Here is a 72,089-nt window from a genome sequence, read left to right as displayed (position 1 = left end):
ATAGTGAGGGCTTTTGATTGCCCAGGTCCTTTCCCACGATAACCTGTATTATACTATCTCCTTGGTTCCCAAACCCTATTCCAGATAAGCCATGGTTTCAATACACTGCTCCTATAGTGGCCAAATAGCCTGAAATACCTACATATACTATGGATTATTTTACATTCTCTGCTTTAGACTTAGATGAAGTGTCTAAATCAGAGGTTAGAAGGTAGTAAGCACCAGAACACCTGCTTTGTTCTGTATCCCAATCATCACATGCTGCTGAATTCCTCAAAGGAGTGATCAACTCTCTATATTTCTGCAAATATGGGGTTGTTCATGGAGGAGCCAATTTTCCTGCTCGTAAGCTTTCATTTACCATGGTATGCATGAATCAAGAATGTACTGCAGTTTGTGCCGACTAAAGATATGGAAGCAAGAAGAGATTAGAGTTCCTTGTGAGAGAAATTTTGCAGGGAGGCTTTAGGATCCAAAGCAAGGAAATTTTGGCCATGCTGGACTATCCAAGACAGAGGGTCTTTGACATTGTACTGGCTGCCTAAGCAAATTGAGAAAGTTTGCTTTCCATGGCTAAGAGGAGTTGTGAGGACAAGCATTTGGAAGGAGTTAAGATTATTCTGCATTAAAATTAAGGAGTTGTGGGGCTAAAAATTTATGTGCCAGTAGGGGACATTGCCCTTTTTCTTAAATGGTTTCGTTCAATAGGAAGATACCTGGGCAAAATTCAGAATGAAATTGGCATATGGACCAGTAAGCATCTGTATTTTGAAAACTTTAGTTTCCTACCATAGGTTCAAGCTGGGGCAGATCAACTATAGCATTTTTTTTGATGGCATGGATATATTCTGCAGGAAAAAGTATGGACACAATAAAGAAGTGTGGTGTGCTAGTTGTAGCAAAACAGGGCAAGTTTCCAGTGAATGCACCAAGGGACAAACATGCAATTCATGTCATGGGAGTGAAAATAGAGAAGGACATTGAACAAACTAGTCTCTGAGAAGAACAGAGTAAACAGGGAAATATTACATTACTTAAAGATGGTCAGAATGAACCAGAAAATATTCTAACATAAGAGGAAATTATGCAATTGTTTAAAGCAGTATTAAAAACAAAAAACATTTAATATATTGTGGCTTACCAATCCTAAAATGTGGTGGCTGAATTATTTATCCGTTTTAGTTTTTTTTTTCCTTTATTTTCAACTGGTAAAAAGTAAGTCTTTTAGTTTTCGTTTACTAGACCAAGCAGTCCAGCAAAATCTTGACCCCTTTTATTTACCAGGGTATTGTTAACTGTGTTTCAGGAAAAAAAGTGTTGTTTACAGAGCTCAATAACTTAAAAGACAGGTATGGATAAAGCTTTTTTGGCCATACTTCTCTTGTGGGGTCACAGGACTGCACTTATTTGCACACTCCTGTGATTCAGAATCAGCCGACAGCAGCCTTAAAGTGGTTGTAAAGGCTTAAGGTTTTTTACCTTCCTGCATTATATGCAGGAAGGTAAAAAACATATTCTGTGCAGAAACCCCCCAGCCCCCCTAATACTTACCTGAGACCCATCACAATCCAACAATGTACATGAGAGCCTTGGCTGTTTGGAGACTCTCACTCCTCATTGGCTGAGGTAGTAGTGAAAGCAATAGGCTCCCCCTGCTGTCAATCACAACCAGTGAGCCAATTAGGAGAGTTAAGAGGGCAGGGCCAATCCGCTCCTCTGTGGGGCAGGAAGGAGGGTCCAGGAGTGCCAGCAGGAGACCAGAGAAGAGGAGGATCCGGGCTGCTCTGTGCAAAACCATTGCACAGAGCAGGTGAGTATGACATGTTTGTTATTTAAGAAGCGAAAACAAACCTTTAATATTACGTTAAGTCTAGAGTTTGGCTGTTCCTCACCCAGTTTTAAGCCTTCTACACACTTGTTTCTGTTTCAGTTAATGACTGTTTTTCAACCTACATATGAAATTGTGGATCATTAGCACCTGCTTAGTTTAATTGGGTAATTATACACCTGACTCTAATCCTACAAAATCCCAATTTGTGCAATTGTAAGAATTGATGCTGGTTTGAAGGCAAAGGGGACTCACGCCAAATATTGATTTGATTTTGATTTTTCTTCTGTTGGCTCACTTTGCATCTTGAAAAATGGTAAAAACTATCTATTTCCAAAAGCATTCCTACCCCTATAGCATTTCTTCTCACCAGCCTAAACCTTTTGCACAGTACAGTATATATACAGTATATTATCTTCATCTTGCACATGAACCATACAACACATGCATCTGCTGCAATAAAAAACCCTTTGTCTTTTTTATACGCAAATAAATGTAATTGTATAAGGGGCATGCATGAAATGAGGCACATGACTTTATGCAGTTCATCTCACGCATATACAGTTTGATAATACTGTGAGCAATTTTGTAGGGGGGGAGTTTAGACCTAAGATATCCCTGAAGGCAATAGTGATGTTGCCTTTGAAGGGGGCATCTGTGTGGCCCGGGCTATGTCTCAACTGCCTTTAGGGAAACCAGGAAATGGAAAACAAAAAAAGGTTAGTAAGGCAAAAAAAAGAAGCAGTGTTAAGCAACTAAGCATCAGCATGCATCACCCACATTTTTGGGAAAGGCAGAACGTTCTGCTTTAATGTGTCCAGAAGTTCACGAGTTGCCTAGAACATGTAAATGTGATTGGGATATGTAATACACCAAAGTAGCTCAGAATAAGCCCTTGGTGAATATTGTCTTGCTATATACTTTAATTTGTACTAAGCGTGCAGTCACCATAGAGATTAATGACAGTGTCTCACAGTGAGATCACCACATGGTAAATGCATTCACTTGGCAACTGCACTCATCTTTTCTCACATCTCTGTCATATACCCAAGAGGATACTGGAGCAATGAGCCATATAAACTATTCATTCACTCTCTAGAACAGTGATTTTTGTCTAGTGATATAACTAAATTGAACAGAAGGAACACATTATTATCTGGAAAGACACTGCTGCAGCGGTGTTGGTAAAATGCAAAAATTAAAAATGGTGATCTTCTACAACAGAATCTTCAGAAAACATTTCTGCTGCAGACTAAAGCCTCACAAATGTTGGATGACAGGCTAGTAAATTTTCGGCGGACAACGGTCTGTTGTCTGATTTCCATATAGTCAGTACACAAGTCCGTTACGCATGATCGGAAGCAAGGAATGAGCCGGAAGCAGTCGGTCTTGTAAACTAGCGTTCATAATGGAGAATTAACATTCGTGACACGCCAAATTATGAAATGTCGAAATGCAGCGCACATTCTCTTCTTCTTTAATGGGATAATAATGAAGCTGCTTTGCTGGTGATACTGATGGAGTTATGGCAAACATATTTTAAAAGGCTTTTGTTTTCTAGTGATATCAAGAATATTATTATTATGCTTGTTTTATATTTTATTTTTTGGGCAAGTTACCACAACACCATTATCCCGTAGTTTTTAAGATCAAAGATACAACTACGGTGTTCCTTGTTAATTTTATATTGTATTTTTTTAAATGTAACGGTCTACTCCAAAACTGCCATTTGAAGTAAAACACATAGCCAAGTATTATTCTACGCAATTTTTTTATTGTGCAGAAAAAAAATAAAACAAATTAAATTTGAGATGCTATCTGCCAACCAAATACAAAGAACTTAACCAAAAAGTGCATTCTATGCATACAAAAATATAGAAAATATAACAAATAAAATTATTATAAAAAAAAAATGAAAATTAGTAAGTGGGGAAGGGGTGAAAATCCCCAGTCCAGCGGCCTTGTTGGGGGTCTTGTGGCTGATATTGCCACTGACCGCCATGCTGTTGTGGTGTGTGGGTTGGCTGTGGAGGTGGAAATTGCACCCAATTTGGACATTTTCACTTAGGGGAGTACTCACTTTTGTTGTCAGCGGTTTAGACATTAATGGCTGTGTGTTGAGTTATTTTAAGGGGACAGCAAATTTACACTGTTATACAAGCTGTGCACCCACTACTTCACATTGTATCTAAGTGTAATTTCTTCAGTGTTGAAAAGATAGAATAAAATATTTACAAAAATGTGAGTGGTGCACTCACTTTTGTGAGATACTGTATGTGTAAATTAGCTGTCTGTATATGTTCTTTATCCAAGTAGATCTAGAGAATTATATATAAGCTTTTTTAAAATCTTTGTCTGACCTGGTATTCCAAAGATAAAGGGAAATATAAAGCATATATGAACATTATTATTTAGTCATGTTTTTGGATATTTTTTGAATTTTGTACTTTTTTTTTTTCGTCTTTCAACAGGGAGGCACCAAAAAAGGAGGCTCCAGCCAAGCCACCACAAGGGATGAAGGGTTGCCTCCCCAGGGGAGGCAACAAGGCCATCTTCCCCCCCAAAAACGTAAGTGCCAACTTCAAACACACTCATTTAGCCCCTGACAGGGGTGTTTCTAGGTGGGCCAAAGGCCATGGGCTTAGTGCAGAACTTAAGGGGTAAAGAAAATTTTCTGGTTGCTGCCTGGCTCATCAGTGCTCATTAATGCAGCCTTGCCAGTGTACACATGGGTAGAGGAGAGGCCCAGGGGTTCCCAGTCACACAGAGTCACGCCTGCTAGGATGGTCATCATATATCCCGAATCCCATAGGAGACAAGAGGGGTGGGGGGCAACTGCAGAATTTTTTCAATGTTGGCACTTGTCAAGTGTTTGCCCTCTGGAAAATGACATCACCTTCCCATTTCTAGGCATTTTACAAAGAACAAAAACCAGAGTGCAGCATGGTGGAGTCCACTAGTCAGGAGCAAACATTGTCATCAGGGTTAGTCAAATAATGTAGCAAAATGGATGCTAGAAACAGACAGGACTTGGGGAGGCTTAATGAATGGTGTATTGTTTCTTTTTAGAGGAAAGTGAGTGTGGTGAGCTCACCCAGGATGTTTGTTTGGAGCCATGGCATCTTACTCCTGGACCTAGCACAGACGTTGCCATTGTGGACGCCAAATCCCCTGACGTGAGTCATACTGAGGGCCAAAGCGACCCAGAAGAGGAAGAAAGTATTCGGGAGCCTTTTGTTTGTGCAAGTAAGTGTTCTTCGAATCTTACTTCAAATCTGTATACATGTTGAGTGTTGCCTTATGAGTTTATGTGAAATCTCCATTAATAACTGTAAAATATTGTAATAATGAATATATTTCATTTAGGCAATTATCAAAAAGGGTTTCATTTAAGCTTTTGCTAAGAGCAGAGAATGTGGGCCAAGGCTTGCATATGCAAACAATGGAGAGCCAATTCCATTGTTTTACACCTACTCCTTTAAAAGGGTGCCATGCTGGGATATGAATTGGACCTAATTTCCTGGGGAAATGCAATTAACACATTTGGCCAACATAGTCACAAGGATTTGCATGAAAGGGGGCCGACTTATGGAGTAAGCCCTCCAATCATGATCCAAGCTAGGCCAACCAATGAGACATCAGCCTGGTTTGATATACTCAGACTTCCTCTTTCTGATAGACCAGCAAGCTGAAAGGAACTTTGGTAAGGATGGGTAATTATGGGAAAGGAATGCCCTTTTACTTGTAACTAAATATGTGTGTAGATTACTGTATTGAGGAATATACCCTGTATTCCTTCATGTAAATACTTTATTTCAACCTAATATTTTCTTCCTTGATGTAAGATGATAGATAGATGATTGTGTATTAGCTAGACTTTCAACTGCGTCCTAATAAATGTTATTATATTTGAAGCTTTCACTCTTGGTCGAAAAGAACTCTTATTTAACTCACATCATATCTATGAGATATGAAAAATCTTAAATATTGATTTTTCAGGGTAACAGATGGCGACCACTGGAGTAGATTACAAGACTGAAAGTATTTAATATAATACCGAGATTTGTGTAAGGCAGATTAAGGTTATTGGGGGGAATTTAAACTGAGTCAGTTTGTCCTGGAAGTTGGAGGTCACAACAATTTTATCTAGGGAAAAATATAGGTAAATGTTTGTTTTATTAGTGGGTATTAGATGAACTATTTTAGGAGAAATACACAGACAAGGACGGATGATTGGACCCAGACTGGGCAAAGTACTTTGAAACACAGAGGACCTTAAAACATAATTTTTATGTTTGTTTTAAGGAGAAGACTTGAAGCTAATTAATTGCAGTCAGGCCCAACTAAATTCTAAAAAAAAAAAAAAAAACTTAAACATTTTTTTTTAAACAGAGATCCTGCTCTCTGTAATACAAGTTCTTGTGGCCTACTTGACTTGCAAATGGATTTGCACTGAGAGTCAATTAATATGTTAATCACCACCGACAGAGGGTGTTGCCTTTTGAATAGCTACAATGTTTGAAGGCAGTTTCAATGTTTTTTTTCGACAGAATACAGATTCAATTTTTTTTTTAATTTGTTAATTTTTTTTTCTCTCATTTTTATTCTTCTTTTTTCTTAACGGTAACTTTTTTTTTCTTTACAAAAAACAAAGGGGGAAGAAAGATTTTTAATTTTTTTTTTAATTCTTTTTTTTAATGTTTACTATTTTTCTTTCTTTCCTATAGTACCTCTATTTTTTTTTTGTTTGGTGATTCTTGAGTTTGATTTTACTAGGGTGAAATAAAGTTAAATAAATAAATAAATAAATAAAACAGAGGGGAGTAGGGGGAACATTATATGGAGAACATTTAAAATGGTTAGAAATGTTGATATAGAATATTAAAGCTTCCCTATAGCATTTTGGGGATGGACCAAGTTCCAACAGTTTTACTTCTCTCTTTCGACATTGGATAATTGTTATATAAATGTATGTGATTGTAGCTATTACCAACTATGACAGTAACACCTGGGTGTTAGCAACAGTCATGTGACTATTTTCTTTGTATATGTGACATACAATCCTCTCTACAGTTCTAATATTGGGCAGTCATCATATGTGGTCATTGATCAATTTTTTTTTTTTGTTGGTCAGTTTTTTTTTTGTGCCATAACCAAGTACAAAGAGCATTGTGTGAATATCATATAGATATACTGGGACTGGTGAGACTCATAGTGATTGGCAAATAGCAGGGAGTATAGTACAACTGTACTTAAGAGTAATTTAGTTTGATTGTTCCTGAAGCCACTAGTGACTGATGACATCACACTTATCCGTATTCTGAAATCAAGTTATTTTTGTCTGCGTAGGCGACACTGCCTAATCTGCACTGAGAACTCTTAAAGTGATGACCTCTTCCGTAGCCTGCTAAAGGCAGGACTCATACAGTAGCTACATACGGTAGCCAAGGACGGAGCTATATGCCCAAAGGTTTGGCACCAGCCAAGGTTGAACTGAACTCAGTTTCAGTAAAAGGAGTTAGTGGTGAGTTGTGATAGCAACAAAATTCCCCTGAACACGTGAAGAGTCATACACACACACACAACGTGGTATTCCACAGAAGGTGGGGCAGAGGTACTTGCAGGCATATGACAATGGAGGAAGAAAGATGGGGGGATGAAAATCAGACACCTGGCTGAAGGGCGTAACCATTCAAATTGTTACAAATGTCACTGGGAAAGGGGTCTCATTACTATTTTGCAGTATATCTATGGCAATTCTAATCAAAGGTTCTTATGGCTCAGACTTACCAGACAAGCATTCAGTTGAATGCATATGTCTTAAATGTACTTGTGTTGTTCTTTCTCTACCTTTGTCCACATTAATAAAGTATAATCTTAGAAAGCCAGGAAAGCTGGTCCCCAGGCCATTATTGTATGCTGTATCCAATTGGAATCACCCGGGAAGACCGTCCCAGAAGCAAGGGCAACAGGACCAGATTCGCATTATGGACTTTCGTACTGTTATTATCGGACTATTGTTATTATTGGACTGTTGAGAACAAGGAGCCTCATGTTTTTTTTTTTCCTTACTGTTTTGTTTTGGTGCTGTTTCTCATGATTTTATTATGGACTTATGACATCCAGAACAAGTGATGAGTACCGATACTAGGTTTTAGAAGTGTGAACTGTAGAAATGGAGAGTTTAAAAGTTTTTTTTTCTTCTCAAAGAGTTTTATTTCATTTCAGAGGGTAAAGCCGAAAGTGCCAAATATTAAAGGAGATTGCACATAAGCCATTATTCTAGGTGTGGCCGAGTCTCATATTCTGAACTGGCCACAAGGGGCCATCTGTTGCCTTATGAGTTTATGTGAAATCTCCATTAATAACTGTAAAATATTGTAATGATGAATATATTTCATTTAGCTGGCATCTATGAAAGTCGGGCAAAAAGGGTTTCATTTAAGCTTTTGCTAAGAGCAGAGAATGTGGGCCAAGGCTTGTATATGCAAACAATGGAAAGCCAATTCCATTGTTTTACACCTACTCCTTTAAAAGGGTGCCATGCTGGGATATCTATTGGACCTAACTTCCTGGGGAAATGCAATTAACACACTTGGCCAACATAGTCACAAGGATTTGCATGAAATGGGGCCGACTTATGGAGTAAGCCCTCCAATCATGATCCAAGCTAGGCCAACCAATGAGACATCAGCCTGGTTTGATATACTCAGAGCCAAGGGGGAGGTATCGCTCTCTTTCTGATAGACCAGCAAGCTGAAAGGAACTTTGGTAAGGATGGGTAATTATGGGAAAGGAATGCCCTTTTACTTGTAACTAAATATGTGTGTAGATTACTGTACTGAGGAATATACCCTGTATTCCTTCATGTGAATACTTTATTTCAACCTAATATTTTCTTCCTTGGTGTAAGACGATAGATAGATGATTGTGTATTAGCTAGACTTTCAACTGTGTCCTAATAAATGTTATTATATTTGAAGCTTTCACTCTTGGTCGAAAAGAACTCTTATTTAACCCACATCATATCTATGAGATATGAAAAATCTTAAATATAGATTTTTCAGGGTAACATGAGTGTTTAGCCGTCCAAACCAAACACCCGCTCCACACATTAGCAAAGTATGTAGTGCCTTAACATTACCATGGGTAAGGAAGAGGCAGAAGGAGCTGGCAGTGTTGCTAGGTACCCGGGTTTTGGAGACCCAGGCACCAGGGCCAAGATTACAAAGTAGTTGCAGTGTGTACATTCCTAGTAGTGTAGGTGTCTGAAGGGCAAGCAGGTTGCAAGAAACAATAGACTGGGTAGGTAAGTATTTCCAGAATTTGACTAGTAACGTGACCATAACTCACTATGTAGGGCCTCAGCCACTTGACCATTGTTCTCTTAATGCTTTTTACTCTTCTTACTAGGTCATGATCTTCCACGATGCACTATTGGCAGAATGAGTGCAGATATGTTGAATTGTTTGAAGGAATTGGAGCAAATCAAGGCGGCTGCCACTGCTTTACAGCGACAAATAAGAGATTTTGTGGACATGCTTGCCAAATTAAAATTCCCATTTGCCTGGTCTGAAGTTTATTGTTCCACTTGTTGGCTCCTGTTTGCCCTTTTACTAATTACCACGTTTTTATGACTTTGAAATGTGAAAGTTTAGGGGCAGAACAGTGTTTCTCCCCTCCACTCCTCTAGGTGCATCACCAGGTCCTGTTTTCTATATTTTTCTGAGTCTAAAAACGACAGTGCAAATTACTAACAGTGAAAATGACAACATCACCTGTGCCAAATTCAAGAAATCTCAAAAACATGACCTGGGTTTGCATCTTGAGGAGGAGAGTTGGGAAACACTGCCCAAACTAATGTGAATTGTAATGTTTATGTGTTTTTTTAGAATCCAAAACCCAAAATTTGAAGGTACCCCTTAACATTCTTATTTGCCCCATGATCCAATGCCTAAAATGTGTGTAGTTCCATAAATCTATTTTGCCAAAACCCCAAAACACACAGTGTGTCAACATGAGCTATCTTCCTTCACAGGTTATCAATGGACGTGTTTCGTGGGTGTAACCTCTTCCTCTTAACTAAAGTAGCTCAGAGGAAGGGGTTGCACCACAGAAACACGTCCCATGATGGGAGATAGCACATGTTGACACACTGTGTGTTTTCTGTGTTTCAAAAAATAGATGTTTGTAACTACACACATTTTAGGCATGGGATCATAAGGGACATTTAATTGTTATGCCTCTACTGCCTCTACGTGTATGTGGCTTCAAATTTTGGCTTTTTAGAGGGGTGAATCTGAGGATGGCAACATCCACACAGTCTTGGGATACTAATGTCTCATTTGACCTTCACTTTACAAAACTCGAAGTTTGTAAGTTCCTGAGTTTGGGATGTGTATCTAATGTTTTAGCACATGCCTGTTTAGCCCCAAAAAGGAGAAATTATGCAAAACATACATGTTATACACCAAGATGTTGGTTTGTTTTAAAACCTTAACCTCCCTGGCGGTATGATTATTTCAGATTTTAGGTGCTGAAAGCGGTACAATTATTTTGCATGGAAATTTGGCGTTTTATATTGTAGGTCTGTAATTCTTAACAATAACACACTTAAATCTGTCCAAACAAGAGTCTAGTAGATATCCCGGGTATGATGAAGTTTGAAACACAAAAACGTAAATTATAATATAATGAATAAATATAAATAATTAAAAAAAATATATAATAATAATAAAATAAATTTCCCCACGATTCACTATCGTTCAATTCTGCAAGTGTTCTAATTTACTATTGCTGTTTTCTAGCTGGTCTGAAACCACTTTTGACATAAAGGGACACTTTTTGGTTGCTATGGACAATCTCCAGTTTCCAGGCAGAAAGAACAGTATATATAATATAAAACTGCATGCAGGGCATTGGACAAAGCACTGGGGACAAAAGGGATGTGAAATAATTTCATACAGTACTGTAATCTGTAAGATTACAGTACTGTATGTGTTATGGTTTTTACAGTTTTTTATAATTTGCCGCCAAGCTCCGCCGCCGTGCGTCGCGATGCTCGCAGGGAACGGAGCCTGGCATGGAGAGGCTTCGGAGGAGACAGAGCCCGCAGACGCAGCAGGGGACATCGCAGGATCCTGGGGACAAGGTAAGTAATGCCGCACCAGGATCCTGCAATGTAATCCCGAGTGTGGCTCGGGGTTACCGCTAATGGGACTGAAATTTAACCCCGAGCCACACTCGGGAAAACCGTCAGGGAGGTTAAAACACACATGTGAATGTGCTTTGAGTAAAATGTTTTTTACTAAACAATGTGTGGCTTATTATTTCATTGCTTAGTGTATTTTGTAAGTGGTTGTAGTTACAGTGACAATGTGCTCCAAAGGCCTCCAAAAAATTAAAGGAGTTGTAAATGCATAATGTTTATGAACTTCATGCATTAGATCAATTAAGAACAAAAACATTGTGTGTGAGTGTAGCAGACCCACAGCACACCATAATAGTTAGCTGAATAAGATATTGTCACCTCATGTAGCAATTAAAGTATATTTGCTCTATTGGAGCAAGTGGCCAAAATAAAGCCCATTTGGGAACACATTAGACATATAAGAAACACAGACAACAGTAGTTCAAATGAAATAGGAGTTTATGATCTACATAAAAATGTATTAATGATCATCTACAATTTGCTGCCAAGCCACTGCCCCTCTACCCACAAAATATTCCATGTATTTCTGCCGTAAATCACAGGCAATTTGTGAGTGTAATTCAGCAGGGGCATTTTCAATGGGCATCAACACGCCCACAGATGGACGAGCTGCAGCCTCTTCAGCTGGGCTGGCCACTGCAGGGTCCATGTCACTTGACAGTGAGGCTAGGTAGCTGGTAGCATTCCTCATTAAAATTTTATGTAAAATACAGCAGCACAGGACCACATGATTGATCTACAAGAGTGCCAGGTTGATTGGAGTCAAAAACAGCCTGAAACGACTCGATAGGATGCCAAAGGTGTTTTTGACCACCCTTCTGGCATGAGAAAGCCTGTAAATTCTCTGCTCTGGGGTGAGGTTCCTCATAGGAAACGCCTTTATCAGATGTTCCCCCAGAGCAAAGGCCTCATCTGCCACAAAAACAAAATTGAGGCCCTCAACATTCTCCTCAGCAGGTGGCAAGTTTAAGGTGCCATTCTGGAGCTGCTTGTAGATCTCTGTCTGCATAATCACTCTTTCGTCAGAGTTGTGGCCCTTCTTCCCAACATCCAGATACAAGAACTCATAGTTAGTAGACACTACAGATAGCATGACTATGCTGCAAAAGTCCTTATAATTAAAATAATAGGAGCCAGAGATGGGTGGTGGTACAATCCGGACATGCTTGCCATCAATAGCACCACCACAGTTGGGAAAATCCCACTGATGCTGGAACTGGGCTGCAACTTCCTGCCATTGCTCTGGGTTGTAAGGAAACTGTGGATTAAAACAAGAAAAAATAAATTACTACTTCTGCACATAACATTGCAAGCAGATTTGACACAAACATACTTAGCCAAAATAAGGATACACTTAAATGAGTATTTAAAGACAAAACTGGAAGGTCAAATTATCTTATCCCCCCTTTCTAGTGGCCCATTAGACAAATTTTAGGGGGGTAATGGGTAGATGTTTTGGACAGGTAACCCTCTCCACTTCCATGAGAGCTGTTTGCATAAATAATCAATGATACTTTGGCCAGCCCCCCTTACTTACACTATTGGCAGCCCAGTGGACAGGTGAGAAGTGTCATAATCTAAAAAGCTGGATACACACTGTCCAAATTGCAGCACATTTTGACATTATGATTTAACCAATCAATATAATTATTTAAATTTGTAGGTAATCAGGCAGGCCCTTGCACTGGTGAATTTATACAGAAATTTGAACACAAATGAGGGATAGTGTGGCCTCTTGCTTTATTTGAGGATAAAAATAACATTTGTACACATTTTAGGGGTCGTTTAGGGTAAGCCCCAAAATGTAGCTGACCAAAGACATTGTTAACTTACCAGGCTAGGCATGTATGGGCCCAGGATAGCATGCTGGAGAGGTTAATGAAGGATAATATGCATTGATTTGTATCGTAAGTGTACTGTCTGCCCTCATGTTGTAAAGCGATGCGCAAACTGTTGGCGCTATATAAATCCTGTATTATAATATTAATAGTAATGTAGGCCAAAAAAGGAGCAGGAAAAACTAACAGCATGCATGAGGACAAAGAGGACATTGACAGCATATTGGAATATTAATAATTATGCTAATTAATAACTATGCTAATGTATTGTAATAATTAACAAATTATTGCAATACATTAGCAAACATAAATACATAGTATGTAATCTTAAAGGTAAAAACTTATCCTAATATTGTCCTTCTGCAGGACTTGAATGAAGGCTGAGCAGGTCTCTGGAATAATGAGTCCCAGAGCCTGGGGGGAGATCCCAGTGGTAAACTTGAGGTCCTGGAGACTTCTTTGCTCTGAAGTGATAGAAAGCCTCATACGTGTGTCCTGCCACCAATACCAAGAGTTGGTGAAAGCAGAGGTCCGTCATCCGGAGATAATTCTGAAAATCATCCGGATTATTCTCCTGGAGCTCACGCAGCAATGGCATATGACATAATTGGTCATGATTAAGCAACCAATTTTTGGTCCAAGAAATCCTCCTCCTCCTGTTCCTGGACTGGACTTGGGTCAAAGCAATAACTCCTAGCCCAATATGGCTGGTTGACGAATGGACATTCAGAAACTAACTGAAAAGCATGAACTGAAAAGTGCAAATCAACACTCACCAAACTTCTACTAACACGAAATTAGCAGAAGGAGCCCAAAGGGTGGTGCTTGAGAAATTAACTTCCTCTTTATAGTCTCGTAGTATGTCACTACGTTCGTGTTTGTTGGACGACAATTGTATAATGTTAGTATGCAAGACAAGATCCAGGCACACGCCCTTTTGACAAAAATCAGACGCTTGGTTTGCCAACAATCGCATCGTGTATACGAGACTTTAGTATGGATCTCTTCAAAATATCATAAGGATGGACATATAGGATGCAAATATTTCACCACTTGTTGTACTGCATGTTATCTATGAAAGACCTTAAAGTGGATATAAACCGGATTCATGAAATTTGAGCTGGGCACATAGATCTGTAGTGTTTTCTTATCTCTCTCCAAAGCCCTAAGTCCTGTGGCTTTCTCCTGCTCCGTAACTCTGTTATCAGCCTGATAACTTCTGACAAGTTCTCCAACACAGAGATATGATGTGAGATGTGGAGAGGGGGTGTGTGCCTTTCCTCCAATCAGCTGCCTTGGCTGTATGCCAATAATGCACTCCCAGTACTGAACAAGAAGAGAAAAATCTGTAACACGAAGTGCACTTTCTAAAGGATACATACAGCTGAAGACAGCAGATATACAGTATCTCACAAAAGTGAGTATACCCCCACATTTTTATAAATATTTTATTATATCTTTTCATGTGACAACACTGAAGAAATTACACTTTGCTACAATGTAAAGTAGTGAGTGTATAGCCTGTATAACAGTGTAAATTTGCTGTCCCCTCAAAATAACTAAACACACAGCCATTAATGTCTAAACCACTGGCAACAAAAGTGAGTACACCCCTAAATGAAAATGTCCAAATTGGGCTCAATTAGCCAGTTTTCCTCCTGGGGTCATGTGGCTCGTTAGTGTTACAAGGTCTCTGGTGTGAATGGGGAGCAGGTGTGTTAAATTTGGTGTTATCACTCTCATTTTACTCATTCTACTCATACAAATTTACACTGTTATACAAGCTGTTCACTCACTACTTCACATTGTAGCAAAGTGTGATTTCTTCAGTGTCATCACATGAAAAGATATAATAAAATATTTACAAAAATGTGAGGGGTGTACTCACTTTTGTGAGATACTGTACATGTAAAACCTATGTAGGGAGATTTGTTTAATCCCTGTGTATCATCTGATGCTGTTCACTTCACTGGGTATGTAAGGTTTTACATCCACTTTAAGTCTAGCAAACATCCTGGTCCTGACTCTGGTTCTCCACCTTTTTTCTAAAAGAAATCGTTTGATATAATTGCTCCATTTCTAGTTCAGCTTTTAATCAAATTAACCAAGATCCAACAAAAGGCAACTGTACTGGTACAAATGAGATTATGCTTCACATGAAAAAAATGTACACATCACTTTATTACATCTTGTAAACTACAAATATATTAACATGATCCTTAAATTGCTACTCTTTACCAAATTCTCCTCATACATATCAAAGAGTACTGTCAATTGTTATACACAAACCAGGCCTATGTATTAAAATTAAAATATATAATTGTCAAATATCTTATGGCCTTGTGGTGATGGATGATTTAAGTCAACATGTTTCTCAAAAAGTTTCTTCAAGACCAACTGAGGATCAGATAAGGAGATAATAATAATTGCAAGGCATTAGGGATGAGCCCGATGTTCGAGTCTAGCGTAAGTTTGACTCGAACATCAGGTGTTCGCCGAATTTAGAACATTATGGGGCATTCGTGAGAAATTTGAACGCCCCATCAGAACACCCCATAATGAACTGCAAGACCGTCAATGCACTGCGAGATCGCAGTGCATTGACAGCTGCTGATTGGCCAAAGTATGCACCTGCATGCTTTGGCTAATCACAGAGTGCTCTGCTGTGAGAGCCATGATTGGCCAAAGGCAGGGTGTCCACGCCCCAGACTATGTAGGGCTGCTTAATAGGGATGGGTCAAAAGGACCCCTGTTCGGTTCGCACCAGAACTTTTGAACACCGCAAAAGTTCGGACCCGAATAACGAACCCCATTAAATGGGACCCGAACATCAAAAAACAAAAGTGCATATTTTGAAGGCTTATATGCAAGTAATTGGGCAGACAATGGTTATAGGGGTCCGGGTCCTGCACTGGGGGACATGTATTAATAAAAAAAACAATTGTGAAAAACATCATTTTTAACTGAGCAGTGATTATTTTATTTTTAAAGTGAAAGTATAAAAATGAAAAATTCCTTCCAATATAGTGCCTGAGGGGTCCCCTTAGTCTACCTGTAAAGTGGCAGATCTGTAACATGTTTAGAATCTGCTGCAGCAATAATTTCATTTATAAAGCCAAAAAAAAGAAATTTTCCCTGCAAGCTGCCTTTATTTTGCTCAACAATAGCTGGGGAGCCGGTGTGTATGATGAGGCCACAATGTAGTGCACCGGGAACAAGATTCGAGTTTTTTTGGATACATTCTGGTGTCACTTTGACTTTGTATAGAAGTAATGGGTGCGTAAAAATTGGTCTTTGGGTGTTGGTGGCGCCTTCACACCATAACCCTATAGAGGTATTCTTGATGAAAGTAAGAACTGGCCTTGCTGTAAAAAATTGCGATGATATGCACCTGTCAAACAGGTGCAGAAAAATTACTCTTTGGGTGTCGGGGGCACCTTCCCACCGTAACCCTATAGAGGTGCTCTTGATGAAGGCTAAAAAAATTGCAATGATATGCATATGGTTGGTGTTTTTGCCACATTTGATGTGCCTGAGACACAGTTTGCAGATAGCAGCAGTGCGATCTGCTGCAGATGTGCTAAAAAAGGCCCAGACAGCTGAGCTTTGGGGAGTGGGCCGGGAGATAACAACTGCAGAATGTGATGGAATAGGGTAGCTGCTCTCTACTCTTTCTTGATGTCGGCCCCCTTGGGGTTGTGCTCAGTGGTGGCTGGTGAAGTTTTAGGATGGAGGGACCCGCCCCCCTCTGACGTCACGGGGAATGCCACAGGGAAGTCCCGTCAAGTCCCCCCGTTATTTACGAAACCATCAGAAGGGAAGCGTCACACAGCGGGAGCCTCCCTCTATGCCATCATGAATGCGGAGCGGCCCAAAAAGGAGATGAAGAAAAGAAGATGAAGAGACGAAGATGAAGAGAAGAAGATGAAGAGAAGAAGATGAAGAGAGAAGCGTCACACAGCGGGAGCCTCCCTCCATGCCATCATGGATGCGGAGCGGGCCAAGGAGAAGAAGGGAAGAAGACGCTGACGCCGCAGAGGAAGATGCCAGACGAGAACACCGGAGGCAGAACCAGAAGAACCAGAACAACCACAAGAAGAAGAAGATGGAGGAAGAAACCGAAGGAAGATAGAAGATAGAAGAAAGAAGAAAGAAGATAGAAGATAGAAGAAAGAAGAAGCATTTAAATAAAGTAATTGTCAAAAACTGTCTCTTGTCATTTTTAACATTTTTGACAGCTTTTTTGTGAAATGGTAGGGGTACTTCTGTACCCCCTTACCATTTCACACAGGGGGAGGGCCGGGATCTGGGGGTCCCCTTGTTAAAGGGGGCTTCGAGATTCTGATAAGCCCCCCGCCCGCAGACCCCCATAACCACCGGCCAAGGGTTGTGGGGATGAGGCCCTTGTCCTCATCAACATGGGGACAAGGTGTCTTGGGAGCTACCCCAAAGCACCCACCCAATGTTGAGGGCATGTGGCCTGGTACGGTTCAGGAGGGGGGGGCTGCTCTCTCGTACCTCCCTCTTTTCCTGCGGCCTGTGAGGTTGCATGCTCAAATAAGGGTCTGGTATGGATTTTTAGGGGGACCCCACGCCATTTTTTTTTTTAATTTTGGCATGGGGTTCCCCTTAAAATCCATACCAGACCTGAAGGGTCTGGTATAGATTTTGAGGGGGACCCCACGCCATTTTTTTAAAAAATTTTGGCTGGCCGGGGTTCCCCTTAATATCCCTACCAGACCTGAAGGGCCTGGTATGGAATTTAGGGGGACCCCCCACGTCATTTTTTAAAAAAAATTTGGTTCGGGGTTCCCCTGTGGGGAATTCCCATGCCGTTTTTATCAATGAACTTTTATGTGTATTTTCGGACCAGCAATTCATTAATATCCGCGAGTAGTTTTGAATGACTTTTTTTCCTTTGAAATGTCATTTTGCTGTCAGACTGTTCTAAACATGGGAAACATGCGCCCCTTTACAGGCATACTATAGAAACCCCCCAGGTACGAAATTTAAAGGGATATTACACTTTTATTGTTTCACTTTAAGCATTATTAAAATCACTGCTCCCGAAAAAACTGCCGTTTTTAAAACTTTTTTTTGCATTGATCCATGTCCCCTGGGGCAGGACCCAGGTCCCCAAACACATTTTATGACAATACCATGCATATAAGCCTTTAAAATTAGCACTTTTGATTATTCATGTTCGTGTCCCATAGACTTTAACGGTGTTCGCATGTTCGAACAAATTTTTTGCCTGTTCACAAGTTCTGGTGCAAACCGAATGGGGGGTGTTCGGCTCATCCCTAGCTCTTACCCCTCTTGCTCCAGCAGACATTTTATTCTCCAGGCTGCACATTGTAATCCCCAGCACAGCCTGGACTTCAGGGGGAGACAGGTGCAGAGCTGAGTGACAGGGCAGCAGATCAATCAGCTTCCAGCTGCATTTGGGTAAAATGGCAGCCAGCCAGACCTCCTGCTGGGAACTATGCAGATAGCAGTGTGGGAGAGACACATCGCAGTTCTCACTGACATGAGGGAGATGAATAAAGCAAGTCACAGTCACACATGCAGCCCTATTTGCCGGCGGTGCTGTGAACTTATGCCGACCCCTGCCCTGAGTTCTCTCACTGCTGGTTAAGGAAGTGCTGGTGCCTCCTCCTCCTCCTCCGGCTGTCTCTGCACAGGACCAGCCCACTTACTCCATCCATCTATCCCCCTGTCCTCCGAGGAGCATCTCATGTGGCCCCCTACAGAATGGTCACTCAGTCGACCCCTGGTTCCCGCGCACACACACACACCCTTACCTTCAGTGTGTCACAGTCACACATGCAGCCTATTTGCCGGTGGTACTCCATCCATCCCCCCTGTCCTCAGGCTCTGAGGAGCCTCTCATGCGCTCCTCTCTCTGAATCCACCGCACGCACACGCACTCCAGTTGACTCCTCCCCTTGTGGCTGGGAAACCAGAAGTGATGTTAAAGCACCGCCTACTGCCCTCTCCTCTGGTGTCCTCCTGTCCCAGTTGACTCCACCCCCATAGTACTGCCCACTGTCCTCTTCTCCAGTCCCCGCCTCATAGTCACAGCCAATCCTAGCCACTACTAATAGCATACTGACGAATCCCAGGAAAGTGGGAATGTGTACGGGTGCACAACTTGCGCCCTGCACACGCCCTAAACACGGGCAAATCAGCAACCCAGCCTGCAATCAGCTGATTGCAGGCTGGAAAGCTTCCCATAGACTGCTGCATGTCCGGCACCCAATCACTCTTAAAGTGACATTTTTTTTTCAGCTTGTGGGGTGGCACCTGGACGTGGGCTGTGCTGCCTCACCTTCAGTTTCCTCCTCTGCTCTATCTGGCACCCAAGTTGCATCAGTGACCTCATCATCATCATCTGCATCTCCTCCATCTTCATCATTACCACTGGAGACAACTTGGCAATACACTGTGGCTTGGGAAACATGAATGCCAGTTTGTCTACCAGTGTTCCTCCCTTTCTCCAGGCACATGTTCTTGTCATCCTCAACCTCAGAACTAACATCGGAATCCAGTAATGGCTGGGCATCATCAAGGAGCAAGTGACTGACACTGTTGTCAAATAACTCAGCTGAATCCTCAATGGCCGTTGTTGGGGCTATGGCAGGAATAGATGTGGACAAGGAGGCAGGTTTATCCACTCTGGTAACTACAGGGGACTACACACTTGTCTCTGTTTGCTTGACAGAGGATGAGGAGGATGAGGAAGGTTTAGTAAGCCAGTCCACCACCTCCTCTGCATGCTGTGGCTGGATAGCAGGGGCAAACTCACTAAACAGAGTAAATGATGCCCTGCCTGAGGACTGACCACCGCGTCCACCTTTGCCTGTGGACACATTTGTTGCTGGCCCCCTTACAGTGCCAAGGGAACATCTGCCTCTCCTTGTTGCCCTCCCAGACATTACTGGAGTTGGAATCTGTACATAGATGCACTTTAATCAATGTAAAGAGATGTTTGGTGCACTTTAATTTGAGTACTCACACTACACAGACACACTCCACAGATACACTATAATATACTGCAATATAATGCGCCAAATGTACAGTGACACACAGAACTATATGGCGTTAAACTAGCAGTAACGCACACAGAACTATATGGCGTTAAACTGGCAATAACACACGCAACACAATATGGCGTTAAACTGGCAGTAACGCACACAAAATGATATGGCATTAAACTGGCAGTAACACACACAGAAGTGAATGGCGTTAAACTGACAGTAACGCACACAGAACTATAAGGCATTAAACTGGCAGTAATGAACACAGAGCTATATGGCGTTAAACTGGCAGTAACACACACAAAAACTATATGGCCTTAAACTGGCAGTAACACACACAGAACTATATGGTGTTAAACTGGCAGTAACACACACAAATCGATATGGCGTTAAACTGGCAGTAACCCACGCAGAAGTAAATGGCGTTAAACTGGCAGTAACGTGCACAGAATTAAATGGTGTTAAACTGGCAGTAACGCATAACACTATGTGGCGTTAAACTGGCAGTAACACACACAGAAGTAAATGGCATTAAACTGGCAGTAACGCAATCAAATAGACGGTGTTCAACCGTCACTACTCTGACGCTAACTGAACTGTCCCTACTCTAGCTATACACTAATGTAAAGATTACTGGCACGGTCTCACTACACTACACTGAAACTATATGAGCTGTCCCTACTCTACACTAATGCATGTATGAATGACACAGTCTCACTACACTACAGTGAAACTATCTGAGCTGTCCCTACTCTAGCTGCACACTACGCAAAGCTGAATGATGGTTCTCGTCACTGCACTTACACTATCCATAGACTGACACTAAACTAATATTCTTCACTGACAATTGAAGCAAAATAGCATAGTATAGCACACTAACTAACTAATAGCACAGAACAGAGCCCTGTTCTATCTCTCTCCACACCAAAATCACACTGAAAATGGCTGCCATTGAAAGAATACTTTTATACTGTGGGGTGGGAATGAGCCATGATTGGATAAAGTCATGATGACAGTGTCCAATCATGACTCTAACAATGCTCTGTGCCCTGATTGGCTGAAACTTTCACTGCTTCAGCCAATCAGGGCTTGCAATGAACTGTTCAGCGCCGCAATGCATTGTGGTCGGTTTGGGGGGGCCGAACAAATGGTCAAACTTATGCTCGGGCTGCACCATTTTCCCATCCCTACTGCTTACATAGCGGCATACATAGTGTAATGAGTGAGAGCAGCAAAATTACATTTCTAAAGGAAAACATGTCATTTAAAACCGTTTGCAGCTGTAATGTATTGCCGGATCCCGGCAATATAGATAAAAATCATTGAAAAAAATGGCGTGAGTTCCCCCCCAGTCCATTACAAGGCCCTTTGGGTCCGATATTAAGGGGAACCCTGCACCAAAATGTAAAAAGCAAATGGTGAGGGGACCCCCCAAAATCCATACCAGGCCCTTCAGGTCTTGTATGGATTTTAAGGGGAGCCCAGTGCCAAAATTTAAAAAAAATGGCGTGGGGGTCCCCAAAATCCATACCAGGCCCTTCAGGTCTGGTATGAATTTTAAGGGGAGCCCAGTGCCAAAATTTAAAAAAAATGTCGTGGGGGTCCCCAAAATCCATACCAGGCCCTTCAGGTCTGGTATGAATTTTAAGGGGAACCCAGTGCCAAAATTTAAAAAAAATGGCGTGGAGGTCCCCCAAAATCCATACCAGACCCTTATCCAAGCATGCAACCTGGCAGGCCGCAGGAAAAGGGGGGGTGAGAGAGCATCTCCCATCCTGAACTGTACCAGGCCACATGCCCTCAATATGGGGAGGGTGCTTTGGGGTCCCCCAAAAACACCTTGACCCAATGTTGATGGGACAAGGGCCTCTTCCCCACAACCCTTGCCCAGTGGTTGTGGGGGTCTGCAGGTGGGGACTTATCGGAATCTGGAAACATCCTTTAACAAGGGGGCTCCCAGGTCCCGCCCCCCCAATGTGGATGGGTAGGGGTACGTTGTACCCCTACCCATTCACCAAAAAAAGTGTCAAAAAAGTAAAAATGACAGGAGACAGTTTTGGACAATTCCTTTATTGAACATGTCTCATCGAGGCAGAGTTTTTCATTTTTTTTCTCTGGTCGTCTGCGTTGTGATTGAAGATAAATGGACCTCGCAGGGCACTTTTCTTTTTTTTCTTATAAAAGAATTGTCAAAAACTGTATCCTGTCATTTTTAATTTTTAAAATTTTTTTGGGTGAAGGTGTAGGGGTACAATGTACCCAATACCCATTCACATAGGGGTGGTGGCATCTGGGAGCCCCCTTGTTAAAGGGGACTTTCAGATTCTGATAAGTGCCCTGCCCGCAGACCCCCACAACCCCCGGGGAAAGGTTGTGGGGAAGAGGCCATTGTCCCCATCAAAATGGGGACAAGGTGTTTTGGGGGGACCCCAAAGCACCCTCCTAATGTTGAAGGCATGTGGCCTGGTACGGTTCAGGAAGGGGGGCGCTCTCTCATCCCCCCTTTTTCTGCGTCCTGCCAGGTTGCTTGCTCGGATAAGGGTCTGGTATGGATTTTGGGGGGGACCCCCACGCCATTTTTATTTTAATATTGGTGAGGGGGTTCCTCTTCATATCCATACCAGACCTGAAGGGCCTGGTATGGATTTGGGGGAGACCCCCACACCATTTTTTTAGAAAATGTTGGCACGGGGTTTCCCTTAATATTCAAATCAGACCCCAAGGGCCTGGTAATGGACTGGGTGGGGAAACTCACACTGCTTTTTTCAATGATTTTTTTCTATATTACTGGGATCCGACGATACATTACAGCCACAATCAGTTTTAAATTACATTTTTTCCTTTAGAAATGTCATTTTGCTGTGGTGCTGTTATAAACACAGGAAAGATGCGCTACTTTACAGGCAGACTAAGGGGACCCCCTAGGCACAATATTTAAAGGAATATTTCATTTTTTTATTGTTTCACTTTAAGCATTATTTAAATCATTGCTCCTGAAAAAATGGCTGTTTTTAAAACTTTTTTTGCATTGATAGATGTCCCCTGGGGCAGGACCCAGGTCCTCAAACACTTTTTATGGCAATAACTTGTATATAAGCCTTTAAAATTAGCACTTTTGATTTTTCACGTCCGTGCCCCATAGACTTTAACGGTGTTTGCACAAATTTTTTGCCTGTTTGCATGTTCTGCTGCGAACCGAACCGGGGGGTGTTCGGCTCATCCCTACTAGGCATAGGAAAACAACTTATTAAAATAAGATATACATACATTGATAATTGCAACATATATTTTCAGGCTGGGCTCACACTATTGCGAATGGGATGCGGGTTTCCTATCTATATCTATATCTATATACAGTGCCTTGAAAAAGTATTCATACCCCTTGAAATTTTCCACATTTTGTCGGGTTACAACAAAAAATGAAAATGTATTTATTTGGGATTTTATGTGATAGACCAACACAAAGTGGCACATAATTGTGAATTGGAAGGAAAATTTTAAATTGTTTTTAACATTTTTTACAAATAAATATGTGAAAAGTATGGCGTGCATTTGTATTCAGCCCCTTTACTCTGATACTCCTAACTATAATCTGGTGGAACCATTTGCCTTCAGAAGTCACTTAATTAGTACATAGAGTCCACCTGTGTGTAATTTAATTGCAGTATAAATACAGCTGTTCTGTGAAGTCCTCAGAAGTTTATTGGGGAATCTTAGTGAACAAACATCATCATGAAGGCCAAGGAGCACACTAGACAGGTCAAAGATAAAGTTGTGGAGAAGTTTAAAGTGGGGTTAGGTTATAAAAAAAATATTCCAAGCTTTGAACATCACACGGAGTACTGTTCAATCCATCACCTGAAAATGAAAAGAGTATGGTACAACTGCAAATCTACCAAGACATGACCATCCACCTAAACAGAGAGGCTGGGCAAAGAGAATATTAATCAGAGAAGCAGCCAAGAGGCCCATGGTAACTCCGGAAGAGCTGCAGAGATCTACAGCTCAGGTGGGAGAATCTGTCCACAGGACAACTTTTAGTCGTGCATTCCACAAATCTGGCCTTTATGGAAGAGTGGCAAGAAGAAAGCCATTGTTGAAAGAAAGCCATAAGTCCCATTTGCAGTTTGTGAGAAGCCATGTGGGGGACACAGCAAACATGTGGATGAAGGTGCCCTCATCAGATGAACGAAATTGAACTTTTTGGCCTAAAAGCAAAACGCTATGTGTGGCAGAAAACTAACACTGCACATCACACTGAACACACCATCCCCACTGTGTAACATGGTGGTGGCAGCATCCTATTTTGGGGATGCTTTTCTTCAGCGGGGAGAAGGAAGATGGTCAGAGTAGATGGGAAGATGGATGGAGCCAAATACAGGGCAGTCTTAGAAGAAAACCTGTTATGCCCCATACACACGGTCGGACTTTGTTCGGACATTCCGACAACAAAATCCTAGGATTTTTTCCGACGGATGTTGGCTCAAACTTGTTTTGCATACACGCGGTCGCACAAAGTTTTCGGAATTTCCGATCGCCAACAACGCGGTGACGTCAAGCAAGTACGACGAGACTAGAAAAGGCCAGTTCAGAACCAAGCAGGGCACCCTTTGGGCTCCTTTTGCTAATCTCGTGTTAGTAAAAGTTTGGTGAGAGACGATTCATGCTTTTTCAGACTCGTGGCTTTCAGATCGTTTTCTGCGGTTAAGTTTGTGCTTGTGGGTTTGTATCTGCTCTTCAGTGCGTGCAAGCAAGTTCCGCGTGACTTTAAGTAGTCATTGTGTTCTTGTTCGTTCGTTACTGTTTTTCAGGTCGCTCTTCACAGGCCTTGCTGTTCTTCAGTGCGTTCTGTTACTTCGTTCTGAGCAGCCGACCGTTTTCTAGCCATGTTGCGTATACGTACTCCTCATAGTTCGTGCTGTGCGGGGGCTTGGTGTTGGGGTCCTGACCTTGACACAAGTCCAGTCTATGAACAGGGTGGGGAGGAGTTCATAGACCAAGAATTGGTTGCTTCAGCGTGACCAGTTCTCTCATATGCCTTTGCTCTGTGAGATCCGTGAGAATAATCCTGATGATTTCAGGAACTTTCTCAGGATGACGGACCCCGTGTTTCACCGTCTGCTGGCTTCGCTCACCCCTTATATTAGCAGGCAGGATACCTGCATGAGGCAAGCCATCACTCCGGAGCAGAGGCTGGTCCCTACCCTGCAGTACTTGGCGACAGGGAGAAGCCTGCAGGACCTCAAGTTCTCGACAGGCATCTCCCCCCAGGCTCTGGGGATCATAATCCCAGAGACCTGTTCTGCCATCATCCAGGTCCTGCAGAAGGAGTATATGAAGGTAAGATTTTTATCCTTTAATCTCACATTTTTTTGTATTCAGTGATTGATAATATATTGTATTTCTTTCCTCATTCCCTAATTACCATGATTGGAATATGCTGTGAATGTCCTCTTTGTCCTCATGCATGCTGGTTTTTTATGTAATTAATTTTTTAGTCCTTCATACAGATTGGCCTTCAATAACCTCCCCAGCATGTTCTCCTGCCCTATATTCACCTCATGTAGTCACTTAACAATGTATTTTATCAGCTCCATAGTAGTGCTTTACCCCAAACACCCCCTAAAATGTTAAGAAATGTGATTTGTGCTTTAAATCCAGGCAGAGTGCCAGAGGCTTTTTTTTTGTGGTGTCCCCAAATCATTTTTATTAACCCTCCCTCCCCCCAACTGCTAAGTCAGCTGATCCCAATTCTCTATCTATCCTCAATCATCTATCTGCTGACTTTGCCAAACCCATACACACTATACCCATCTCTTTTGTGGTCAGATGTATGGATGAATTACCCAAAGCATGTAGTGCAAGGCCCTGCCTGTCTACTTTCAAATGGTACTGTTTAAAGTTTTTATCTCCTATTATTATCTTGACAGGTAATAGCAGAATGTCCAAATGTCCTCAAATGTGTACAACGTGTATTTATATCTTTGTATTATGACACTTCTTACCTGTCCAGTGGGCTGCCAATAGTGTAACTAAGGAGGGGCTGTTCCAAGTAATATCCTGTATTTAGGCATTCATCTCTCAATGAAGTGGAGAGGGTTACCTGTCCAAGATTTCCCCACCACCCATAATGTTAGAAATGGCCCATGAGAGGGGGGGAGGGGGAATATGATAGGTGTACCTTATACTTTTGTGTTGTTAAATTCCCCTTAATAAATGCTATCTGGAGGTTGGCCAAGAATGTTTGTGTCTAATCCGCTTGCCATGTTTATGTGCAAAAATATTAATTTATTTTTGTTTTCCTCAACAGTTTCCTTCCACGCCACAGGAATGGCAGACTGTGGCCTCCCACTTTGCCAGTGGTGGGACTTTCCTAACTGCGGAGGGGCAATTGATGGGAAACACGTCCACATCGTCCCACCACCCAACTCGGGGTCGTACTATTTCAACTATAAGGGGTTCAATAGTATTGTGATGTTGGCGGTGGTGTCGGCTAATTACGACTTCTTGTATGTGGACGTGGGGAAGAATGGCCGGATGTCCGATGGTGGAGTCATCGCCCAGACGGAGTTCTACAGGCGTCTCCAGAATGGCAGCTTGGACTTGCCACCTCCAGAGGACAATGTGGAAGGACTCCCATTCGTCTTCGTTGCTGATGAAGTGTTTGCGCTGGGGGACCATCTTATGCGGCCATTCCCTATGGGGACCCTCACCCCGGAACAGAGGGTTTTTAATTACCGGCTGGCCAGAGCCAGAAGAGTGGTGGAGAACACATTTGGAATCCTGGCCAGCCGGTTCCGCCTATTTCTGACACCCATCCATATGGCGGAGTATAAACTTAATCATATAATCCTGGTGTGCTGTATTCTCCATAACTTTTTACGCAAACATTCGGCCAACTATGCTGGCTCAGTTGGGCCTGAGGCCGGAATGATACATGAAACAACACTGACGGCGCTTGAAAGTGGCCGTCCTGGCTTGCCCTCCCTGAGTGCCCATGATGTCCGGTTACGATACCTGGAGTTCTTTGCGGGTAGGGGGCCATCAATATGCCAGCAAATTTGTGAAGCCTTTATCAAATAAAAAAGCAAAAAAAAGAAAATCTTTGTGGACATTTACTGCTTGTGTTTGTTTTAGCTGACCCTGACCGAAATGTGTTGAGTCCAGAAAATGGCGTGATTGTGTAACCTTATACAAAGCACTGTTGGGTGTTATTTATTAAAGGCAAAGACACTTTGCACTACAAGTGCACTGAAACTGCACTTGTAGTGCAAAGAGGATTTGCCCTTAGGAAATAACCCCCATTTTCACAGAAAACAGCAATAACATCACCAACAAAGTGTTTTAGCGTTGACACAATAATCCACACATTCTTGCTTAACAATCTCTTTAATACCTACACAATCACGTGTGCATTTAGAAAAGGTTTTTCTAACAAACCAACATGTTTGTTGTATAACAATTTTTGGGGTAGCATTATAAAACAGATAATTGTCCATTTAAGATAAAACAGGCATGTGCAAAACCAACAAGAAAGACACAAATCTTGAACTTACAAAGTTCACATTTGGTAGAACTTGAAGGCAATATCAGACATGAGTATTTAGGAACTGTGTTTGATATTGCATTCAGATGGGGTGAAGTCACCCCAGGAAAAGCCAAATTTGGAAGATGCACACAAATTTCTCAATGTCAAAATGTGCTAGCTGCCATCACGGGGGATCAAGGGACGTGTTTTGGGGGAGAAACCCCTTCCTCTCAGCTACTTTATTATTGAGGAAGGGGTTGCACCCCCAAAACGCGTCTATTGATCTCCCGTGATGGCAGATAGCACATGTTGGCACACTGTGTGCATCCTCCAAACTAGGCTTTTCTACAAATCTTTCAAACATTTTCAACATTGGAGCACACAAAAAAACAAAGGGATTGGGAGGGGTTTTAAACTCGCCCCAAAACATTAATGATGTTTTTATTTTTTTGAATAACATCATTGATGTTTTTCTTGAGGTTTTCCAATTCTAAATTACACCCCATGATCTCCCCGATCAGGATCTGGGCACTTTCTGATGTGAAAGGATCTGGATCCACAACATCACGATCACCTAAAAAGAGAGAAACCCAAAAAAAAAGGTATCAAAAATATGCCGCCATCCATCTCTTACCTGAGCCTGTGGTCGCAGACACTCACCTGTTGTGTTGACAATTTCCACCACATCTTCCTCCTCCTGCTCTTCTTGGGTTGGGGGTATTTCCCCTTCTTCCAGAGGTGGGGGGTCTCTGGTCTCCTCGGATGAGGGGTGTCCTCTGAATCTTTTCTCCCCTATGTCAAACAAAAATGCTATACTTAGCACACAGTGATTTGATGGCAGAACTATAAATATAAAACATTGCTTGGAAGTGGGGTACAATTGTCTATTTTGGCAGAGTTCCAAAATGTTGCATTTTCAGTGTCCTTTGTCAAGCTTCAATACTTTACCTGTTTGATACAAGCTTCACAGATGTAGCCCCCCTTATAGTATACACTGGAGCACCTGTGTGGCCCCCTAATAAAAAGGGTGTTCTTGTGTCCCACACTAGTGCTCCAGCGTCCAGATGTGTAAACAGCTGCTGAGTGTCCTCTCCTTACACAGAATCTAGTTTGCATTTCATTCTAGTAACAAAGCCATCTACCCAACCAAAATAGTTTCTGACAAGTAGGGCGTAAAAATTGTGGCCAAATGCATATGGCCTAAACAATGGTGTTTTATAGGCCAAAAGAAAAATGTTTGATACGAACGAATAATGTACCCATGAACATGAAATTTGCCATTTAAAAATGTAGACTTGTAAGAAACGAACGTAATAAACATAAAGAATAGGAACACAGCACAACTACTTACTTTTTTGCAGCACTCTCCGGATCTTTCTGTACTGCTCATGTTCTCGTAATTTGAGGTCCGACCACCGTTTCCTGAGCTGATTTTTCGATCGTCGTACCCCAAAATGCCGGTGAAGACTCTTGACCACTTTCGTCATTATCTTGGCCTTTCTGACATTGGGGTTGGGGTAAGGTCCATACTTCCCCTCATAGTCGGCCCTCTTCAGGATGTCCACCATCTCCAACATCTCCCCAAAGGACATATTTGAGGCCTTAAATCTCCTTCTGGATCCAGACGTTTCAGGCTCCGGGCTTTCCTCCTCCTCCTCGTTGCTATAATTAGCACGCACCTGCTGTGTATCCGCCATGTGCTCTTCCCCCACTGCGCAGAACAAAAAGGGCGGGGAATAGACTAGAAAGAACGTCAGGGATGGGCGGAGTTACACGCATGCGCAGTGTGTATAAAGCGTAACACGCGTGCGTATTACGTACGATCTGTGAGCGGAGGAAGGAGCATTGAAAGCGCCGATCGTGATAACGAAGGTAAGATCTAAACTTGGGCCTATACTGCTTCGAAATTGAAGCCTATATTGTAACAAGATTAGGAGAGTTTGGCCTGACCTTAGGGTTTGTCTTGTGTTATGTCTTGCAGAGAAAATGGATGGGTTCAACGACCACAACTTCCTCCCCCTGTTCATAGACAAGTACAGGGAGCTGCCCTGTCTGTGGCAGGTGAGACATCCTCATTATAATAATAAACAAAAGAGGCAGGCAGTGCTGGAGAAACCTCTGGAGTTAGTAAAGCCGGTGGTCCCCACAGCAACCATCCCCTATTTAAAAAACAAAATTGGTGGCCTGAGGAGCACTTATCTTAGGGAGCGAAAGAAGGTCACAGATTACCAGAGGTCCGGAGCTGCAGCAGATGGCGTTTATGTCCCCAGACTGTGGTACTATGAGAGACTGCGATTTCTGTCAGACCACACTGAAGTCAAGGAATCCCTCTCTACTCTTCCTTCCACTCTTCCTTCCACCCCAGCTGAGACTTCCAAAGTCCAACCTGGGCCTTCCAGCCAGGAAGAAGTGGAGGAGCCCAGCTGGAGTCAGGTATAGCATTGTTCTACAGATTTCTGGTCAATAAATAAATGATCTTTACTAGATGTCATTATTGATCACTAATTGCTGATTGCAAAAAGTGTTTTACATATCAATAGACAGTAGTGGGCAAAAAAAAATTGGGACAAGAATGAAAAATCCTGGGCTCAGAATGATAGTCTGTTATATTTGCTAACATTCAATTTGCAACAGTCAGGAGGTGAAAATTGTGTGTAATTGATGAATAAAAAACCAAAACTATGTCCCTTTTTCATACACAGGAAGACCTCAGCCAGTAGGAGGTTGTGGAATGTGGCAGTCAGGAGGAGGCGGGGATTAGTGGCAGCCAGGAGGAGGCGGGGCTAAGTGTCAGCCAAGAGAAGCCTGGGACCAGTCGCAGCATGACTGAATCGCAGGTTCCTCCCCTCCGCCTTCCATATAAAAGAGCGAGGAAGATGACTCCCATGCAGGATTCAGCGCTCAGGCTCATTCAGGAGGCTTCTGTGTGCCTCCGAGCCTTACCCACTCCTGAAGAGGCCTTTGCCTGCATGGCTGCCACCAAACTGCAGGGCATGCAGGAGGATCAACGCCTCCTGTGTGAGCAACTTATTTATAAAGTCCTAACTAAGGCGGCAAGTGGAGAACTAACACCCAAGACCGACATGATTGAGTTGGACCATCCTCCTCCTCCTCCTGCTGCCACAACTCCACCACCAGTGCCACCGCGTGTAAGGAAGCGTGGAAGGAAGACCAGAGAGTGATGGCCCTGGGTTCAGTCTGGTCTGACAAAAGCTGCAGTCTCTCGTATAACCACAGCCTGGGGACACAGATGTCATCTGCTGCTTTCCGGATCTCTGGGACTTCTGGACCAGACTGCCCTCCCTTAGATAAGGACTCCTCAGGCCACCAATTTTGCTAGAAAATAGTTGATGTGTGCCCTGGGGGTCCAAGGCTTCACCCCTTTCTGCAGTTTCTCCAAAATAATGTTGTCAGATGTGACAAATCAAAATATATTTAGGGAATCCCGATAAATAGTAAAGAAATAAGTTTGTGAGAAGTCTGTGTGAATATGAGCAGCAAAACTACTTCATTCTTTTCACATTATAAAGAAGAAGAGAGTGCGCTGTTCCGTGTCGGAATTTCTTCTGAGCATGCGTGGCACTTTGTGCATCGGAACAGGCCACACATGGTCGGAATTGACGCGATCGGACTTTGTTGTCAGAAAATTTTATATCCTGCTCTCAAACTTTGTGTGTCAGAAAATCCGATGGAAAATGTCCGATGGAGCCCACACATGGTCGGAATTTCTGACAACACGCTCCGATCGGACATTTTCCATCGGAAAATCCGACCGTGTGTACGGGGCATTAGAGTCTGCAAAAGACTTGAGACTGGGTTGGGGGCTTATCTTCCAGCAGGACAACAACCCTAAACTTACAGTCAGAGCTACAATAGAATAGTTTGGATCAAAGCATATTCCTGAGTTACAATGGTCCAGTCAAAGTCCAGACATAAATTCAATTGAGAATCTGTGGCAAGACTTGAAAATGGCTGTTCACAGATGCTCTCCATCCAATCTGACAGAGCTTGAACTATTTTGCAAAGAAGAATGGGCAAAAATGTCACTCTCTAGATATAGAGACATACCCAAAAAGACTTGCAGCTGTAATTGAAGCGAAAGGTAGTTCTACAAAGTATTGACTCAGGGGGGCTGAATACAAATGCACGCCACACTTTTCACATATTTATTTCTAAAACATGTCAAAAAACCATTTATCATTTTCCTTCAACTTCACAATTATGTGCCACTTTGTGTTGGTCTATCACATAAAATCCCAATAAAACACATTTATGTTTTTGGTTGTACATGACAAATGACAAAACGTGGACAATTTCGAAGGGGTATCAATACTTTTTCAAGGCACTGTATACATATACAGTATATATGCACATACATATATATATATATATATATATATATATATGTAAATCAGTAGATCAGCCAAAGATAACTAACTGTGTATAATTGTTGCTTTTACAGGATAAGATTATTATCCTGCTCGCAATTAAGCCAGCCAAAAGGGCTAGTTATCCAATATGGTCCACAAGGGTACACTAGGCAAACAATAAACTGTAGTTAGCCACATTAATAAAGGTGATAGATCCAAAAAAACTATAAATATGTCCTTAAGCCAGTGACTACTCATTCATGTGTGACCCCCAGTAGCAAGGCTGCTTGCAATCCCTCAAGATGTTAACATACACTGCTCCCTGGCCCCATTACTTATACATCCCCCCTGCTTGAGGATTCCAAGGCTGCCGCAATTGTGGGCAGCCAATGACATAATCGGATAGCGCAGATACCACATGCATGCACAAGATGGTGCCAGTCTGGATATATCTTACTAAAGGGAGGATAACGGAGACAGCGCCTACCAGCGGAAGGTGGAATAACATTAGCAAGACTACCCCCATTGAATGTATTTATATAAATTTCAGAAGCTCAGTGCTGCTACCTGCCCACAATACCAGGAAAACATCAATATACCTGTACCAGCATAAATTGTTGGACAGGTAACTTAAACAAAACTCGTCAGAGAATAGAGTGTGCTCAGGTAAAGTTTAGCATAGGACCGAACACAAGTACTCACTACCAGTTTTTTGTCTTTTTTCTTTATATCTGTGCACATGGCTGCAATCTATCAGAAATATGTGAAGCATGAGACAAATGTGATACATTGGATGGATCTGATTTAGTTCCTTCACTTGTTTGTGCCATAGTATCCTGAAATTTGGTTTCTGCTTGCCATTTCCGTGTGCCTCCCTGTGGCCATTAATATGCATATTTGCTGCTAAATGCCAACATATCTTGAATAAATTTCATGTCTTTCTTATGGAGCAAATTCAATTTTGCCAGGTTTTCCCTAAGAGCTTTGTCTCTCTCGACAAAGCTTAGGGTACCATATAGTATAGTGTTTTGTACATATAATTGTTTAATTTCCTCATTTATTTCTTTAAGCCCCTTTCTATAATAATCATTTTCATTTCTATAGCATTCAAAAAAAAACTTTACATGCATTTATATGCATTATAGGCATAGAAAAGCAACTTATTAAAATCAGATATACATATGTTGATAATTGCAACATATATATTAGGACATATATGCAGGCAAACCAGTGTGTGGAAAGTATTTGCACCTATACAGGGTGGGGGCAGCAGCCCCCAACAGAGTAGTCACTGGGGGTGGACACTGGTAAAAAAGAGTGGACCCACTTATTCATCTCAAACTGAGAAGTCACCTCATTTTTTTAGCATTAAACAAGTTGCATAATTTTCTTTTACTATTCTTACAACAAATGTACTTATGGTTCCCAAACCAAAAAGACCCCTAAAGTTGCTCAAACTACTAGCCAATGAAATTTTTTAATATAGACTTGAGGATGCTTTCAAAAACTTTGAAATGCAGACTTAACATTTTCCTTACTCAATTGATGACTATAGAATAAAGCTGGCTACACAGTATACAATTTTTTTTTGTTCAAGTTCCTTTAGATTTACCTTCAATCATGTAGTGGAAGGGCCTGCCTGATTTCATACAATATGAAAGTGTTTAGTTTTGACCTCATATTATATGGTTTTGGTAAATCTAAAGGAAAATTGTACAAGAAAATTGCTAGCTTTAGTTGAGTTTGTCCCCCAGTGACAATCTGGAGACAGTATTAGAAAAAAACATAACTCAACCATCTAACCCGCAATCATTATGTCTTTTGTGGCAAATTAAAAAAGCCATGTAAACTGGTATACAGAATTAAGAGTTGTGTCTGATAATGTGGGTGCAATGCTTGTAAAGGTACATTGTTGTATCTAAGGTCTGGATAGCGGCACGCCTGTGAAACAATTTCGAGTTGCAGGAAAAGTGATCCATGGGATATATGTTCCTCCACGGATTCTTAGATTTGCAATCTAAGGTAATGTCAGATTATTTGCAACCCTGAGAAGTGTGGAGGGGACCTTCCTCTAGCTGGACATTTCTGCATAGAGGCAGTTGTTGCTTATAGACTCCCGTTTATCCAGTGGAATAAGTCAGGAGAGCTGGAGCTGAAGTGTCTCACATCTGCTGTCCTACATAGCCAGGGCATGACCCCCATTTCAGCACTTTCTTTCCCAAGTTTAGGTAATATAAAGGCTTGGTCATTTGGCAGTGGCTAGTCACTACTTTGACAACCTGATCCCCAAAATGAGAGAAACCAAGGGAGAAATATCAAGCACAATTTTAAACAGTACCCAGTAAGAGGAAACTCGCTTCAGGCGTATCTTAAATGGTTTTGGTTTAATTTATTTTTCTGCATTTAAAGGGGGACTGTAAACTGTATTTTTTTAAATAGATTTATACTTTTTAAAGTGTTGTTTTATATTTTTACCTTTTTTTATTTTTATAAAATCAGGCTGTACAAAACATTGCAGGTTTTATAAAGAGAGAACACGCCAGTAACTGCAGTTCTGTTTGCAATTTACAGTACTGACAATAATAAATAAAGAAGTAAAATATGTACAAAACCGCAATACATTATCTCCCAGCTGTAGTAATCTGCTGTAATCTTTACAGCTTCCTCCTCAGCTGCTGTTGTTCCAGGGCACCAGTTTTCTTAAAGTGCTGTGTTCCTCTGGGTTGCATTCTTTCAATAGACGAAGCTAGCTGCTCCACCTAAAAAAAAACGGAAAAAAAAAACACTGACACTGTGGCTAGGTAACTTCTACAACTATATTGTTTCCTTGTACAACATAATATTGTGTTATAGGAAGGGTAAGTCAGCAAGGTACTCTCCCTCCCTGCTTATTAATTATACGATTAATGATATTTCAACCAGACATAACATTATAGCAGAACTGGCTATTCAAATACTTGTAGCCCCCAAAAAAGGTACAAATTTTAGTTAAATACTGCATTGTGCATCAGTTACCTTTCTCTTCAGTCTCTCTCTTCAGCTAACATCCTGGTCTAAAGATAATTTTTTTCATAACATTCTTGAACACTGGTCCCCTCATTGCACTCATGTGTTCCCATGCCTCTGGAATCTATGAGGGAGGACCTGGCCTCTGGAAGCATCACCTCCACCAATAGGAAGTGTCCACATGACTCAAGCAGTGATGTAGACATTCAAATAAGGATCCCAGGAAGTATACAAAAGAAAAGGGAATGATTGTCATGTGACAGATGCTTTAGGTAAGTAAAATGGGCATTTAGTTTTATTTTTTCATACTAGCAGTTAGAGTGTGGGTGGAAGGCCGAGTCGGTAATATCCAGGACTTGGGCTTTGACATATAATAAACATTTTTCCCTAAATATTTGGTTGGCAAATCTTGAGTCTTGATTAGCAGGATTCATTATTTACATTATCCATTGATCATATATGTTAACATAACCGTTTCCATTACCCTACAAAGTATCTGGTTTCCCTGAGCCACCTTGCTTTACCTAATCCATGAATCCGGTTTTCTCATCTGTAGTAATAATCCTTTTATATGTGTGCAGCTGCCTACCCAGTTTGAAGAAGACTGCTAAACAATTCAAATGCTTCCACCTGAAAAATATAATGCAAATTTTAAAGCATAAAAGAAAAGTGAATACGTTATGCTACACAGTTCAAGCTTCCACAGCTGTTGCTACAGGAGGTAGGTTTAGAGAAGATGCACGTACATCAAACCAAATAAGAAAATAACACAGGCAGAATCTCTACAGCATCTATTATGTGTGCTCCAAGGACATGCTACAGACCTACATGATTTACTGGACCAGAGTATTGTTTTTTTTTAGCCTTTTTGATAGCCTTTCTCAGTTCATGGAACTATATAAATTTTGTACATTTGCTTGAATATTAAATATGTAGGAATAAATTAAACCTACTGTACAAATTTTAACCACATGCTGACTGCAATACGTATATGTGCATGTTTTTTTTCAGTCGTCCGCTGGCTTTCTCACGAAAGCTGTGTGAGCGGCGCACTTTCAGAAGTGGTGGGAGGAGGCGCTCTGCCTTCCCACAGATCACCAGTCTTTCTCAGGCTTACCGTTTTCACCGGGGCACCCGAGAAACAATCCGACGGTGTGTTGTTAGCTGGTCACAGAGGCAAGAAGAGACTAGATTGTCTCTGATTGCTTTTATTGTCTTGGAGAAGCAGAGCGACGTCATGACGTCACTTTCGGTCGAAAGTAAACAGTTTTTGTTTTTTTAAAGCAAGAGATCACTTTTTTTTGATCTTTTGCTTTTAAATGTAAAGGAGAGATTTGGGGTCTTTTTAATCCCAGCTCTCTCCATAAAGAGGGCCTGTCATCCTTATTTCTATCATAAGCAATGTTTACAATCCTTGTAATATGAATAAACGTGATAAAAAAAAAAATAAAAGAACAGTGTAAAAATGAAAAACAAAATAAATAGGAAAAAAAATTAAAGTGTCCCACCCCTCCGTGCGCATACGCAAATGCAAACACATATGTAAGCCGCGCACGCATAGGTAAACGGTGTTCGCACCACACATGCGAGGTATCGCCATGAACATCAGGGACGTTAACATCAGGGGCGATCACCGGCTTAAATGTGCTCCTAGGGAGTGATTTCTAACTGTGTGGGGGATGGTTTAACTGGAGGAGGAATAGAGGGATCTGTGTTCCTGATTAGTAGGAACACAAGATCTCTCTTTTCCTCTCTGACAGAATGGCGGTCTGCCTTATTTACATAGGCAGACGGCCATTCTACCTCTCCAGTGAACAATTGGCAGGTCCCAGCAGCCATAACTTGATTGGCTCCTGCTGTGTCGAATCACAGCTTGAGCGCACCCCATACCCAAAGAGGAAACAACATACAGGTACGTTATTTCACGCAGCCGGCCTGCCCTGCCACAGTAAATGTGCAGTAGGTGGTCCGGAAGGAGTTAAAATTGTAAACAAAAATTGCCAGAAAAGGCTTGGTCTTCAAGTGGTTATGAAATTACTGTAAACCCATTAAATAGATTTAAATGAGTCATTCTATTCGCCTTGACTAAATAAAAATACAGTTGAAGATTACTGAGCAATAAAAAAAACATTTCTAGATTTTTTAACAGAGAGAAGCAAGATGTGAGACAACAGATGTCACTGTTCAAAACAATTGTGTCATACTGCAGTATACAAAACAATTGTATCATGATGCAATATTATCCTTATCCAAAGACCACCAAAGGTCATATTGTGTGAAATGTGTTTATTTACTTCTGTACAATACAATCATTACTCACTAGAATATCATGTGCTTGTCAAGATTTGAAGTAAAATACATTGCTTGTCTTCTTTACACAATGGAACTATGCCTTTATTTTCTCATTCTTTGAAAACTATACAGTGTACTGCTGTAATGTTTTTGTTTAAATTATCGATTAAAAAGAAAAATGTAACGTATTAGGCCGACCTTTCTTAAAAGATGAATTCCCGCTATGGTAATTTGGACCAAAGTCACTATGTATATCATACTTGGCCAATGCAACTGGAAGCTGGAAATCACTAAAATAGACACTACTACTCCAGTGATCTCCACTGGCTCCTGGGTCCTATGCTGAGCAGTCAGCCTGATGCATTCTGAACACAAAAGGTCAGCTGCTTAGCACAGACCCCATTCACGGAATGCTTTGCATTTTCTGAATGAATGCAAAGTGTTTTCTGATTGGACAGGAAAGAGAGGTGGGGCAGTCATGTCACACTCTGCACCTCATTCTATCAGAGAATGCTTTGCATTCATTCAGAGAATGTAAAACATTCTCTGAATGGTGCCTGTGCTGAGCTTTTGTGTTAACAATAAATCAGGCCAGCCATGTGGCATGGGACCCAGAAGCAAGTAAAGATCACTGAAGTAGTGGAGTCTACTACAGTGATTTGCAGCTTTCAGGGGCATTTTCCAGGTATAGTATATACATACAGTTGTGCTCATAAGTTTATATACCCTGGCAGAATTTATGATATCTTGGCCATTTTTCAGAGAATATGAATAACACAAAAACTTTTCTTTCACTCATGGTTAGTGTTCAGCTGAAGCCATTTATTATCAATCAACTGTGATTACTCTTTTTAAATCATAATGGCAACAGAAACTACCCAAATGACCCTGATCAAAAGTTTACATACCCCAGTTCTTAATACCGTGTATTGCCCCCTTTAACATCAATGACAGCTTGAAGTCTTTTGTGGTATTTGTGGATGAGGCTCTTTATCTTCTCAGATGGTAGAGCTGCCCATAACTCTTGACAAAAAACCTCCAGTTCCTGGAAATTCTTGGGCTGTCTTGCATGAACTGCAGGTTTGAAATCTCCCCAGAGTGGCTCAATGATATTGAGGTCAGGAGACTGAGATGGCCACTCTAGAACCTTTACTTTATTCTGCTGTAGCCAATGACAGATCGACTTGGCCTTGTGTTTTGGATCATTGTCATGTTGGAATGTCCAAGTACGTCCCATGCGCAGCTTCCTGGCTGATGAATGCAAATGTTCCTCCAGTATTTTTTGATAACATACTGCACTCTATTTTGACCAAATTTCCTGTGCCTTTGTAGTTCACACATCCCCAAAACATCAACGATCCACCTCCGTGTTTCACAGTAGGAATGGTGTACATTTCATCATAGGCCTTGTTGACTCCTCTCCAAATGTAGCATTTATGGTTGTGGTCAAAAAGCTAAATTTTGGTCTCATCACTCCAAATGACTTTGTGCCAGAAGGTTTGAGGCTTGTCTGTTTGGCGTATTGTAAGTGGGATACTGGAATTTGCATAGTAATGGCTTTCTTCTGGCAACTCAACCATGCAGCCCATCTTTCTTCAAGTGCCTCCTTATTGTGCATCTTGAAACAGCCACACTACTTATTTTAAGAGTCCTGTATTTCACCTGAAGTTGTTTGTGGGTTTTTCTTTGCATACTGAAAACATTTCCTGGCAGTTGTGGTTGAAATATTAGTTAGTCTACCTGACCATGGTTTGATTTCAACAGAACCCCTCATTTTCCACTTTTTGATTATAGTTTGAACACTGCTGATTGGCATTCTCAATTCCTTGGATATCTTTTTATATCACTTTCCTGTTTTATACAGTTCAACTACCTTTTCCCACAGATCCTTTGACAATTCTTTTTTCTTTCCCCATGACTTAGAATCCAAAAACATCAGTGCAGCACTGGATGAAAGATGCAATGGTCTATCAGGAGTCCAGAAACTCATTGACCTTTTATATACAAACACTAATTACAAGCAAACAGATCACAGGTGAGGATGGTTACCTTTAATAGCTATTCAAACCCCTTTGTGTCAACTTGTGTGCATGTTATGTCGCCAAAATCACCAGGGTATGTAAACTTTTGATCAGGGTCATTTGGGTAGTTTCTGTTGTCATTATGATTTAAAAAGAGTAAAAACAGTTGATTGATTATAAATGGCTTCAGCCAAACACTAACAATGAGTGAAAGAAAAGTTTTTGTGTTATCATTCATATTCTCTGAAAATGGCCAAGAAATCATAAATTCTGCCAGGGTATGTAAACTTATGAACACAACTGTAGTTGCATTGGTCCAAGCTGGACCAATGTAACTGTAGAAAGAAAACACATCTGGAATTATTTTTTTCATTTCATAGGTTTTTTTAAAAGATCTTTTATGTACTTAGTTACATAGTTGGTAAGGTTGAATAAAGACACCAGTCCATCCATATAATTTTTCTTAACTACTAATTCATATTTAACCCAGGCTGCTTCCATGAAAAAGTTTGTGGTACATGCTAAACAATATTACTAAGAACATCCAAAACTGTATTTTCACTTTTGATTGTCTCTAACCAAGGTTTCTAGTAACAGAGAAGAAGGGGCAGCATCCCTTCTTTGATCTATCAGCTGTGTGTTGTGAATAGACCTGCCTTGAGGATTGTTGTGCTACGGTGTAAATATGCACAAAGCAACATGGATGGAGTGTAGTTTAACATGTGCATGGTCTCTGAACAGGTTTGGGACTGAATTTCATAGTTACATAGGTTGATAAGGTTGAATAAAGACAATAGTCCATCCGGTTCAACCTGTGTGGGTGTGTGTTTGTGTATATAATCATTTCCCATATCTGTGTATATTGTGTTAGCTAAAATGCATGTCCAAGTGTCTTTTAAAACCATTAATATTTCGTGCTGACACCACGGATTGTGGAAGAGAGTTCCACACCCATACTGTCCTGACAGTGAAAATCCCCCTATGCAGCTTAAAGTGTTACTAAACCCAGAACCTGCATTCACTATATCTGGTCTCCCACAATACACAGAACATGGAAATGCAATTATTTTAGTAAATATAAATGGATAAATACCTTTTCTCATCAGCAGTATATAGCAGTCTTGTGACTTCTATCAGTTCTTAGTAAAGCTTGTAGGAGAAGTTTTCATTCTCCCCTGATCCTCTGTCTGGAAATGTCTGGACAGTGCTGATTGGCCCTGTGCTGATCAAATGCACGTTCCCAAGAAAAAAAATACATACCAAACTGAGCATGTGCAGCCTATCCCCTGGCTCTGTAAATTAACAAGTGATTTTTTGGAGACAGTGGAAGAAGAGGAGGATCAGAAAGACAGGATCAAACAGCCTTTATACACAATGTAAAGGATTAGGTTCCATAGTGAGTATAACAAGCATGCTTTACTGCATATACAGACTGATTTTACTGTTGTGGGATTAGTAACACTTTAACCACTTGCCGACCAGCCACCGTCATTATACTGGTGCTGCGTAGCTATACATCGGCTCGTGGGATCAGCGGGGGTGTCGATGCTCGTGGCCGACAGTCGCGATTGCCACGAGTGATTGCAAGCATGAGGGACAGAACATTCTGAGAGGAATGACACAAATCCGTGTTCTGCACTGAGAGGAATGACAGATCGTGTGTTCCTATTAGCTAGGAACCACGATCTGTCACTTCCTCTAGTCAGTCCACTCCCCCTTCAGTTAGAATTACCTCCCAGGGAACACAATTAACCCCTTGATCGCCCCCTAGTGTTAACTCCTTCACTGCCAGTGACATTTTTACAGTAATCAATGCATTTTTTTAGCACTGATCGCTGTATAACTGCCAATGGTCCCAAAAATGTGTCAAAATCGTCTGATGTGTCTGCCATAATGTCCCAGTCATGATAAAAATCCACATTGCCACCATTACTAGTAAAAAAAAAATAAGAAAAAAAATGTTATAAATCTATTCCCTATTTTGTAGACGCTATAACTTTTGCGCAAACCAATCAATATACGCTTATTGTGATTTTTTTACCAAAAATATGTAGAAGAATACAAATTGGCCTAAACTGAGAAAAAAATTAGCTTTTTTAAAAAAAAATGGGGATATTTATTACAGCAAAAAAGTACAATTTTTTTTTTTCAAAATTGTCGCTCTTTTTTTGTTTATAGCGCAAAAAATAAAAACCACAGAGGCGATCAAATACCACCAAAAGAAAGCTCTATTTGTGAGCAAAAAGAAAGTCAATTTTGTTTGGGTGCAACGTGGCACGACTACGCAATTGTCAGTTAAAGCGACGCAGTGCTGAATCGCAAAAAATGGCCATGTCATTCTGCAGCCAAATCTTCTGGGGCTAAAGTGATTAAGGTTAAACCTCTTCTCTTACAATCTCATTGTATGGCCCCATGTCCTCTTACACTCACTGAGACTGAATAGTTTTTTACCTAAACTGGGATTACCATTGAGATATTTGTATATCGCTATCATGTCTCCTTTCAAGTGTCTCTTCTCCAGGGAAAGGAAAATAAAATTTAGCGCTTGTAGTTGTTCCTCATAATTGAGGTCCTCCAGCCCCCTTATTAATTTTGTTGCCCTTCTCTGAACTCTCTCCAGTTCCAGCACATCCTTTCTGAGGATTGGTGACCAGAACTGAACGGAATACTCCAGATCAGATGTGGCCAAACCAGAGTTTTATAAAGTGGTTAAATTATTGTTTTATCTCTGGAGTAGATCCCTTTTTTAATGCATGCTAATATTCTGCTGGCTTTGCTTGCTGCAGCTTGACAATACATGCTATTGCTCAGTCATCTACTAGGACGCCCAGATCCTTCTCCATCCTGGAACCCCCCAGAGCTTCACCCCCTAGTGAGTAACTTGCATTTATTTTTTTAACCCCCAAGTGCATTACTTAACATTTTTCAATGTTAAACCTCATTTGCCATCTAGTTGCCCACTCAATTAATTTATTTAGGTCCTCTTGTAAGGTTTCTATATCTTGCTGTGATGTTATTGCCCTACTCATTTTTGTGTCATCAGCAAACACTGAGATTGAGCTATTTATCCCAAGCTCTATATCATTTATAAATAAATTAAACAGAATTGGTACCAGGACAAAGCCTTGGGGTACCCCACTTACCACGCTAGACCATTCTGAGTACACCTTATTTAACACCATCTTTTGCACACACCCCTGTAGCCAGTTTTCTATCCAAGAACAAGCCCTATTGTCCATGTCTACAAACCTCAGTTTGTAGATTAAGCGTTTCTGGGGCACTGTATCAAATGTTTTTGCAAAATCCAGATACACCACATCCACAGCCACCCCATATCTAGATGGCTGCTCACTTCCTCGTAGAATGTTAGCAGATTGGCCTGACAGGAACGTCCTCTCATAAACCCATGCTGATTACCACTAATAATATTCTTCTCCTCTGTAAAGCTTTGGATAAAATCCTTAATCATCCCCTCCAATAATTTACCCACTATTGATGTTAGGCTGACTGGCCTATAATTCCCAGGAATATGTCTCTGCCCTTTTTTGAATATTGGTACCACGTTGTCTTTTCTCCAATCAGCTGGTACCAATCCGGCCAATATGCTGTCCACAAGGATTAAGAACAATGGCCTGGCTATAACTTGACTGAGTTCTCTGAGGACTTGCGGGTGTAAGCCATCTGTTTCTGGTTATTTATTTGTGTTAAGTTTATTGAGTCTTTCGTTGACTCCAGCATCTGTTAGCCATGTGGGTATGTCACGTGTTGTGTCACTAACACTACAAGCGCTGTTGGTAAATCCTTCTTTTTCCTGTGTAAAAATTGTGGAGAAGAATATATAAATACATACATACATATATAAATTTAGTACAGTTGCCATCTTTGTGTCATCTGTAACCATCCTCAACTTTTTAGTGTGCTCCGATTTTGTCTTTTTACTGTTAAGATATCTAAAAAAAGAATTTTGGTATATTTTTACCTTCTCCCGCTATGTATCTCTCATAATCTTTTTTAGCCACACTGATTGCGATTCTACATTTCTTATTGCATTCCTTGTAGTGCAGGAATGTTGATGGTGACCCATTCTCTTTATATATTTTAAAGGCCATTAATGTATAAATATGAATTGATACATTAGTATATTTTATTGGTAGTTCTGTTCATATAAGGAAGGGGGGGTTTGTTTAGTATAATTCTCTTGCGTAAGCAGGGTGGTAGTAAAACTATCTTATTTAGTTATAAAAAAAACAATTTTACCTTAGATACCCTTGATTGAAGCATATAGCTTAGAGTACGAGCTTGTACTCCGGATTGAATGGAAAGAATGGCACATGGGCATGGACTCAGCAAAGAAGACTGATAAGAGGCTGCGTGGGCTAAAGAGGCCTCACAGCCAATATCTCATTGCATCCTGAGAGTTGAGTCCAATAGAGACAGAATAGGCTGGCAGCAGGGTGGGTTTTAAAAAAGGCAGTTACACTTTAAGGGTTCATGTTCACCTCCTTAAATAGAGATTTTGATTACATGGCACTTCAAAAAAGTAGGATTCATTCTTATAACTTTATAACTTCCTTAAGAATCCAAGTATTTTTTTTTTGCTTTTGTTTTAATAAAAATTAACTTAGGTTTGAGAGTAAATATCTCCTAAACGGTGCATGTTAATATAGGCTTACCTATAGGTAAAACTTAGGGATCGAAGTTCACTTCCTCTTTAATCAGTTAAGCATTAATTTGAGCTTACTTTTCAATGGTACCTTTTCACGAGTTGTAGAGAATATTTTTAATCTCCAAATTATGACTAGTGTTCCACAGCCCAATCTACTAAAAGTTAACTAATAGAAGGACCATGTTTAAAATCTAAAAAGTTCACATTTGGGTAACTTCCATTAACTTAAATATAGACACTCTGCTTTATCAAAGTGTACAGACAAACTAATCTTTCCAATTTATTGGCTTTCAATAGAATTTGAGATATCACACAGAGTCAATTTTCTCCAATAGTATGAGTTAGCTGACAAAGCACTGTACTGTTGAAAGCCAACATTCATGCTTGAAAGCACTAAGTAATGGTTTCCCTCTATTTTAGGAAATTACTTTCCACTATATCGTTTATCTCAACCATACCTTGTTCCATTAAGAAATGTTACAGATAATAACTAATAGCTTACAGTGGAAAATATTAAGGACAATCTGTCATCTACTCAAAAACCTTGGGCATGCAGCTAATCTCTAATTAGATAAAATAATGTGTTTCTGCTGAGTAACTCAATTTCTGGATTAATATTTCAGATGAGCATATTCTCAAAATTCCAGAGCTCTGGTGATCAGAAAAATTTTGTCCCATATTCCGTTTAGTACAAAAAATTCTTTATATCTTCAGAAGCAATGGAGAACGAAGCAATGGGCCCCTTACCAATTTATGCAAGCATTATGTTAAAACCAACAGTGATTGGTTGTTAAACTGATTACAGCGGGTGGGGATTTATGAAGCTTAATTCCCCAGTCCATCATTCTTTGTAACATGATTTACAGATTAAGTTACAATACATTATGCATTTACACACCACTACTCTTTTTGGCATTTCAAGAAAACAATAATGTTATCAGTGAGGGACAGTAATTCATAACTCACTGGCCCACTGCTAATCAAGTTCAATGCAGAATAACCATTAGGTTTACCACATCAGAGTGTATAAAAATTAAGAATTTACATGAGAGTTTCAAGAGCACATGAGTGAACTGGTAAGGGGATCACAGGACATCTTAACATGTACTGTTCTTGAGCAAAGGAAATCTAAGCCTGCTAAACTTGAAACTATTGACAGATTCTGATCTGTCTTTACTGTGACAAATGTTGAAATTAGCAGCATGTCAAGGTTTCATTGGTAAACAATAAAGATGATAAATAGTTATAAAGTATATGTGTAGCTTCACTTTTTGCCTTCTATAGCTTCTTCTATTTAAAAACGGAAATCAGGACACCTTCTCAATGCCCAGCCTGACAGCTGAGAAAGAATTCATAACATTATAGCTTTAAAAAAATTGTATTTCCTAAAATATAAAGTCTATGCAAACCTATCACCTAAAAACTACCTTTCTAAATGTCTTGTCAGCTAGAGTTGTAATCTTATGATATGTTTGTACTTTGTCATGTCATGTCATGCTTTGTCAGTTGAAATTGTAATCCTATGTTTTGTCATATTAGCTTGTACTTTGTCATGCCAATGTGTAATGAAATGTTAACTTGTACTATTTGTTTCTGGAATTTGCCTCCATGTTGTGTTGATTCATTAACTCAAGGTACGCCTATAAATCTTATAGTATAAAAAGGAGATTTAATTCACTAATTAGTACAGAAATTAGATTCTTTGTGAAGCCCAAACTCTTTGCCATAGTATAGCCTTATACCACCTAACAATTTCCCTGTCACAGCTAAAACAGTTTTAGGGCACTCCTGTGATATCTCCAGCCATAGAGAAGAATCATCTTTCAGCATGTCATATTCTGTAGCGTTGGACCTAATGCATATGCAGGATTTTAGAAGACACCAGAAGCACCCTACAATGTGAACTTTATCATCAACCATGATTGTACCATCAGCTGCAGCACAATAGAGGAAGCTGATTAGATCTCCTCTGCGTACATACCACATTTGTCTAGACTCTTATAAAGTGGAGTCTAGGCCTCTGGTAAGAAGGCATTCTATATGATCACTGGTGGAGATACACTTGGGTGACCAGAACATGCACTTATTACAGTATCAATCGAATGTTCATCAAGCATTTCAATCGTATTGCTTAGAACAGCATGAGTCATTCATACTTTATGGACACTTGTTTATTCATTATTTATGTTTAGCGCAGCAAGGTTTCTTATTTTATCACATTTATCATACATGGTCCTTTTGTGTTGTTGCCAGTAGCTTGTATTTATATACTTGGTTTGACTATCTGCACAATAATTTTTTCTATCTATATTGTAACCTTATAGTTTCACCATTGGTGTCAGTCGTTTTTCTTTTTTTTTTTACAAAAGCCTCCTTGGGGGTCTTTGGTGAGAATTCAGGGGTCTAAACAGACCTCTGATGTTTCCCCTTTGAGACTGAGAAAGGAGACTGAGGACACAGCTCTCAATCTCCATCTCTGCAGCCTCAGCTACCCTGAATGAATGGACAGGAATAGCTTCCCGTTCATTCACAAACTGAAGCATAGTACACCACAGTTTTAGTTATGAATGGAGTCAGTAATCGGTTTGGATCACTGACTTTCCATTCAGAACAGAAAGGGACCAGCCCCTTCCCTGCTCTCCATCCTGACAGATGCCCTGGAGCAGCCACTGGGAGAGGGGAGGGGGAAACCAGCAGAGCTGCAGGGGACAAGGGGGACCGGACAGAGCATGGGGGTTGGGAAAGCACACAGGGGGGCTGGAGAGCACACAGGGGCAGCAGAAAGAAGCTGGATAGGTGGAGCGGCAAGGGCAGTTACATATAGAACCAATCTCTCTATTTTCTTCCTGCAGCCACTGAATGCCTGCTTCATCTACTCTCCCTCCCGCAGATATTCAATGGCTGCAGGAGGAAAATGAAGAGATCAGTTCCTCTATATGCAGCCACCCCCGCCACTCCTCCTATCCACTCCAGTCTGTACAGGGGAGTCTGCAGCATGGGGCCAGTTCACAAATGCGACCCCTGCAATATACTTATGTGCAATATTCTATATTTACCTGATTTAAAATATTTTGAAACTGTATTTTTTCTATTTCTAACCCTAATAAACAAATATAGACTGTACACAATGACTATACAATCCCTTTAGCAGCAATCAAATCTTGAATTATGCTTTTTAGCATTATATATAGGCCATTATTGTTATTGTTACAGTAATAGGCTATCTATAATGGCTTTTATGAGAGGAAATTCCCTATTATCAGGTGAACTGAAGAAGCCACTTGGATGAGTGGTGAAACATCTTTAAGATTAATCAGCAAGTCCAGTTGTGTTTAATTTACTGTCGCTAGACATTCCATGACCTGAATGACTAAAAATCTTCATAAACACTTAATCGTGCTACAGCTAGAAATGTAAAAAATGATGGTGCCTGATTTAATTCTACTAACGAATTAAAGAATCCTTATGTCAGTCATGATAAGTCTTCTCAAAAGTCTTCACAAATAAATCAACTGATTCACGTTAATAATAGGTTCTGCTACCACTGTGAGAAAGGACAAGTCAGAAGCCTATGTGGAAAAGTCAACACAAGTGATTGAACTGTTACCGACAGGATAAAACAAAGAAAGATAATCCTCAACAAATTGCCAGAAAGAAAAATCACTGAAAGATAAGTGAGTCATATAAAAATTGCTGAACTGTATGGTGGCAACATCACCAACAGTGTCTGTTTAGCCACCCAGTATGATTCTATTAGACAAGAGAACAGCTCATCATATTTTAGTTACTTTTATGTAAAACATCTAACATACTGTATGGAAAAAACGCAATCAAATTTGGGGTCTAATTGAAACAGTTTCCATTGGCAGTTTGCACATTTTTTAAAAATTCTTCTGTCTAAAAAAAGAAAGAAATGTCAATGCTTTAAATCATCATAGTTTACATACACATAGTATATCCCTGTATAACATGGGTGAGCATATGTATGAATAATTGGGAGAAAATAAGCTCATGCTGTTGGGCAGACCCTTTCCCAATATCCAGACAGTAGGGTTGATTTACAAAAACCGGAGAGTGCAAAATCTGGTAGAGCTGTGCATAGTAGCCTTTCTAGCTTCTAACTTCAGCTTTTAATTTAAGCTTTGAAAAAAAATGCAACCTGATTGGTTTCTATGCAGAGTTGCACCAGATTTTGCACTTTCCAGTTTTAGTAAATAACCCTAATGTCTAGGGAGTGCTTCCGCAAAATGCTGCTTTATTTTTGCAGTTAGTTACAGACTTTCTTTTACGGAAAAAGTCATTAACAAGGTTATATGAAAATATTAGCATATGCATTACCATATTAAGATATTAGCAAATAAAATGTGTTTGTATTGGTTTTAACCAAGTTGTAGACTGTATACCCTGGTGTATGGATTGTTTAGCTTGAAGGGAAGCTAAGGTGAGATTACAATATAAACAAAGATAATTGGAGCAATCAATATAGACAATGAACTGGAGCAGTGAAATAGATATTGAAAATTAAATGACTATCCGGAACATTTGTTTAGCATCTATCATTTGCTGTTTTGCTCGTCTGTTATTTGATTCTTGTTTTTATTAGCTTCCATTTAAATTAGGTTTTCAATTATTTATTTATATTTTATAATTTGTAAAATGCTGTGTTTTGTGCTTCATTTTGCATGTAGTGCAGTCCAAATGAAAAGCAATTGCCTGTACCTTGAAAATGTGCAAAGAGCAACAATTAAGGGAACAGTTTGTTCAATAATTCAGTAATGCTCCTCTCCAGTTGTTTTGTAGTGGTAATCCCTCAGGAGGTATATTTTATCTATTGCCTTTGAATATTTATAGTTTAGAAACTTGGTACAATTCAAGCTTATATTGCTACAATACAAGGACAATGTAATGCTTAACCAGTTGCCGACCAACTTGGTACAATTCAAGCTTATATTGCTACAATACAAGGACAATGTAATGCTTAACGAGTTGCCGACCAACTGCCGTCATTATACTGCAGCAGGTCGGCTCTCCCGGGCAAATCGCCGTAGGTGTACATCAGGCGTGCATGCGCACCCGGCATCCCCGCAATGACTGGATTCATTCCAGAACCGATCAGTATTCAGGCCCAGGCCAATGATTTCTGGCCTGGACCTGGTGATTGGTTCTGGTGAATGACAGTCTGTCCTCTGCCTTTGTAATGTAAATACAGGCAGAGGAAGTGATGTCACCTCCCCTTGTGGAGCCCTTTACGGTTCCAGTGCGAGAGGAGAGGACATCTTACTGTGAGTACACAAAGCTACACTAACACCAGTACACATAGGCACACTTGTCACCCCCCCAATCATCCCCTGATCGCCCCCCCCCCCCCAGGTAACGCTTTCACTCCCTGTCACTGTGTCACCAAGTGCAGTTCTCCGATTTTTCACTGATCACTGTACTTGTGACTCTAAACAGCGTTAGGGCAGAGAGGTTTAGGGTACTCTCCATATAATCCCTAATAAAGGTTTAACTCCTTGATCAGCCCCAAGTTAACCCTTTCACTCCCTGTCACTGTGGCATTAGTATAGTGTACAGATCTTTTTTCTGAACATCGTACTAGTGTCACTGGTTAGCTAGTTAGCATCAGCTGGGTGTCAGCATCAGTTAGCGAAAATCCCAGACAGTGTCAGTTGTCAATTGTTTGATAGCTAGTAGTGCTAACACACGTGCACACAACATACACCTCCCTTACTAGAATAGTGTTTGAACGGATCAATATCTTTGATCTGATCAGATCTATAATAGCATCCCCAATAGTTTAGTGTTCCTAAAAATGCGGCGTTAGCAGGATTAGCCCAAATACCTGCCAGCGCCTGCGTTTAGCCCCTCCGCACAGCCCAGCCCACCCAAGTGCAGTATCAATAGATCACTGTCACTTACAAAACACAGCACACAAAACTGCAGTATTAGCAGAGTCAGGCCTGATCCCTGCTAGCGCTAACAGTTAATTTTTTTGTAGCAATTCAAGCAGTCGCTGACAACCAGTTGCTCTTTTGCCTGTGAGTCGCACTAGCTGTACCTCTAAATTTAGTGGCCAAAATGTCCAAACAGAGGTACACTAGTGAAGAAGCCTACACGTTGCTGAGCATGACAGATGAGAGCAAAGGGGAAGCCTCACTGTCAGATTCAGGCTGACAAATAACTCTGATGACGGAGTAGTGGTCCTTGCTAAGGTCAGGGGTACCCCGACCCAGTTCTTCTGTTGTTGAGGTGCAACAACCGCAGGGTTCTCGTATGGAGCAGAGAGCCAGTACTAGTTCCGCTCAACCTTCAGGTGAACTGGCAAGCACCAGAGGCCTAGTATATCCTGGTCATAGACAAACAAGCACCGCAGTATCACTTGGTGACGTGGCGAGTCCCATAAATGCAGTTCAAGCTGGTGCGGTGGCTAGCACAAGTAGTGCTCCACAGCCACCAAGAATTCAAAGACACTTCTGCAGTGCCCATACTTCCCCCATTCACTGGCCAACCTGGAATTCAGGTGGAAACAGCGGATTTTAGAACCCTTGACTTTTACAAGCTGTTTTTCACGGAAGATCTCTACAGATCTTTTGTGGGCCAAAGCAATTTATATGCTGGTCAATTTATCGCCGCAAACCCAAATTCACCCCTTGCCAGAGAATTTGGCTGGAAACCTTTAACGGTTCTCAAATTTAAGACCTTTCTGGGCCTATCCCTCCTCTTGAGTATTACTAAAAAGACCGAGTTGCGGTCATATTGGTCCACTGACCCAATTCACCATATGCCCGTGTTCTCTGCTTCCATGACCAGGACTGGATGCAAGAAAATTTTGTGGTTCATGCATTTCAATGATAATGAACTCTGTCATCCTCGGGGTGACCATGGATATGACCGGCTCCAAAAAGTTCTGCCCCTCGTAAACCACTTCAACCAACAGTTTGCAGCCTTGTTTATGCCCGATCAAGTTGTCTGCATTGATGAGTCCCTGATTAAGTTTTCTGGCCACCTGTCTTTCAAACAGTTTATCCCCAGCAAGCGTGCCAGATATGGGGTCAAGTTGTATACGTTTTCTGGTTTACAAGGGAAAACAGTCACGTGGAGCCCCCCAACTGCCCAGACTACATAGGGAGCAGCAGTAAGATTGTTTGGGACTTGGTGTTACCCTTATTCCGAAAGGGGTACCACTTGTATGTGGACAATTATTACACTAGCGTGCCACTTTTTAGTCACCTTTTTGATTCTGGAATTGGCGCATGTGGCACAGTGCGATCTATTCGCCGGGGCTTCCCCCCAAAGGCTTGCAGGTTCCCGACTTAGATGGGGGGGAGAGCTTGAAGTGTAATAAATTACTTGCAGTGAAGTGGAGGGACATACGGAATGTTTTCGTTCTGTCCTCCATTCACACAGATACGACAGTCGAAATTTTAACGGCAACTGGTGTAGTTGTGAAGCCCCTCTGTGTCCACGAATACAACCTTGGGAGGGGTGGACTTCAACAACCAGATGATGGCGCCGTACTTAATTGCCCATAAAGCTAGGCCCTGGTATAAAAAAGTGTCTGTATATTTATTTCAATTGCCTCTGCTGAACGCTTATGTGCTATACAAAACCTCAGGACTAACTGGATAGTTCCTAAAATTCCAGGAAGAGCTCATCACAGCCTATCTGTTTCCAGACGCTGCTCTGCCCCAACTTCCCAATGCAAATGCAGTGAGCCAGCTGCATGAGAGGCACTTTCTAGAAGTCCTCCGTCGTACCTCTACCCAAAGAACACCCCAAAGAAGGTGTTGTGTCTGCAGAAAATGCGAATATAGGCGTGACACCATGCTTTTATTGTCCCTCCTGTCCTGACCAACCTGGTCTCTGCATCGGTGACTGTTTCCATTGCTACCATACACTAGTTGAGTATTAGCATAGGGTACAACAAGGCACAGTCCTAGGGCACACTTACACAGGGTCTCGAAAGATGTTAGATGGCCATCGCATTTTGAGAGACTCTAACCTGGAACGTTCAAAGTTATAATAAAAGTGTAAAAAAAAAGAAAAAAATACATACAAAAAGAAAAAAAAACTAAAATATTTGTTGTTTTATTGTTCTTTTCTCTCTATTGTTCTCTCTCTATTGTTCTGCTCTGTTTTACTGTATATTATGCTTCACTGTAATGTTTTATTGTTACTGTGATCGTGTTTGCTTTGCAGGTATGGTATATCCTACTGTTATACTGTAATGTTACTTTGTTTTATTGCTAACCATTATTTGCATTGCAGGTACGCCATTCAGCTGCAGCATGGGTTTATTTATTTTTACATTAACAGGGTTTGCTCTCACGATACGTAAATCCATGACTCCAGTGCTGTAGGAGATGATTTCACCACCACAGTTAAAAAAAAGAGCATATATGCCGAAGCTTAGGGGCAGGGGTGAATGTAGGGGCAGATCACCCCTATGCTTTAGCATATCATTTTATATTTATTGTATGCCCATCATTAGAAGTGGGTGAATGCGAGGCGGTATTCTAATGGTGGGCATACACCAATAATCGATTTGAATGGAGAAATCTGCTAGGTTCTCTTTTTTCATTCAGTCCACAGGCTGCATGAAAAAAAAGAACATTACAATATATGCCCAACAAGGATCAGTGATCTACTTGTATGTTGCTGGACTTTGAGCGGTTATACCAGAATGATGCCTGCAGGTTTAGGTATCATCTTGGTATCATTTGTTTCAGCCAGCAGTTGGCTTTCATGTAAAATCAATCTTAGTGGTTAATTAGCCAGTAGACTGCTTTTACAAGCATTGGGAGGGAATGCCCCCGCATCCCTGTCATCTTCCATGGTTTTCTCAGGCTCTCCTGTCCCACCGGGTAACCCAAGAATGCAGCTGATGGTTCTGTCAGCTGACCATAGAGCTGATCAGAGACTAGATTGGCTTCAATCATCTCTATGGCCTAAGGAACAGGAAGCTACAAGCATTTTATGACTTTGGTTTCGAGGGATATAAACAGCGCCATTGGGAAATTGGGAGAGCATCTTATCACACCGATCTTGGTGTGGTCAGATGCTTTAAGGGCAGAGGAGAGATCTAGAATCTAATAGACCCCACATTTAAAAAAAAGAGCACCTGTCACAACATATTGCTATCATGAGGGATATTTACATTCCCTGTAATAACAATAAAAAAGATAAAAAAAAAAAAAAAAAAAAAGAAAGGGACAGTGTAAAAATAAAAACAAAAGCAAAATGAATAAACTTCTAATGTTGGGCATAAAATGCCAGGACAGTTCAAAACCCCCCAAATGACCCCTTTTTGGAAAGTAGACACCCCATGCTATTTGCTGAGAGGCATGTTGAGTTCATGGAATATTTTATATTTTGCCACAAGTTTTGGGAAAATGTATTTTTTTCTTTACATAAAGTTGTCACCAAATGATATATTGCTCACACGTGGCATGTATATTTGTGAAATTACACCCAAAAATATATTTTGCTGCTTCTCCTGAGTACGGGGATACCACATGTGTGAGACTTTTTGGGAGTCTAGCCATGTACAGGCCCCCAAAAACCAATCACCACCTTGAGGCTTTCTAAGGGCGTAAAATCGTGAGTTTACTCTTCACTAACTATCACAGTTTTGGAAACCCTGAAATGTCAAGATTGCACAAAACCCCCCCAAATGACCCCATTTTGGAAAATAGACAACCTAAGGTATTTGCTAAGAGGCATGATGAATATTTTGCAGTTCTCATTTGTTTTGGAAAATTAAGGAAGAAAAGGAAAATGTAGTGAGGAGTGAAATCAAAAATTTATGCCCTTAGAAAGCCTGAAGGCAGTCATTGGTTTTTGGGGTCCTGTATGCGGCTAGACTGCCAAAAAGTCTCACACATGTGGTATCTCCATACTCAGGAGAAGCAGCAGAATGTATTTTGTGGTGTAATTCCACTTATACCTAGGGATGAGCTTTGAGTTCGAGTCGAAGCCATCACCTGTTAGTTGAATTGCGAACATTATGGGCCGTTCGCGCCAAATTCGAGTGGCCCATCACAGCCCATAATTAATTGCGGCATCGCAGTGCATTGCTGGCTGATGATTGGCCAAGCATGAACTATGACCCGGATGCTTGGCCAATCACAGCGCCGTCTGTACAGAGAGCCGTAATTGGCCAAAGCCAGGGTGGCTTTGGCCAAATATGGCTAAGGGGGTTTAGTACACGCCCCACACTATATAAGGCCACCTGCGTGGCGGCCTTGTGTAGTGTGTTGTGGCGGCGGAGAGAGATAGACAGAGAGACAGTGTCATTTGATTTAAGTTAGATAGGGTAGGCAGGCGAGTCAGTTGGCTGCACTTACAGTGTATTGTTTATATATATGCATCCCAGGTGTTTTATATATATATATATATATATATATACACTGTATTCAGTTTAGCTAGATCTGTTCCTGTTATTCTCTTCCTAATATACTGACAGGCAGGCAGGTGTTTTTACGGTATTTACAGTTAGTGTACCGTGTCCTCTGCACAGTGTGCACCTAAAGCTACCTGAAGAAAATTGTTGGTGTTCTTCTGATCCTATTAATACCACAGGCAGGCAGCTGGAGTATTTACAGTAATGCCCCGTGCACACGGTCAGATTTTCCGACAGAAAATGTGTGATAGGACCTTGTTGTCAGAAATTCCGACCGTGTGTAGGCTCCATCACACATTTTCCATCGGATTTTCCGACACACAAAGTTTGAGAGCAGGATATAACATTTTCCGACAACAAAATCCGTTGTCGGAAATTCCGATCGTGTGTACACAAATCCGACGGACAAAGTGCCACGCATGCTCAGAATAAATAAAGAGATGAAAGCTATTGGCCACTGCCCCATTTATAGTCCGTACGTGTTTTACGTCACCGCGTTCAGAACGATCGGATTTTCCGACAACTTTGTGTGACCGTGTGTATGCAAGACAAGTTTGAGCCAACATCCGTCGGAAAAAATCCTAGGATTTTGTTGTCGGAATGTCCGAACAAAGTTTGACCGTGTGTACGGGGCATTAGTGTACTGTGTCCTCTGCACAGTGTGCACCTAAAGCTACCTGAAGACAATTGCTGGTGTTCTTCTGATCCTATTAGTACCACAGGCAGGCAGCTGCAGTATTTACAGTTAGTGTGCTGTGTCCTCTGCACAGTGTGCACCTAAAGCTACCTGAAGACAATTGCTGGTGTTCTGATCCTATTAATACCACAGGCAGGCAGCTGCAGTATTTACAGTTAGTGTACTGTGTCCTCTGCGCAGTGTACACCTAAAGCTACCTGAAGACAATTGCTGTTGTTCTGATCCTATTAATACCACAGGCAGGAAGCTGCAGTATTAACAGTTAGTGTACTGTGTCCTCTGCACAGTGTGCACCTAAAGCTACCTGAAGACAATTGCTGGTGTTCTCATACTAATAATACTACAGGCAGGCATCCCAGCTTTGTGCAGCTACATCTCACTGCAGGCCATTAGTATGTCTGGAAGGCCAACAAGGAGAGGCAGAAAGTCACAAGCTAATAAAAGAGGGCAAGCAGGCTCTGTGTCTAGAGGCAACAGTGCTGGTCGTGGACATGGTGCATCCTCATCAGCATGTGGCCCTGGGACACGCTTGTCCTTTTTTTCGGCAGCTGGCCGTGTTGAGCCCCAACATGTGGAAGACTTGGTAGAGTGGATGACCAAGCCATCTTCATCCTCCTCATCCTCTCTCATCTAGGCTCAGGATACTTTGTCTGGCAAAGCAGCTGGCAACGCGGCCTCTTCCCTCAGCTCAATGGCATCAGTCACTCCTTCCCTAGCCCCACCATGTCCTCCTGAGGAATCCCCGAACTGTTTGACCACAGTGTTGGGTACATGCTCCAGGAGGATACCCAGCGTTTTGAAGGCTCTGATGATGGTACCCAGCTAGAGGAAGGCAGTAACGTGAGCCCAGAGAGAGGGGGTGGCCATGAAGGACAGCAATCTGGCAGTCATGTTCCCCCAGCTGCAGCATACTGCCAGCTTTGCTCCAGTGATGAGGAGGGAGGGGATGATGAGGAAGTCAGTGACTCCACATAGGTGCCTGATAGGAGAGAGGAGGAGGAGGCACATCTCCAAAGAGGCAGGATGCCCTCCAGGGGCCAGCTTAAGGGCAGTACACCGACTGCATCACACCGCAGAGCTCCGCATGTGCAGGGCGCTGCTGTCTCTGCGCGTTATTCCAAAAGTTCTTTGGTGTGGGCCTTTTTTGAAATGAGCGCATCAGATCGCACTGTTGCTATTTGCAACATATGTCTCAAGCGTATCTCGCGTGGCCAACACATATGTCGACCTGCCATGCAGTTCATTGGCAAGCGTACCTAAAAGACCCACACCAAAGAACAAAGCGGACCTCTCCTTGCTCCTCATCAGCTGGAATCTCCAACCCCACTATACCTTCAGTCCTCTCTGAAACCTGCACTGAGAGGAATGAAGGTGTAGAATTAGGTGTGTCACAGCCAAGTACTTGTGGGCAATCTGCTATCGGTACACCGACGTCAGATTGTACCAGCAAATTTCCCTGCCCCAGTTGCTGCACCGCCGAAAGAAGTTTGCTCCCAGCCATCCACATGCCCAGCGGTTGAATGCTAGCTTGGCTAAATTGCTAGCACTTCAACTGCTGCCTTTTCAGTTGGTAGACTCTGTCCCCTTCCGTGAGTTTGTTGAATGTGCGGTTCCTCAGTGGCAGGTTCCCAAACGCCACTTTTTCTCACGGAAGGCGATTCCGGCTCTCTACCGGCATGTGGAAGGCAATGTCTTGACCTCACTGGACGGGGGCGGTCAGTGGTAAGGTGCATATTACCGCTGACTCATGGTCCAGCAGGCATGGACAGGGACGTTACCTATCTTTTACCGCACACTGGGCGACTCTTCTGGCAGCTGGGAAGGATGCAGGACAGGGTGCAGTAAGGTTGGAGGTTGTTTCGCCACCATGCCTCCAAAATTCTACTAGTGGTGATTCCTCCACACCTCTCTCCTCCACCCCTCCTCTTCTTCTTCCTCCATGGTCTCTTTCTGTGCTGATTTGTCCTCGGAGCCTGCAGTGCAAAAAGATGCCATGTGGTGTTTGAGCTGGTGTGCTTTGGGCACAGGAGCCACACTGGGGCAGAGATTCTGTCAGCTCTGCAGGGGCAGGTTTAGAGGTGGTTGACACCATGCCAGCTTAAGCCAGGAATGGTGGTTTGCGACAATGGCACCAACCTCCTCTCTGCCCTCCGACAGGGACAACTGACCCATGTGCCCTGTTTGGCTCACATCCTTAACTTGGTGATGCATGGACAGGTACCCAGGCTTACAGGATGTCCTGAGGCAGGCCAGGAAAGTCTGTGTGCATTTCCGCAGGTCATATAATGCCAGTGCTCGGCTGGCTGACCTCCAAAAGGAATTTAACTTGCCCAAGAACCACCTAATCTGTGACATGCCCACCAAGTGGAACTCAACGTTGGTCATGCTGCAGCAGCTGCACACGCAGCAGAGGGCCATCAATGAGTAGCTATGCGACTATGGCACCATGACAGGGTCAGGGGAGCTTGCTTTTTTTCCCCATGCCAGTGGGCTATGATCAGGGATGCATGCACTGTCCTGTCACCATTTAAGGAGGCCACAAGGAAGGTGAGCAGTGAAAGTGCATACATCAGTGACACTGTCCCTCTTGTCCACCTGTTGGAGCACACGCTGCATGGAATAATGGACAGGGCACTTGAGGCATAACAGAGGGAGGAAGAGGAGGACTTCCTTACGTCTCAAGGCCCCCTTTATCCAGACAGTGTTCCTGCGTGCCCGCCGATCACACAGGAAGAGGACAAGGAGGAGGATTGTGTCAGCATGGAGGTGGAGCCTGGTACTCAGCACCAGCAGCAGTCTTCAAAGGATCATTTACAGTCCGAAGAAACCCAGGGACTTGTACATGGCTGGGAGGAGGTGGCTGCGGATCATGTCATCCTTAGTGACCCAGAGGACTCTGGACCAAATGCCTCAGCAAACCTACGCTGCATGGCCTCCCTGATCCTGCAAAGCCTGCGGAAGGATCCTCGTATTCGTGGTATCAAGGGGAGGGATGATTACTGGCTGGCAACCCTCCTTGATCCACTTTACAAGGGTAAGGTTGCGGACCTTATCTTGCCATCGCAGAGGGAGCAGAGGATGAAACATCTTCAAGAGGCCTTGCAGAAAGGTCTGTGCAACGCGTTTCCAGAGCCTGGGAGGTTACAATTTCCTGGACCTCCTGGACAACGTGTTGCTGAGGCTTCGGTCAGTCATAGAAGGAGCGGTGGAGAAGGTGGCCGTCTAACCGATGCATTCAGACAATTTTTTAGTCCACAGCCCCAAGGCATGATCGGTTCCAGCAACCATCACCAGCATCTGATTCACATGGTGCAGGAATACCTAGCGGCAAGATCAGACTTGGACACCTTTCCCACAGAAAATCCTCTGGGTTACTGAGTCTTGAGGATGGATCACTGGCCAGAGCTTGCACAGTATGCAATTGAGCTACTGGCCTGTCCTGCATCCAGCGTTCTTTCGGAACGCACATTCAGTGCTGCTGGATGCTTTGTAACTGATCACAGGGTGCGCCTGTCCACCGAATCGATCGATTGGCTGACCTTCATAAAAATGAATCAGTCTTGAATCACCAGCTACCAAGCACCTGATGCTGATGTAACTGAATAATTTTTTTAATGTGAGATCCCTTCAAGACTGCCTATGCTGATGCTGAGTGACTATCCTGTTATGCTGAGTGACAATCCTCTTCCTCCTCAATTTTCATGCTGATAGCTTGTAAGAACATTTTTGGTTCCGGGCACCGCCACCAGTGGCTAAGGCCCAATTTTTCTGCCCCTGTTTAACAGGGGTGTGTAATTACAATTTTTGATGCAATACTTTGCAGCAGGGCTCATTCCTGCACTCCAACTATAGTATCTGTGAGGGTTTGCAGTGTTGTGGCACCAGCACCAGTGCCCAAGGCCCAATTTTTCAGCCCCTACAGGGGCGTATAATTACAATTTTTGATAAAATACCTTGCAGCATGGCTCATTCCTGCGCTCCAACTAGAGTATATGTGAGGGGTTGCAGTGTTTTGGCACCAGCACCAGTGCCCAAGGCCCAATTTTTCAGCCCCTGTTTAACAGGGGCATATAATTAAAAATTTTGATGCAATACTTTGCAACAGGTCTCATTCCAACGCTCCAACTATAGTATCTGTGAGGGGTTGCAGTGTTGTGGCACTAGTGCCTAAGGCCCTTTTTTTCTTTCCCTGTTCAACAGGGACATGTATTTACAATTCTTGATCTAATATTTCACAGCAGGGCCCATTCCTGCGCCCTCCAAGAGTAACTGTGAGGGCTTACAGTGTTGTGGCAACACCACCACCACCACCAAAGGCCCAATTTTTCTGACCCTGTTCAACAGGTGCATATAATTACAATTCTTGATATAATGTTTCACAGCAGGGCCCGTTCCAGCACCCACCAAGAGTCACTGTGAGGACTTACAGTGTTGTGGCACCAGCACCACCACCAAAGGCCCAATTTTTCTACCACTGTTCAACAATGGCATGTAATTACAATTCTTGATCTAATATTTCACAAAAAACCCTACATTTTCAAAAAAACATTTGTCATTGGGACAGAAAGTGAGGTAAAATCTTCTGAAGAGGTGCACAGACAGCAAAACAAATGTTACAGGGGTGATAACGCTACCCTATGTTTTCCAAAAAGCTTAAAAATAGATTTTTTGGCTGGAGCTACACTTTAAAAATGTACCAGTTCAAAATTACAAACGGATTCTACTTAACAAGAAACATACAGTCCCTGTCTTGTTTGCACCGCCTGTATACTGCTGTTCAGAGTATATAGGGCCTGGGGGCCCTACGCTTTTCTTTTTTTTAATTTGGGTGCGAGGTTACCCTTAATATCCATACAAGACCCAAAGGGCCTGGTAATGAACTGGGGGGGTACCCATGCCGTTTGTCTCACTGATTTTGATCCATATTGCCGGGACCCGACATTACATTAAAGCCGCAAGCAGTTTTAAATGACTTTTATTCCTTTACAAATGTCATTTTGTGCAGGGACTTTTCTAAGCACGGAAAACACGCGCCACTTTACAGGCATACTATAGACACTCCCCAGGTACGATATTTAAAGGAATATTTCAGTTTTTTTTTTCACTTTAAGCATCATTAAAATCACTGCTCCCGAAAAAACGGCCGTTTTAAAACTTTTTTTTGCATTGATACATGTCCCCTTGTGCAGGACCTGGGTCCCCAAACCCTTTTTAGGACGATAACTTGCATATTAGCCTTTAAAATTAGCACTTTTGATTTCGAGCGTTCGAGTCCCATAGACTTTAATGGGGTTCTAAAGTTCGCGCGAACTTTCGGTCCGTTCGCAGGTTCTGGTGCGATCCGAACCGGGAGGTGTTCGGCTCATCCCTAATCACAATACGACACTTTATATCAGATTGGTTACCTCTACTCAAATGTGGCTCTATGAGTCCTGCAGGAGGAGAGCAGAAGACCGACCCTCTTTATGTCTGACCTCTCTCTTTTGTCTCCTGACACCACAGGCTCAACTAAAAACACTGTATTTAAATCAACATTCAATGGATCAGGCCCCAAGGTAAACTATCCCACACACCCACTGCATATACAGAACCCTGAGTATGTGTGTGTGCACATATGGCACTAGTAACTTCAGTCCCTTTGAAGAAAGATTAGGCTTTGTATCTTCAGCTAGCCACTCTCGTTGGTGCACTTAAACTCCCGAATAGCAGGGCCAAACAACACAACTGGCCTGGATTCTCAAGTAAAGAACGCAGGATCTTCCTCAGCAAGGTGAAAGGACAATGGTGTCTGTATACAAGTATCTGAAGTATCTGAAAGGCCTTGTGTCCTGCGGCACTACAGGTGTCAGCAAGGTAACTAAGAGCATGTCTATATACAGTGTTCATACAAATCTATTTGTTTGCAGTGTCCTTGTTTCCTGCAAATGGACAAAAGCCAATCCTGCGATCAAGGCCCAAACGAACGTCCTGGAACATGCAGGTTCTTCTAGTGACCCGACTGGTCACCTCACACTGGAACTCTTCACACCGTTAGTGTAGGTGCGTCTGAATATGCACCTGGGATTCCCCTTTCTCAGGAGGAATGTCCCGACTGGCTGTGGATGCCTGAAATCACGCGGTGGACTTTTTAGGACAATAACTTGCATATTAGCCTTTAAAATTAGCACTTTTGATTTTGAACATTCGAGTCCCATAGACTTTAATGGGGTTCTAAAGTTTGCGTGAACTTTCGGTCTGTTCACAGGTTCTGGTGCGAACCTAACCGGGGGGTGTTCGGCTCATCCCTACATATACCGATGGCATGTTTGAGCAATGTTTCATTTAGTGACAACTTTGTGTAAAAAAAAACAAACAAACTGCATTGCTCTCTCAATACACTTCTATAAGAATGCAAAAACAGCTTTAGTAAGTTAAATGCACCTGCAATTAAATCTGAATGATCTCAGAAGCATGCCAAACTGATATTAAAAGAATGCTACATTTGTTCATTGAAGTATGTGTTGACACAGGCCCTTAATGTTCAGGAATATATTGACACTGTCTTCTCCCAGTCATCTGAATAGACAATGGGGAGGAGGCTACATGAAAATTCAATAATTCTGTGCTCTCCCCGCCTGTAAGCATGTTTGTTGTGCTAGGTTAGCAGCACTGTTCAAAGTGATCATGTCACTGATTTTACAATAAAAGAGTCTTTTCACATTTGCATTCACATGTATACATTAATATGACCATTTTACACAATTGTAGCACCCCTTTACGACTGGGTAATAAATGACTTGATAGACTAGATTATTAAACATCCAAGGATGATTATTAAACATCCGATTATCCAAGGATTATTAAACATCCAAGGAAGAGCCTGAGTCAGCTGCCCCGCCCCTCCACAGCCAGCGCTCTAGTATGCGCTGGAGGGGCAGAGCAGAGAGCAGACGACTGATAGTCACCAGCTCTCTGCAGGCTGAAGACTGAGAACTGAGAGTTCAGAGGTGTTTTATTACTCAGTACTCATTGTTAGAGACTGTGGGGGACAGCTGCTGCTGGGATCAGTGCTGCAGCCACCTAGGTGAGTATGACTGTTTTTTTGGGGGGTTTTTTAAAGCCATGCATCTCTTTCAGGGGTTCAGAGTACCCAGGAAAATAACTAAATATTCCAGGTCTTCTTATGTCAGCAGTAGAATTAATGATGGCTCTAATTTCTTTAGTAGAAGCCACTCAGTTACAATGAATCCTTCAAGGGCAGCTTTTAATGGCTCTTATATCATAATAGCATCATCCTAATAGGAATTGGTACTGCTGACCGTATGGGAATAGTCACAGGTACCTTAAAGAACTGAGTATTGAGGTCTCTTTGCAATGTCCATCCAGTAGCAAATTTCTCAAAGATTTCATGGACATTCTTTAGGATAACAGACTCCTCTGAAGATGTTTCAGGCAGGTGATCATCTTCCTGAATTTCCAGACTCTGAGAAAGGCCGCTTAGATTCCTTGAACCATCTTTCTGGGGCAACCTCTCTAGGAAAAAACCCAGGAGGGAAGGCAAAGACTGGTGTGAAAGGTTGCTCTAAGTATTTATTCTTTCCTATATCAACAGCAATGGGCAGAAATGGTCAATGGCCTGAGCTTAAGAGAAAACTAATAAGTACAGAAAACATAAACAAAGCTCAGGCTGGCTACAGCCTAGCTGCAAGAACACACTAAATTTAACCAACCACAGACACTGAAGTCATAATCAAACATGGTCATGCCTATATTTGGTCAATTAATTTACCCAGGATTCCGACCAGCTTGATTACATACAGAAGCTGCCAGATATCTACGATGGGAATAGCGGCATGGCAGTATCATCGGTCATCATGGCTATGGGTCAACATCATCGAGTAGCTCATATCATGATTTGACATGGATCTACATCACTAGACAATGTGTTATTGTTATTTAAAAAAAAAAAAAAAACACTTTTTTTCAGAGTGTGGCTGTTTTTATTTAATTTTTCAGTTTTTTTAGGGAATGACTAATAAGGAGTTCTACCCCATACTCATTCACGTGACAGGGGAGGGTGAATATTTTTAGAAAAAAACTAAAAACCATCACAACCCTTTTGGGGGAAGAGAACAAGGCAATGAGTTCCTTGTCCTCTCAACATAGGGATAAGGTACCCTGCAAGGGGGAAAGGCTTTGCCACCCTCTCCTTGAAAATGACCTCCCAAAGTTGAAGGCATGTGGCCTGGTAAGGTTCAAATTGGGGGCCCACACACTCACTGCCCCCCCCCCCCCCTCTATTGCATGTCTGGATGGATAAGCATCTTTTATTGATGTTTAGTGCAGCAAGTGTGCTTCTCTTTCCCTACTCCCAAACCATACCAGGTCACATGCTTTCAAATTTAAAATATCACTCTGCATCCCCACTGGCTTGTCTAAGTGACAGATCACTGGCCTGTGTTTGTAAACAATGTCACTTTTAAAGGAGTGTAGTGTACTGCACCCACAACACAAGTTTAGGACATCCCCAGCATGTAATTTTGAGGATTTTGGTATTTTTAACCACTTAAGGACAGAGCCTCATTTTGAGATTTGGTGTTTACTGTTTAACCACTTCCATACAGGGCATTTTCACCCCCTTCCTGCCCAAGCCAATTTTCACTTTGCACTTTGAATAACAATTGCACGCTCATACAACACTCATACAACACTGGGTACAACACTGTACCCAAATAAAATTTTTATCATTTTTTCCCCACTAATAGAGCTTTCTTTTGGTGGTATTTGATCACCTCTGCGGTTTTTATTTCTTGTGCTATAAACAAAACAAGAATGACAAGTTTGAAAAAAACACAATATTTTTTACTTTTTTCTATAATAAATATCCAAATTTTTTTTTTTAAACAAATTTTTTCCTCAGTTTAGGCCGATACGTATTCTTCTACATATTTTTGGTAAAAAATATCGCAATAAGCGTATATTTATTGGTTTGCACAAAAGTTATAGCGTCTACAAAATAAGGGGATAGATTTATAGCATTTTTATTACTATTTTTTTTTTACTAGTAATGGCGGCGATCTGCAATTTTTATCATGACTGCGATATTGTGGCGGACATATCGGACAATTTTGACACATTTTTGGGACCATTCACATTTATACAGCGATCCGTGCTATAAAAATGCATTGATTACTGTATAAATGTGACTGGCAATGAAGGGGTTAACCAGGAGGGGGCACTATAGGGTTAATCGTGTTGCTAGGGAGTGATTCTAACTGTGGGGGGAGGAGATTCACAAGAGGAGGAGACCGATCGGTGTTCCTCTGTACAAGGAACACACCATCGGTCTCCTCCCATCTGACAGGATGTGGATCTGTGTGTTTACACACACAGATCCACGGTCCTGCTTGGTTACCGGGCAATCGCAGGTGCCCGGCGGACATCGCGGCCGCCGGGCACGCGCAGCGGGACAGGAGCGATGCGGCGGGCGCGCCCCCCCTGGACTGCCTGGAAGGCTGCCCCATCATATGACGGCGGCCCAGAACAACAGCTGCACCGTCCCGCTGTCATATGACAGCAGGCGGGCAGCAAGTGGTTAAAACAGTTTTTTTGCTAGAAAATTACTAAACCGAAAATTACTAAACTGAACCCCTAAACATTATATATATATATATATATATATATATATATATATATATATATATATATATATATATATATATATATATATATATATATATAATGCGGTGGGGGGGCTCTAGGCTGTCCTTTGCTGTCACCATTCTGGTCTCCTCTGCTCAGACTTTCCCCTGACTTGTCCTTGGTATGGTCTGAGTTGTTACTTGTCATATGGGGGCTGTATGAGGTCATAGCCCAGATCTCTCCATGGATTATTCTATGAAGTTTACTCATCTTCTTCCACTCATTGCAAGTTCTCTATAGGAGTTCACAAGTCATGTGGCAGCTGTGTGTGGTAGTGCAGGTGTATTTCTGCATTCAGCCACTCCATACATTGTGAGCACGCTTACAGCGCACTGCAGCGCATCTGTGTGAATTCTGACAGCACACCATGCCGCTTCACAAAGTACTCATACAGTACCTATGTATTGTACTGCATTGCACAATATTTATATCTGTACACTGTACGGCATCACACAATATTTACATCTGTACACTGTACTGCATTGGAAAGTATTTACATCTGTACACTGTATTGCATTGCACAATGTTTACATCTGCACTTTGTGCTGCGTCTTACAGTATTTACATCCACACATTGTGCTGCATCATACAATATTTACATCTGTACATTGTGCTGTGTCGTACTGTACCGTACATTGTGCTTCATCATACAGTATTTACATCTGTACACTGTGCTGTGTCATACAGTATTTACATCAGTACATTGTGCTGCATCATACAGTTTTTACATCCATACATTGTGCTGCATCATATAGTATTCACATCTGTACATTGTGCTGGTCATATTGTATTTACATCTGTACACTGTGCTGCGTCATACTGTATTTAGATCTGTACATTGTGCTGCATCATACTGTATTTAAATCTGTACATTGTGCTGCGTCACACAGAACTCACGTCAATACATTGTACCGCATCGCTATACACTATGCCACATTGCACAGTAATCTCTGCACTATATACACTATATTGAACATTACATACTTCTCACCAAAGTGTTCATTGTCTTAACAGTAGCTGGTTGCTAAGCAGTCCCTGACTATTTTAACTAAGGTCCTCTTTAAGGTTGGCTCAGATAAAGTGCTAGCTCTCTGACTATTTTCAGTGTACAAAAATCATATGTACTGAAAGAGTTTTAATTTTTTATTTATTTTTTTAATGATTGTGCCAAGGTTTATACATGCCTGTGAGACACTTCAATATAAGGGCTGTGTGCACCTGGACACACAACTTACATGCTTTCACCAAAGCTGGGACACTGGGTTGGAGATTTCTTCCCTTTCAAGATGCTTTGAAATCTCCAAACTACAGAGCCCAATCCGGGAATACTAAAATCCACTCATAAGCAATACTCTGGAGTCCTGCAATGTCGCACTGGAAATTGGCTATGTGGGTGGTCCTATGAGCCCCCTTCTGCCTGTCATCCTTTGATTAAAAAATTATAAGTTGAACTGGATCGCCTAATGTCTTTATTCAACCTTACGTGCTATGTACCTATATAGGAACCGTAATGACATTTTTTGGTTGAACGGTGGCTGCATCCAATCAGATGCAGCCACTGTCTAGGTATTCTGACAGCCATCTATAACAGCTGTCAGAATACAATGCTCACAGTGGGAGATTTGGCATCCACACTGTATAGCCCATAGGTTGAATGCAAAAAAGTCTACCAATGTATGGCCATTAAAGCCAAGCTCTGGCAAAACAAGTTTTATTTGGTGGGGGAGGGATAGAACCTCTGTTGATTTTCTATTCTGGAGAAAAAGACAAAAAACTAGAGCACTACACCAAAGTAGTCATTGTTCCCTTCCTCATTCTCAGTCCAAGGAAGCATTGAGGGCGCTTGGGTGTGGAAAACATTTTCACATTAACCCCAATTTCACACCTTCAGGTGGAAACAGATATGCCCCGTGTACACGATCGGACATTCCGACAACAAAATCCATGGATTTTTTCCAGCGTATGTTGGCTCAAACTTGTCTTGCATACACACGGTCACACAAATCTTGTCGGAAATTCCGAACGTCAAGAATGCAGTAACGTACAACACGTACAACGAGCAACAAGTTCAATAGCCAGTGCGGCTCTTCTGCTTGATTCCAAGCATGCATGGAACTTCGTGCATCATAAATGTGTACACACAATCAGAATTTACGACAACGGATTTTGTTGTCGGAAAATTTGAGATCCAGATCTCAAATTTTGTGTGGCGGAAATTCCGATGGAAAATGTCCGATGGAGCCTACACACAGTCGGAATTTCAGACAACAAGCTCCCATCGAACATTTTCCATCGGAAAATCTGACCGTGTGTACGGGGCAATACAGTTCTGAAGATCCAGCAGCACCAATCTATCTTTTTGAGCTTATTATTTTCTGTGTCCCCGATTGGAAAATGACTTTCAGCTATGATCAACTTTGGAAATGTGAAAAAGAACTTGAAGCTCCCCCATAAAAAAAATGATTATCAAATACTAACAATCACATTTACTAGACTAACACATTTTAAATTATCTATTTTCATTGTTTATAAGATATATATATATATATATATATATATATATATATATATATACAAAGAAACATTTTATGCTCACTTTAAGGAGAACTGATTGTAGATATTTCTTCATTAGCTTTCACCCTTTCTAGTATATTCCTTCTGCTATATTTATTTTGACCGGTTAGAAATACACTATAATTCAGCTTTTTTAACTTTTACAAAAGTTTTGCTTTCAAAAAGTGATAGCAGATTGTTTTACCCATTATATTTGTATGCTAGTTATATTAGTTTCTTTTTTTTCAGGTAAAGGATGTGTTTGGGATTTGTAGAGTTGTAATTTTGCAAGCTTCTATTGGCTCACAGTGGCTGGGTAACTGGGTCGGAAAATACATCTATCTACTCTTATGCCACGTACACACGACCGGACTTTACAGCATACTTGGTTCGGCGGACCGAAGTCCGTCGGACAATTCGATCGTGTGTGGGCTCCAGCGGACTTTTTTTCCCCGAAAGTTCGACGGACCTAGAAATGAAACACGTTTCAAATCTTTTTGACAGACTCGAGTCTGGTCGAAAAGTCTGTTCGTCTGTATGCTAGTCCTATGGACAAAAACCAATGCTAGGGCAGCTATTGGCTACTGGCTATGAACTTCCTTGTTTTAGTCCGGTCGTACGTCATCTCGTACGAATCCGTCGGACTTTGGTTGATCGTGTGTAGGCAAGTCCGCTCATTCGGAAAGTCCGTCGTAAAGTCCGCCGAAAGTCCGCAGGACAAAGTCTGCCATAAAGTCCGCTCGTGTGTACGCGGCATCAGGTCCACAAAGGCATTATTGGGTCCAGCTATCAATCTAATGATGCATTTCGATAGCTATACATGGCTCCAGTCTTGTTGAAATTTGAGCCTTTGTTGTCTCCCATTGTCTGCCCTGGGGGAACTACCCTTTATCGGGTGCCTCTTTTGGTACTGGGTGGTGCCTCCAGGGCCTTCTTTGGTAAGCTATGTTTAACTTTATAGATTCTCCAAGTTTAATCTACTATGTATTGTTACCTATGAGTTTGCCACTCCCAAACTCACTCATTTTGAAATTTGTATAACTGTTCAATTATGAAATTTTATTCACTCTTGTAGATGTTCTCTGACTGACTCCTCCTGAAGAAGCGGTGGAAACTGCAAAACATGTAGAGGATTCTGTCAGGACATATATCCAAGCCCTTCTTTTATCTGGACCTACGTGTCCACTACGGGTTTTCATTACTGTGCACTGTACTTTGTGCACAGTGTATGTATTTATGTGTCCATGTTTTTAACTTCAAATTTTCTTTTTGGTTTAATCCTTGGGTACCGAGATAGTCCTTGACGCTTCAGAGCTATAGAGTATGTTTGGAGGAGCTCTAAGTACTTCTCCATTTTCCAATATCTATTATTTAGCAGGATGGTACCCACCCCTATCACTTCATGATCTCAAATGAGGCATAATTTATTACCAGCTATCTATCTAATGTTTAATTTCTTAAGATAGCCATACATGGCTCACATCCTGCTGAAATTTGAGCCTTTGTTGGGCCTGTCGGCACCACCAGGCTTGACAAAATTAGATTTAAAAATGAAGTTGGGGTGGAAAGATATCAATCAAACCTATCATATGCAATCACTATTTGGATATTAAAGCAGCCAAACCTATCATATGCAATCACATACTAAAGCAGCTGTGGGTGTTACAGCTGTCTAAAAAATAGTCTGCAGTGGAGATTCCTCCATCCACACTGTTTAGCGTGGATGGAGGGATTTATTATTTTATCTGGATTAGTCCATGGGATAAAATTAAATAGCTATAAGCTCCGCATTATATAATGCCAACACCAGGATTACCACCCCCACCTGGGGTAATGTAATCTGATAACAATAATAGAAATTAGTGCAGCGCTAATTCGTTATCATACATAAATTACAAAAGTGTTCTAAGGGCAATATTATGTGCAACATATCAATTTGAACTGTACAATAAATATAATCAGTTGAATGTTAAAAAAACTCAATGGCAAATACTAATATATAAATTATATATACATATTCATACATTCTCAAAATAAGTTGACTAGTGCATATAACTGATAAAGTTCCGAATTCTTAAAACCCTGTGTCCACTTATGCCCAAATAAAGTGCTCAGTGCTTGAAAAACTCCTTTCTCTTCCAATCAATATGTGCAATCCACACAGCGCTCGCCTTTTTTTCCACCTTACTCACCAGAGCAATTTGACTCCTCATTTGTCATAAGTAGGTCTATAGCGCTCTAAATGGATAATCTCCTCCACACGGGTATTCAGTATTCTTCCTTCAGGATCACGCCTTTCTTTCCATCCCTCCATGTCCATGCATGTAAGAGGAAGAAAGAGAGAAAAGACCCAGAGGCAAACTCTAACCTCTATGTTTATTTAATGAGAAAAATAATTAAAAATACACTTACAATGTAAAATGGCTTGTTGTACACAAGCTACAGCGCACATGTAATTTCCTGGTCCATCTGCATTCCATTCACCAGAAATTGCGAAAGTCGAAGTGACACAACAAGCCCCACCCAACACATTTCGTCACACTGACGTTATCAGGAGCAGAGGAGGCATATTAATATGTCCTGTCTCCCAGTATTAACCTGCTCCCACGCCTGCCCGGGGGGCTACCCAGGGTTTGAGTTGGTTCCTTCTCACCCCACATCTTTCTGCTGTGGGTAAGCCCTAGCATTTATTGTTTCACTTAAAGTGAGAGCCCCACTTTAAGTGAAACAATAAAAAAAATCCCTTTAACGACTTAAGGACCAGCCGCCACAGTTATACTGTGGCAGGTTGGCTCCCCTGGGCAAATCACTGTTCCTGTACGTCAACTGCTTTAAGAGCTGTAGGGGGCCACAGCACTACGCCAGAGCAGATGCGTGTAGCTGGCGGGCACAATGCCCGCTGGCCACCTGCGATCGCTCCTGACAGAGACAGAACCGAGATCTGTCAATGTAAATAGACAGATCTCCGTTCTGTCAGGGGAGGAGAGACCTCCTGTTCCTACTGATTAGGAACAGCGATCGGTCTCCTCCTCCAGGCAGTCCCACCTCCCCACAGTTAGAAACACTCCCTAGGTAACACATTTAACTCCTTGATTGCCCCCTAGTGTTAACCATGACTATGTTTTGATTTTTTTGCTTGCCGCTTGTCAGGTGTGGAAAATGGTGATCTGGGGGGCTTCTTTCAAGGGGGGCATGTAAGAGGTCAGAGTACCACTCCGAGAGATCTGTCTGGCCCAGACTCAGTGCATTGCAAAAATATGGAAGGTCAGCAGGTGTGTGCAGGACATGTTGTTGTTCATTGTGTGAGACCGTTGGGGCAAATGGAAATCGCCAGGTGTATCTCAACTCCCTTTCCTTTAACTTCTCCAGCAGGGGGCGCAGAGCCCGCCCATTTTTCAGAGTGATCTGGGACAGGTCTTGGAATAGCATTATGGTTTCCCCATTAAAGATAATGTGGTAATTCCTCCGTGTTTTGCGCATGATTTCTTCTTTGAGGACAAAGCTTTGCAGGCAGCATATTATGTCACTTGGTGGAGCGGTCTCAGGGCCCTTCTACCTCAGAGCTCTATGTGCTCTCACAAACTCTATCTCCATGTCTTCTTGTCTTTCCAACAAGCTATTAAAGACCCTCTGTAACACTGGTACAATCTGGTCAGTCTCCACTGATTCTGGAATCCCCCTCACTCTTATATTACACCTTCTGCCTCTGTTATCGAAGTCTTCAATGTGCCTATTCATTTCTATGAAGTGCTGTGACTGTGTAACAGGTATCTTTTCAAGTCTGTGTATGGCCTTGTCTCTGTGCTTCCCTGATACCAGCTTCTCATTAAGCACTAGCAGGTTTGGTTTTAGGTCTGTGATTGCTGCAGAAAATGTGGATTTGATGTCTGGTGTCATTGACATATCAGAGTAGGTTAGGGGGAGATCTGATCTGTTTTTTCCCCTACCTGAGTCCTTTAGGAGCCGACTTTGAGGCTTCACTGTATTCCTCCTCTTGGTGCGTCAGCGCCATCTTGGATCCTAGGCCGCCGCTGTGGACTACAGACTTGCTTTTAAATAGGTCTGAAGTTCCTTTCAGGGTAGGCAGCCAATCCGCGGCGTGGGCGAGAGTGAGGGGTGGGGTAGAGCTTCTTGCCCGGCATCTGAGAGCTGGTGGTCGGGTGTAGGGCTGAATACGGCCGTGTGTTCTGCGGAGCTCCTTCAGTGTGCTGCCATCCTCATTGTGAGCCAAGCCACGCCCCCCATTTTCGCTATTTTTTGTTTACAGCGCAAAAGATTAAAAACGCAGAGGTGATCAAATACCACCAAAAGAAAGCTCTATTTGTGGGGAAAAAAAAAAGAGGAAATCAATTTTGTTTGGTTAAAGCGTCGCACAACTGTGCAATTGTCAGTTAAAATTATGCCCCCCACCCGCAGACCCTGACAGGCCCAGGGTTGTTGGGAAGAGGCCCTTGTCCCCATCAACATGGGGGGACAAGGTGCTTTGGGGTGGGGGGCAGAGCTGGCTTCCCGGCCCGCTGCTTAACAACCAGCTATTTCTTCACAGAGAATTCAAAACGGACGATCGTTTTTCGACCGATCCAAATTGTAATTGTTCTGAGAAGTTCGAAATTGTTACAAAATGAATAAAAGAAATTGATTTTTATGAAAACAAAATAATTTTAACGAAAATGAAACTAAACCAAACAAACTCCGAAACCAAACGAATTCCATAACAAAACAAAATTAGTTACATAACGAATCTATTCTAATTGAAACAAAACAATTTTTCAGTTCTGCACATGTCTAATAATTTCTTATACAAGTATATGGTACAGCAGGCACAAATCAGGAATAAGAAGTTTTGGGGTAACAAACACTTTAAATCTAAACATTGGTGCTCACTTTGAATATTCAGTTGTGTTGGAGCTAAAGTTTAAAAAACATAACATTGAATATTCATAATGGACATAGTTT

This window comes from Aquarana catesbeiana, linkage group LG04 (assembly GCF_042186555.1).
Source record: "Aquarana catesbeiana isolate 2022-GZ linkage group LG04, ASM4218655v1, whole genome shotgun sequence".
Classification (NCBI taxonomy): domain Eukaryota; kingdom Metazoa; phylum Chordata; class Amphibia; order Anura; family Ranidae; genus Aquarana; species Aquarana catesbeiana.
The sequence above is the reverse complement of the archived record's forward strand: the minus strand, read 5'-3'. Positions refer to the sequence as shown.